The following is a 72,089-nucleotide window of genomic DNA, read 5'->3' as shown; positions in this document are numbered from 1 at the left end:
AACATCATATATGGGTTAGTTATAGTCAACACATTCCAGGGTTAGGTATAACAGCATGCATAGATATTCCTATTAACCCAGACACCAGCTACGGAACAGTTGCATAGCAAACAGAACACATGCATATATGGGACCATAGTGGTAATACGAACAGCATGCAGGTACGTTGATGGCACCATGCCAACAATGTTGGAATAATTAAATATGGCACATGCATGTGAACCATTAGAATATTTATCAAACGAATGGCCATTATCGAAGTCAGTACATACCAGTTGGGGTGTGTATGCTGATTATTGTTGGAGATAAGGTGGGGGAGAGAAAGTTGTCAGTTAACAAGTAGTATATTCCTGTACTCCACATTACTTTCCTAGTCAGTGCTGTTATCTGTACCTTACAAGCGTTACTACACTACCCTATAGACCAATATTGGAGACTGATATGGCTGTCAACAGCATTACACATGAACTGGTTTTTACCTGCAATATAGACCTCTTACCTGGTTTACCTGTGGAGGGAATGTTTGTTAACACTGACTAACTGTTTGTACAGATACGGTGGTTTTCTGGGTTGATGTTTTGCACTATCCTATCCAACTCCTTTTGCACAGAATCTGGCCATGTGTTGACCACATGCTGGTATGCCTGGACATATCTAGACTATTGCCATCTTCCACCTTTAGTGGCCTCACACACACATGTACAGGCTTTCCTACACCGTTATATTATGTAGTACAGTGTGGCCGGCAGTGATCACTGATACTTTATTATTCAGAGAAACTGCAACACTCACAATCCCCTACAATACCTGGATGGACAGTACCAGTGCAGGTTATATTGGTCTGTATTTCACAGCACAGTATTCATATCCAATGTACGTGTGGGAGCAGTGCTTCTTAGCACTACCTGACTGTTGCCACACAAGGTACCAGATTACACATTAGTACTATACATACATCTCACTCTGTTACTGTACACACTCTGAACACAGCTTAACAGGTTGGGATGTAAATGGGATATACATAGCTTCTTAGTCACATAAGGTATTGGGGAGTTGCTAGTTGCCAGGTTTGTTATCATAGATGTGTGTCAATCAGTTGTATTTCCTGTTTACTGCCTATACATCTGGGACCATCCCATGGGTTTTCCCAGAGGGACATATTGATAGGCATTAGATATGGGCCCCTTTAATAGACAGTCTGTATGATAATTCTGTATGCAGAATACTATCACTGGCAGGATTCAAACCGTGGCTGTGTGTGCTAATAAAACAACAGTTCACATCTCAGTTGCATGTGCTAGTTGGGTTTTGTTGTCTGCATTTCCCCTGTTTACTGTCTATGTGTCTCTCAGTTGTACTAAATGACCTCTGGGGATTACACCTGTCATATACAGGCATTCCTACACATTCACATTATGGTGCATGGTGTGGGTAACAGTGCTTAATACTACAGTAGTATTACATGATTGCAAATCTACATTACCATATGATACCAGAATATGCACATACAGTCCAGCTGTTAGACCTGTTTTGTCAGGGTATTACACTTTTATTGCCATACTAATGATAACACACTCTTCCTGCCATATTCTCTAGTGTATGCAGTACTTGCCTTGAACAATACAGGTTTTATACTAGCAATTACTTTACTACTACTTTTATTTTTATTTCCTATGACAGTAAAAGCATGAGTATTACTGACCTGCCAAGCATTGCAACCATGCCAGGAGGCAGATGTGGGCCTCCTGGTTTGCGGCCCACTCCATTGCAGCTGGGGGGACATAAGAGGAATATTTAGCCATACCTATCCATGATATACCTGAGCTGGCCATTATTAAACAGGTAGTGGACTGATACTTCCGCACAGCTGGGACATCCCCTGATGCTCTAGCCTCTTGGAGCCACTCCTCCAAGAGGTCCCTCTTCCGCCACTTCAGGTCAGCATAGTGGTGCTGACCTGCTCACCAGTTTGGGGTATGCCAGTGGCACTGGTGAGGTTGCGGGCGAGGTGGTCCCAGGCCTCCACCTTATATTGGGAGCCCTGGAACTGGTCCTGCAGCAGTCTCTGTGCATGGTCTTTAACTAGGAGTCCAGCCATGACCTTGGACTCCTGGATGCACCAGCGCTGCACCCGGAAGTGCACTTCTTCTCCTCTTACTGCCATAGTGTCTGCAAGGGGAAGCTACAACCAGTTATGAACTATATTCCTGCCTCTTGGGTTTAAGTAGGGCCAATTTTCCACACTTTTCTGTGATAGGCCAGTTTTGAAAGGGCTAAGCTATGGGCAAACCTGCTTACCTAAGGTTGGCATTGTTTAAAGAGGTATACCACTGGGCAGATTGAATTGGCTTCCCTACACATTCCTTACACTTACTAAGTTGAGCTGTGTTGCAGTTGGCATTGCTTAATAGTTAATTAGCACTATATTTGCTAGTGGCAGTGATTTATTATTCATTACAGGTTATATATGTGTCTGGTATCTGTGATTCATGTGTACATACACTGTAATGGGACCTGGGGACTACTACACTTTATTACAATAACACCTCAAATCTATGCTTACTGCAGTACTCCAGTTCACATATTTATGTTCTGTGGCAGGTTATACAACATCACACTGTACATTGATTCAGTTCACATGTTTGATTTGATTTTCCTGTGGTGAGGATTAGTTTGCTGATATCTCATTTATATGCATTGCTAAGATGGCTTAGTGGTTAACTACTGTGACTGTGGTATACAGGGTCCTGAGTTCGAGACTTGCGGAAGCTGTTTATTTTGTTGCTGGGCAGAACACAGGCTGTTGGGTACAGAGTGATTAAGGAACTTTAAAGCAGTTGTAAGCAGGTGTGCACAGGTTTGCACAGAGCTAAGCAATGCTAACTTCCTGTTACAGTTTCTTACACTCAGCTTCTACTTTGCTTAATCTGTGTAGGCAATGCCTACCCCCGTGCAAATGCACTTAAACACACTTACTAGTGCTTATATATGCTTACTACTGCTTATTTGTGCTTAAACCTGCTAACTAGTGCCTTATTCATTACGACACTGACATTTCACATGTGCATTTAATGCAGTATTCCATTTCACATTTAAATGTTATTTAGTAGGTTATACTGCAAAAGAATGACAAAAAATGTTCATATACAGATTTCACATAGAAAATGGAATGTGCTGCAGTGGAACTTGAACCAGGAATGCCTGCTCTTTAGGCAGATGCGCTGACAAAACTATTGCTGTGCTAATTCATTTGCATATATCTTCCTTGTTATCCTCTTCAGCCTTTTAAACTGCTTTAACCGTAGCTAAGTGATGGGCAAACCCACGCACCTACGGTTAGCTGTACTCGGGGTTTTAAAAAAAATAAAAGGGTTTCTTCATTTTATTTATATGTACTGTTCCCGTTGTACACATGGAGGACTGTTGGTGGGGATATGCAGACACCTATAAGTGGCCTCGCTCATTTATTTACAGTTTCTGCTGTTCTGCTTTGCAGGGGCATGTTTATTCTGAGAGCTCTGCTCTCAGACACACCCCTTGCACTCGTCCACGCTCCATGTAGGATTAGGAGGTCAGGCAGAGTGCCTTCATTAATATGCATGGCGCGCTGCCATCCTCCTCCTATACAGCCACTTCCATGCTGGACTAATCTAGTCCTGCACGGAAGATTAGTAAATCCGGGTGACTGTTTAAAATAAATTATGTCACCACCTTTCCCAGAAATTTAAAGATACCACTACAATAATTCCTCCAAATAAAATGTACTAACTATAAAAATGATGACAAAAAACATAATTTCTAAAATAAAAAACGTTTCACATTCCAAAACCTTCATTAAATATGAACTTTGAAAACTTTCCAAAGTTAAAATTCAAAAAACATTTTGAATGTATATATTAAATTCTTTAACATATTCTTAAATGTGCTGTAAAATTAACCCCTCCCTGTTTGAATACACCTTACTTATGAGGTAGCTTTCCTCACTAATACTGGTTTTAAGGATACCATCTCATTAAGACCTGGTGCATGTTTTGCAGCTAGTTTTATTTGCCACTTAGTCTCCTTTTCCTCTATATAATTCCTATAATCACCCCCCTAGGGTTTAGTCTTACTTGCTCCACAATACCAAATAAAAACTGAACAAAATTTGCACATACTAAAGAGTGTTTATATAGGGGATTATTTGTATTCCTTGTAGCAATCTGATACTGGTGCTCATATATCCTGTCCCTAAGATGCCTTTCTGTCTTACCTATATAGTAAGCTGGACAGGTTTTTCAAAGTGCCAGGTAAATCACCCCTGATGTTTGCCAATTTCCTTTTTCAAAAAACACTTTAGACTTCTAAGTGATTTCCAGGGTTAATGTGTTCTTAACTTGAATATACTTGCATTGTGCACAAGCTTCACATCTTGTCCTACCACTATTACCTACTGCCTTACTTTTTTTAGTAAGTTCAAAACCCCCTTTAAAGTTAAGCCCTGTTTTGTATACAAAAGTGGGTTCCTTCCCACCAACTAAAAGTATTATAGGATTATTTTTAAGAATGGACCAATTATTCTCAAAAATCTTTTTCACTTGTTTAACTTGTTCACTAAATGGGATAACCATAGCCCTATGAAACTGTTTCTCATCTTCCAAAGTTTCTTTTGCCTTGAATGCATTACCTAGCAATGGTTTAAATTTTATACCCCACTTCTTTTTAACATATTCTACATTTTTCTTCACAATGTTAGCTGGATACCCTCTTTCATAAAACAAATGTGCTACTTTTTGTAATTCTCTACCTACATCCTTTTCACCAGAGGTCATACGGGCAACCCTAACTAGTTGACCTTTGACAATGTTATTCTTTTGGTGGTGGGGGTGATTGCTGGTATACTCTAGATAGGAATTACTAAATGTTGATTTTCTATAAATATTGGACTTGAATCCTTTACTACTTTTTTGTATGTATGTGTCCAAATAGTTAACGAGGACAGTGCCGTGGTGCAGCAGTAGTGTTGTCACCTCACAGCAAGAGGTTCTCCAGTTCAATTCTTGGCTGGGGTGCTTTCTGTGTGGAGTCTGCATGTCCTCCCTGCATTCATGTGGGTTCCCTCTAGGTGTTCTGATTTCCTCCCATGTTACAAAGACATGCATCTGGAGCATTCCTCACCAGGCCTCTGCTAAAAATTGGCTTTATTCCAAGTTGGACTTTCCCATTTAACAAATGCTAAATAAAAAATTAATGCTTTCTACACTACTTGTGTAGGTAAATTTCAAAAAGTTGGATGAATTATTCACAAATTCCTTCTTATTTTCTTCCGTTCCTGTCCACAAAATAAATACATCATCCAAAAAATGCACATACATTTTAATGTATTTAAACCACTCACTAGGAAATATTATAGTTTCTTCCCATTCTAATAGCACCAGGTTAGAGTAAATGGGGGCACACGATGCCCTCATCGCTATGCCCTTGTTTTGTTTAAAATATTCTCCCTTGTAGTAAATATAATTGTAGTCCAACACTAGTTCCATAAATTCTGAACTCAAACTTATTTTATCATCAGAAAAGTTAGTGTGTCTTTTCATACTTTCTGAAAAAAGCTTTATTCCTTCACACCTTGAAATAGATGTATACAAATCCACTACATCCACCGTAAGAAAATAAATGTTTTCTTCCCAAGGAATATTTTTAAGCCTACAAAGGAAATTCCAAGAGTCTTTCAAAAAGTGGTCAACCTTATTATAAACATGCTTTAGCCACTTGTCTATTACCACCCCAAAATGGTATGTTTTTGAACCCTGTCCTTTTACTATGGGCCTAAACTTAAGACCTTCCAACCCTTATGGGTCTTTGGAATCCCCAAAATAATGGCTATTACTGGATGTTTAACATTTAAAAAATTATATATCTCTGGTGTAATTATTTTGTCTATCAAGTATTCTTCCAAATAATGATCAATGCGGCGGTGTCCTATATTTATTTCATTAAGAGAGGCAGAATATGTTTCCATGTCATAAAGCATCTCAAATATTATTTGAGAGTATTGTAATGCCCATATAGCACTGTGCCCCCTCCCTTATCTGGCCGCATGACCCTGATAGAGTAATCATTTCTAAGCTGTTTTAATAATCCTTGTTCTTTTTTATTTAAGTTGTAAACCATACTCTGCTTTTCTTCTTTACTTTTAAGTGCATATTTATCATCTATGGTGGCTTTATTTAAGACACTTAAGGTAGGCTCTAAAGGTGGATTAAAGGTGCTTCTTCTCCTTTTCCTTTTTTCCATTTATATTTTGACTCTGAAAAATGTATGCTAAATTAAGCTTCCTCATAAATATATTTAACTCTTATATTACATCAGTATAGTTAAACTTTCTTGTTGGAGCATATTTTAAACCTTTCATAAAAGGGGAGAAGTGCTTCTTAGTAAGCACAGTATCTGTATAATTATAAATATGGTATCCTTTATAAGTATTTACTATCTCTTCTTTGTGTATCTCTTCTTCATCATCGGGGTGGTTCATCTTTACCAATATTCTCTGTCCCTGTCTCTCCACTGTTGTTGAAACATCTCGCCTTCTATTCCGTCTCCTATTCCCCCTTCCCCCCAGTTGTTCCTTAAAAATTCTTCCTGTGTGTAGCTTGTTTATAATGTTGTTTGCTATTAACTATATAAGAGGACTGGTTCCATTTCTTACTATTATATTTTCTCTTAACTGGACCATTATATTTTTCTTATGTGTCTGCTAAAGGGTGAGCTTTTTAACCTTGTAATCTGCTAGGTCTCTTTCAATCTTTTTACATTTCCTTTTAAAACACTTGTCACATTTATTTTCAATGCCTTCCATTTGTTTAACATATAACTTATCATATTGTGGAAACAACAAATCTTGAATATCTTTGTTCAATTTCTGTCTCTGCTATCAATGCACAAATTTTAACATCATTAACGTCTATAATCTTTGCCATCAACTCTAAACCATGTTTGTTAAACATTTCTACAAATTCAACATATATATCTGTAAATTCAATACCAAAGGAAAATTTATACACCCTTAATCCCTTTGGGGCAATTTTCTTAGACATTCAGAAAGGTAGGCATTTTCCATTTGTAAAGTTTTAACCTTAAGCATTTTACTTTCAAAGGCATAAATAATTTCTTTCAAGCCCCCATTATTAATACTAGGTGCATTACACATAGTTTTTTTACTTTTATCTTTTCCACTATCATAATTTGAAAAAAACAAATGGTTTCTTCACCAAACATTCATAGCCCAACTTTTCAGTCTTTTTATACTCTCTCAATGGATTCCTACACCAAAACAATACAATCACACATGCTATAAATACACAACACTAAACCTAACTCCTTACTTAGCACTTACTCTGATCCTAAACCACAAAGACTTAACACATACTCACTCCCACCCCGCTGCCAAAACTAACAGTATATCTGAAAGTTTCAACATTAATGCAGACATGACCACTAACTGCAACCAAAAGCACTTCCCCTACAATACAAACATATTTGGCAAGTCTCCTCTTTGGTAAATCCAGCATTCAGCAAAGCATACAGTTAGAAATAAGAGACAGGGATACACTCTGCCAAGAATGTAAACATTTAGCATGTATGCCGCTAAACCAAATAATGCCACTTATCTGCTTGTATGTTTCAATTATAGCTGTAATCTCTGTCATGTAGGCAGTAGTCAATAACCTCTATTTATGAACCATCAATGACTATATTAATAGATAGGATTGAATCTGCCTTGCTGATTGACATAGCTCCGTATCAGTTGTCACCTTTTAAATGATTGTTGTGACCTTATCACTGACACATTTTTTAGATATTTTGTCATATTTGCATAAAGTCTTATCATGGTAATATGATTTGTCACAAGCACACCTGTCGATAGTGCACTGGCCTGACATAACACACCAAACAAATAGGTACATGATTGGGGTAAGACAAGCATTCTATAATGCAGATATATATGCAGATGAGTACCACTTGTTGTTACTGAATTCAAATGTTCATTGTGTACAAACAGGCCAGTATATAAAACATGAGCCTTATTGATGACCTTATTATCAAAATTTCATCAGGCAGAAATCTTTAAATAATCCATTGAAAATTGACTATAAAGAAACCAGAAACAGTATGTAAACAGCTTGAAATGCAAGAAAAAATAGAAGCATTTAGAGCCTTGCAGCCTTAGCTGTGAATGACAATTTCTCCCTCAAGTCTTAACAAACCCCAAATAATTTAAAGTTTACAAGTAAAGATAAAACATCTAACTTAATCTTTATAGCAATCACATTAAAGAGTTAACCATGGTATCGTCCTTACACCATTGACCTCATACACGGAAAACACCTGAAATGCCACCTACAAAACAGAATATTAAATAAAGGTATATGGTAAGATAAATTAAACATACACAGTAGCCCTTAAAACATCAATGCATAACATGAACAAAGAGTGTAATTTAAAGTTAATGGCTGTGTTTTTGACCTTAGAGAGGGCATCCATGACCTGCTCTTTAGAGATACAAGGTAGAGGACAGGTGGTAGGGATGCCTTGGGGTAAATGTGGTGGGGACAGGGGAGCATACCTCTTAACCTCTTAGAGCAAGAAATCTGGACAACGCCATTAATAAAACTGGGACAAAGGCCTAAAAATAGGGACATTTTTAAAATATTGCTCTTACAGACTTAGAAAGTTGATAGAATAGCAGGTTTTGCATTAGCATGAATTTTCTGAAGGATATGAAATCTTACACTCAAACGTCCATCATTATTTTCTAACTTAAGTCTTTAATGATTTACAATTAATTTGTCAGAAAACCCCAATTTTATGAAAAACGGACCAAAAAATATGAGTCAAAAATCTGGACTTTCTCGAAAATCTATACAGTTGAGAGGTATGCAGGGGAGTCAAGTTTTCACAGAACCTGCCGGCTAACATGTTAGCAATGTCCACAGGCTTGGTATACGTGGTATCATTAACTACCGGTTCAGCACAAATGTGGGCCTTTCATTTTAGGTTATGGATGTAAGTAAAGAATGCCTTATGGTTGTCCTTAGTTGAGGAAGCTAATCTGGATTCATAGTTAGCTTTGGAGGACTTCCCAAGAGGTCTTATTTGCTTGTTTAAGCTGAGGAAGGAGTGTTTCCAGTTTAGGGCTTGGTCTCTCTTACTCTTAGACAGCAATTTCTTCCTCTTATTGTAAAGCCTGTTAATGGCATTTGTCCACCAGACAGGTTTGCTCTTCCTTGAGGAGGTTGTATTGGTCCTATCAGGTACAGCCGAGTCAATGCAGTTGTTCAGGTGTTTGTATAAAGCATTTGTGTAGAACTCTGCATAGTTGCCAGTTCCATCTAAGGGGGGAGGTGCAGTGAAGCTATTTATACCATCCCGTAAGAGATTATAATCTGCTTTGGAGAAGTTTTTTAGTTTAGTTGGTGCTGGGGTGGCTCATGTGTGACAGCTACTTCGAATGAGATGGATCTGTGGTCAGATCTCACCAGGGAAGGCCTCACAGTCGGGGTGCTACAGTGGTCCCCCATATTGGTAAGCACCAAATCCAGGATGTTGCCATCCCTTGTGAGGGTGTCAATTAGCTGGTCCAGGGCACTGGAGTTAATGAAGTCGACGGAGGGGCAAGTGAGTTTGTGCATGACTAATTTCCCCAATCAATGGATGGGTAGTTAAAGTCACCCAAAACCATGGTGTTCGGAAGTATCTTGATAGGCACAAGTAGATCCAAATACGTGAGTGGATGCCCTGATTCATGGAAGGAGTTCTGTAGTTCACTGATTGTCTCAGTTTTTCCATACCTCTCCCTCCCACATCTCTCAGACAGCTTTTCCTACCTTTAGTAGCCCCTTAGTTGTTTCCCCTTCAACTTTCTTTGGTTTATTTCTCTTATTATCATCAGTCCAATGTTCAGGTCCCATCATCAGTCATTTTTTTGCAAAAAAACAAGCAAACAAACAAACAAAAAACAGTGCATCAAAAGAGAAGCTGAATCTTTCTGTGTCTCCGTGTAGAACAGTTCACTATCAGAAGTCTGTGTCTCAGTCCTGTTGAGTCCCAACAGTTTGAAAAACAACTTGTAAAACAAACAAAACAGCTCTCCCCTGCACCTCTTGATGAGGAGGGCTTTGTTCCTGCTCCCCTGATAATTGTATATATTAATTCCAAAATCAGCGCACCCTGTAGGACAATTCCCTGAGATATTACTGTTTCAGCTTGAGTATACAGTGCCCATACCTCTCAACCTCTTAGAACAAGAAATCTGGACAACACCATAAATAAAAGTGGGACAAAGGCCCAAAAATAGGGACATTTTAAAATATTGTTCTTACAAACTTAGAAAGTTGATAGAATAGCAGGTTTTGCATTAGCATTAATTTTCTTAAGGGTATGAAGTCTTATGCTGAAATGTCTGTCATTATTTTCTAACTTAAGTCTTTAATGATTTACCACTAATTTGTCAGAAAAACAATTTTATGAAAAACAGACCAAAAATATGAGTAAAAAATCTGGGCATTTTGTGAAAATCTGTGCAGTTAAAAGGTATGATAGTGTCCCATATCCATGCTTTCAGTTCCACTGATTGGGGCAGTGCATTTACAGTCATTAATGTTTTAACAGACATGCTTCCCTCTGCCCCCAAGCAGAGGTAGCATTAAGTTCTAAAAGAGACATAAGTGCTGCAAATGATGTATTGCAATTAGCAAAGAACCATAAAACAATAAACTCACAATGATAATCAGTAGCATCTCACAAATGGACCTACTGCAGATATAAGCAGAATGATATCCCAGATGACAATGGAAAGCAGTAAAGTCATAGATCATACCCAGTAGCAATATGCCAAGCCAGTCTCATAGGAGGCTGGAAACTCCAGAAATTTTAGCTACAAAATTCTTTTATGCAGAAATAGAACATTTGGAACACTGTACAGCAAAGCCTGTCTCTCATCCTCTGGCAGATGGCCCAAACCACCATGGACCAAAAAACACAAAAACACGAAACAAGTGCAACCTCAAAAGGGAAACCAGTAAAATCCAAAAGCACTTGTGAAGCAGTATGTCCAGTGCAAATTAAGCAATTTATTACAAGGCTAGCAAAAAACAATGCTTTAACTGAATCACTGTGTTTTCATTTCAAGACTTCTTCAGATAAAATTCCACAAAAATCTGTTGCAAATTTGTAATTTGTTTTAATGAGTGTTTGACTATCATTGGATGGTGTGTAATTGAAAGGTGGAATTTTTTATATAAAATGCAACAGTTTTTTTGTGAAATTTTATCTGAAGAAGTCTTGAAATGAAAACACAGTGGTTCAGTTAACGTGTTAAGTTTTTTGCTAGCCTTTTAATAAATTGCTTATTTTGCACTGGACATACTGCTTCACAAGTGCTTCCAAACCACCATGGAATTCAGCTAGCTACTACTTTCCCCTAGGCTAAAAGACTTTTTCCGGTCCTCCTTCCTTAATGTATCTCTAATCAACTTAGCTCTTCCTTCTCAGAGATAAAAGTTTCAGTACATTTTTTAAGAGTTCCTGATATTATCCCCTAACCAATGCAGACCTCTTCCTGGACTTCCATTCCACTAGCGGGATCCTCAGTATTATTATACAGCTCGTCACATACCTACTGTTCTTCTCACCTTTGTCATACTTGCCCATAACCATTGTTGTTACCTTCCACACCCTCCCAACCCTCTTCCTGACATATTATTCCATTCCTACTTTTTCTGCTTTATTATCAAGTCATCATAACCACCTTGTTATGTGTTTGAGATGTGGGTGCCAAAAATCCACCTCAAAAGTGAATATATAATACAGGTTATGATCGTTGAGAGCCAATAATAATTTTTTGTAGTGAGTGGAGCATTATCTTTACTGCCAATTACAGCAAATGTTGTAGGAGAGCAAAGAGTTTTACTGGTTTTCTAAGGCTTTCAAAGCTGGTAAAATATTTAGCGTTGCAAAAGAGACAGCAGATAGGAATTAATTGCACCCCTGAAGAATGAGTGGCTTTAAAACCTGTTAGATATTATTCTGCCTCATTTTTTGTTTATAACTGTGGCAGAGTGAATTAACTAATAGCTTTTAATGCTGTTTTACTTTCTGCTGCATTTCTTTTGCTGGCCAGTACTGACTCAGGGATGAACAAAAAAACATTGTTGTGTGACAGTGATTTCCAATTTTCAGCACCAAAATGCATGCTGTATGTAACAGGAGCTACTGTATGCTAAGCTTTGCAGCAGCAGTTTCTCAGTAGCATCGGTTGTGAGATGCCATCAGCAATGATACTTACACTTTTGCTCATCTCAGCCATTTGTGCCAACAAAAGAGATACAGATAGTGCCTGATGTATCACCTCCTGCTGACCAGCAGATTGTAGACAATTTCCAAGTAGACAGGGATACTGAAAGGGCCATAGTCAAACTGTGTTACCCACAAGTGGATTCAAGAAACATAGTATAAAGGATTAGTCAAGATAAAATCACTTTAGTTAGCAGATCTAGGATACTCTCTCTCTGATAGGAGACTATCTCTCACTGATGCCCTCCCTGCTGGAGAAATAAAGACACTTTGTTAAAGTTTCAAATAGTTTATTCAGTTAAGTAGGCAGATGGATGAGTGTTCTCGTTTTAATGCATTACATTCAACAGGTCAGTTATTTAAAGCCAGTTACAGGCAATGGTGGGAGGGTCCAGGGGAGATGATTGGAGGAAAATCTGGAAGATGGAAAAACAAGGGGCCAGTGCTAAAGATTAAAAGTTAGTCCCTTATTTAAATATTCCTATAAGACCCATGAGGGTTTATCAGCTCAGTGCCTGTGGAACCTCATTCTTAGTTAAAGGTTTTTTTATTTTTATTTTAACAAGCAAAAAATGACAACACACCATTAACTACCACTATTGAACTATGTTTAAGAAAACACTTATACCTGAGCTTCATCAGGTTCATCTAATATAGTGGTTTATAGTTTGATCATCAAAAAAGCCTCCTTTTATGTGGCTACCACCAGACTTTGTTAGCCTGTTTTGTATCACACATCACAGCCATTTGTGCCCTCAAAGAGGTGCAGGCAGTGCCCAATGGTATTTTGATACAAAGCATACAAGGACTGGCTCCTTGGTTTTCCATCTTACAGATTTTACTGCAATCATCTCCCTTGGACCCTCCCACCATTGTCTGCTTAAAGTGATTTTTTTTCTGGACTAATCCTTTGCACTCTGATTCTTGTTAGTCCTGTCATGCCCCTGGGTCACAGGTGGGATACTAGACCTGACTTGAGCTTTCTGGATTACTTATAAAGTGGAATCCAAGGACATGTGTAATATTACCATTCCTCTGGATACAAAGGTTATATGTTGTTTTAACCACTTTAGCTACAGGCATCATTCAGTGAAGTATGAGGAAACTTTTGAGATGTCGCAAGTGCTAGTCTCACAAATCCTAAAATGGTTCCTTAACTTCATGCTATAACATGTAAAAGAGTATATATGTTCTTCCAGGAAAGCAGAAGAGAGACTCAACACTATGCAGACTTTGAGCTTCTATGCCTATTTCCTTGATGTTCTGTGACCCATTTTTTGCAGCCATGCTGGTCTCCAGTCTTCACCAGGTTCAGGGGATCTGCAGTACATCAAAAGGAATGAACTCCACTCTATGAACTGCCAGGTGGTCTGCAATGCTCAGAGCATTATTCATAATGTGTCCTTGCACTACCTTGGCAGTTTGCACAACTTACACATTTGGCACATGTTCAAAATGTACCAATGGTTCCTGTGATAAGAATTTGAAAGAGTCATCTGGTTAGTAGGTGCACACCTGTGCCAGATATTCAGGTCCATATACACAGTTACTATAAATGTCGTAGGGGGGGAGGCAGGCCACATATAATATATTGTTTGTTGGGTTTTACAGGTGATGTCAGATAAGCCCTAAAGCCCTGGTTAATGAATCTGATAAGCAACACTCAGACCATGACAGAAATGGCCTATAATACAGTCCATGCAGTAAAATGTAAAACACGTTTATACGCTTCAGCAGGGCTACCACAATATAGTCCAGAAATATGCAGCAAGATGTTTGTTGTGAGTCCAATGAGCACAACATCATATTCTACAAGCATATAAAGCAGCAAGTGAGCCAGGACCTGCCATATATGTTCTAGCAAAAGCAGAAGGGCTGGGTGAAGAGTCAACAGAGGAACAAACGGCAGCAAAACCACAGCTGAGGAAGAGGCAGGTGCAGCAAATAGTGGCACTGGCAAAGAGGCTGCATCTAGTCCATAGCTATGACACGTGACACAGACAACACACAGTATCACACCCAAGCTGTGCAGGGCAGTGCACAAACTAGCTACACTATGCATTAGACATGACCATACACACATAGGTTAAAGGGCGAGAAGGGTATAGTCATCATCAGTTGCACAGTGGGAGGACAAATGACAGGTGATTTCCACAGTATAATGTGGTGTATAGACACAAGAGTTGAACACCATAGCCTCCTACTCTGTGAGGTTGCGAAAAGTCAAGGATCTTACCTTTCAGTAAGGGGGGGGTTGCCATGATGTAAGCATTGCTAGTGTCCACTGTATGGGCTTGAGATGTTAAAGATGGATATGATATGCCACAGGGAAAAGGTAGAACAATGAGAACAATGGTGTGCACTTTAATGAGCCATTCCATGTGTTGAGTCTGAAAAGTGATGGTGTTCATAAATTGGATAACAACCAGGACTTGAGATGGTAGGCTATGTGCCTGCAGGTGACACTGATGCCCTCTTACCAAAAGTCTGTGTAGTTTAACATGGAATGGCCTGTGCTCAACCACATCACATCTGAAGCCTCCCATGACCTTGGACAGCATGGCCTGTGGAGGCTGCATGCCAGTTGCAATATGTGTCATAGATGCACCTAGGGAGGTAACATTTTCCACCAGAGACCTCAGCAGCAATGTGTGCACCCTGTCCCTTCACTACAGGCACTGTGCAGTTGGCACATGTTCTACTGAAATCTACAGAGCACACTCACTTTTTCCAGAGAGCTGTGACTGCATCACTAGCCTGTACATCTGCTGACTGATTCTTTGTGTAATAGCCATATCAGGGACAGTGTTATAGTAATGTTGATGCTATCTTCCCCCCATCTGTCCTCTGTTGTGAGTATGACCATTCAAGAATGGTGCATGTCAGACGCTGTATGTTTGAGCATGCTGGTGGAGCCCATATATGATTATCAAATGCATGATATTTGTCATACTCTTGTGAGGTAATATGCTCTGCCAGTGCCTATAAATGGATCTCTGTAATGATAGATGTGGGTAACTAATCTTACTGTAGTATTCTGGACAATGCCACTGTGTCATTATCCCATGCCATTTGCATGTTGCCATCATTATCAGACATAAATGCCTTGCTGACTTCACACCTAAATTGTCCTTTTGTGCTTGATCCTTCATCAACATAACGTGTGAGAGCATACACCATTTTCAGCCTCACACAAACACACCCACACAAACACACCCACACACACACACACACACACACACACACACACACACACACACACACACACACACACACACACACACACACATACACACACCTTTGTATCCCCCTGTAACATGCATGCTAGTACATATGAAAACAATGCTGCACAGTACATTGGAAGCTGCACTTTATCATGCAGTATGTTGCAACTGTAGAACAAAGGGGTCTGAAAGGACATATATGCAGCTGAGCTTTTGTCAGTCACTCCTTTCAGTCATGCACGGTGTATAGTTTAGTTTACAGTAATGATGATTCCCTTACTGACACACTACTGATTAATGCCAGGCATGCTCCCACATCTAAGCCACTACTAGGTATGAGGGACTATTACCCCTGGCTGATGAGAGACACAAGACTCTTCTTGACCTCTCTCAGCTACATCTGTGCTGGTGGTCCACCCCGGTGAAGGAACTGTCTATCACAATGCCATGTAACTTTCCTTTGTGTGGTGCATCACATCAATTACCCACATATGGTCCCACAGCATTTACATCCTGCACTGTTCCCTGACAAATGGTCATTCTAATGCTTGTCTTCAGCATCATTGCCCAGGAGTTGCAGAATATATGTGCAGAGGACTGCAGTTCATTCTCCTGGCTAATGCACTTTTGTATGCAGTGTCTTCCTCAGGTGGCCATATTAGTACATGTATACTTCAGGGCAAAACATGTCAGTCAGAAGGTATACATGGTGTGCTGTGGCATGCAAATGAGCATGACCATGGCTTCAATCCCCTACTTATTCACAGGGTTAAGAGCTGCAGTTAATGCTATGTACATCATCACCTCCCCTTTTTGTGCTGTACCCATTCCTCCACACATGGCTATGGAACCCCACAATGTTACAGTCACTTAGGTTCACAGCTTAGCCCACCCCCAGACACACACACACACACACACACACACACACACACACACACACACACACACACACACACACACACACACGCACACACACACACACACACACTGCCAGACACTACTGTACCATGCCAGTGTGATAGGATCAGACTTACACATAAAACACAATGTATCTCATGCTTCCCTACAACCACCACATGGATTGTAGTTGTAGATGTGATAATTTATAGTCTTTTTTTTTAATTTGTAATGGTTCACATGTACAGAACTTTGCTGAAATTACTATATATAGTGGCTCTATGGCTGTAAGTGCTGCTTTGCAAGATAGCAGTGGTGTTTTATATCATGGTAATATCAGACAGCTAGTGTTGTGATTATTCTAATAAACCCAGATATCATCACTGATATTCCTTCTTATATTCTCATTTTAGTAAGTAAATGGCTCGCTTAAGATTTTTTACTCGTAATCTCAATTTAGACATAAGAATAATTATGAAATTTGGTAGGGAAAATTCCTATTTTCTGTTATGTGTGTGTGTGTGTGTGTGTGTGTGTGTGTGTGTGTGTGTGTGTGTGTGTGTGTGTGTGTGTGTGTGTGTGTGTGCATGTGTGTGTACACACACACACACACACACACACACACACACACACACACACATATATATATATATATATATATATATATATATATATATATATGGATTTATGCTATATCATTGAGTTTTTGGAAACTCAAAATTGATATGTTCAAGACCGTATGTTCAAGTATCTGAAAATTCAAAAGTAAATAAAAAAGAGCAAATCTATGTTTTTACAGGGGGGTAAGATCCCTGTGCACCCCCAATACCCTCCCTATAAATTATATACACCAACTCTGAGATCACACTACAATGTGGAAAAGGGTTAACTCCACAATTCCCATTGTACCATGTTCTACATAGAATTGCTTGAATGGGGATTTACACTTTTCCCCACTGTAGTGCTATCTCAGCATTGGTATATATAACTTGCAGGGGGTGTGGGGGGAGCATGATGCTTCCCCTCCCACAAAAATGTAGATTTTTTTTTCTTTCAAGTTTTTGGAAACTCAGTCATATAGTTTTGACCATACAAATTTCAAGTTTCCCAAAACTCTATGAAATAATATAAATCTATATATACAGATGGATAAATACATACGCACATACAGACAAATCGATTTTATATATGTGTATGCATGTGTGTGTGTGTGTGTGTGTGTGTGTGTGTGTGTGTGTGTGTGTGTGTGTGTGTGTGTATGTGTGAACATCTGCACACACACAAAATGTATTTATTTTCCACTAACACATTTGCTTAAGTTTAAAAATACTGTATGTGTAAAATAAGCTGCAGTAAACAGCACTAGAATGTAAATGCAGTGATTCCATTTGAAGAGTGAATAAATTAATTGCAGGATTGCCAGGAGATTAAATATATGCATAACTCCTTGAGAATGCACTTGATAAATAAAACATTTGTTTAGTGGTCCCAGCATTAACTTAAACTAATTACATTAAACTTAACATTTTATACATGTTCATACCTTCTTGTTTGGCTGCAGAACATCTTGGAGTTGTTATTCTCACATTAAGAACTTCTACTGACAAAGGTAAGTGCACGAGTAAAGTTATTCTTATCAAAATATTTACAAAATGAATGTTTGAGTTTCACAGTTGTGAATGCCAGGATTGAAAAATCCAGTCATACTAAATACTATGCCCCTTACATTGCCAGGATTGCAAAATCCAGTCATACTAAACACTATGCCCCTTACTTAATTTACCCATCTCTGAAACTGCCATTCATAGCAAAAGCAGCTGTCCTATAGTGACTTCATTACAACAGAGTTGTTTTCACACTAAACAAAGCCCACAAAAATGAATATCACAGATAGTTTTTACTTATTTTGAAAATGTTATCCTTTAGAATTCGAAGGATATAATTTCATTAAACTTTAGATGTATCACATTGTTCATCAGCAGTTGTATCAGAATATGGACGTATACATGTTTTTTTACTAATACTGACAATTTTTATAGGTTCATTGGCTCTTAGGTAAGTATTAGGCTAGATGCCCTTGTGTGCCATTTTAAGCCTAGCCAGTTTCTCTTTTTGTGCTAGAATTAACCTATCCCATTTGGTTATAGATTAGCTTTACCCATCCCATGGTCGATAATTATATAGTACCCTTAATGAGAATAATTTTCATTAGTGAAACTGTACCTAATTCAGTCACTGGCTATAGTCTTCAGTCTTTTTAATTATTTCTAGCTCATAGTCTAAAACACAGACTTATTGATGGATTGCACTGTAATCTGAAAACAATAAATTCTAGGAAATATTTTATGTAAAGATTTTGATTTTTATTGGTAATGGTCCTAGTCTTGTCCTAAAATGTTTCACCTTTAAAAGAATGCACTGTGGAAAGAAAGGTTCTAGTGTGGTTTCTTACAGTGATACAAAAGAAGGTGCTTGAGGCGTACATGTGTTGAAGCAGCAATGATTAATTTCATAACTGCCTTTAGGGAAAAGTCTTGACCTCAATAAACAGAGAGCACAACACAGGTGTATTTATGTGCCCCAGGTTGTCAGATAAGCACCTAGGTCAAATGTGTGGCTTTATGAAAAAAAAAAAGTTTTTTCCTACCAGTATCAGAAAGAAATATAGTCATAGCACAGATAGCTACTTTGGAATTTCACTACTGGAGTTCCACTGATTCTTGATTAATTGGCATTTTGTATTTGTAGCTGCATTGTTTTCAGTGTGCATATTTCAATAGCACAGTACAGTAACAGAATAACAGCATATGTAATATTTACATCAACAACACTACTAAAGCTAAGACTTCATGTACTGCTTCCTGGGTTTAGCATTTTGTCAAAACAAAATTCACCATCTTATGTATCTGTACATTGGCGTTTATCATTAACTCATCCAGACATAATACTATAGTACTAGCCTTTGAACAGTTATGATACTGAGTCATGCACTCATAAAATGGATAAAATATATATTCATAAAATGGAAAAAAATACTCTAGCATGTATAAAGTGCGATGAGCCAAGTGCCCCTTCTTAAAAAGATTTTGCTCTTCATATGATATTCTACCCTTAGGGTGTGTCCTTATATTACTTCCTGGTCTTGTGAATTAATACATCATTCTCCCACACATATATTGTAAAATGATATGGAGTAATTGCACATAAATATCTCTAAACTGTCACATGACTTTGAGCGTGCTTCACATATGAATTTGTTTCTTGCAAGCAAACAGATTAAAGCAGATTTTAGCCACATATTCAATAAATAGTTTAAAGTGTACAACCTTTATTTGCCCATAATTAATATCACAGTCTAAAACATAACACACTACTCTTAAACATATGACTTGTCTAATTTTGATAAGTGTGTAACATTTTCTGTAAAGATGGTTTGTTCATTTAGTTCAACTGCAAGAAGTAGACAGTCTTTTTTTTCTACAATTCATACTAGAAATAGAGTACAGATAGTAGCAGGTATTTCAGGCCACATTTAAATAATTTAGATTTTTCACTGACATATATGCATTTGTGTGGTAAAGAGTAATGCTGCTGCACTATTGGAAGAAAAATGTATTTTTGAACTGTTTGGAATATTAATTTCTTCACATGGTAAGTTTAATAAATTCATTGTAATACCTAGATAATACTTTACTTTATATATTAGATTCTAACGTTCAATGGTGCAACAAACAAGTAGAGCTAATGACCTGAATCTAAAGCCTTGACCTTTGTCTGACGTAATTGACCATTGTCTAAAATGTTTGATGTATGTACTGATTGTTTAATCAGGGTGATTGGAAATTAGGCTTTAAAATCATCATTAAGCAATAGACAAAGCTTCTGCATATAAGTACAATATCAAAGACAAGTTTGAAAGTAACTGATCTGTAAACATAGCTATTATTTTTAAAACAAATTTCCAGTTATCCTATTGATGTCAGCATCACATTAGAGAACAAATCTGTACATGTACCTTTCAGAATCTGGACATCATGGTTTCTCTTTTTTTAATTTCTCCAAATCTTTTGGGTTTTTAACAGCATGATGGGAATGGACCCCATTCCTAAGTCAAAGTACGATTAAAGTTCATGAAATAAGTATTGTTTCAGTCTTTGATGTCAGTCAGAAGTGCTCTTTGCAGCACCCGCAATGTGCCCAGTAATGTCTCCTTCTGCAATTCGTATGGAGTTATGAGTATCGGTAACATATGTAAATATGATTGCAGATTCTTTTTTACAAGACCCATTGCTCCTACTACTATTGAGACTGTCTGGGTATCTTTCTTCCACATTGCTCTCATTTCTGCCTGCAAATCCTGATATTTTATGACTTTGTGTCTCTCTGTACACAAAATGCTGTACAGTATGCTATGGAAAGCAGCTGATGGTCCTTTAGGTAGACATGCATCAGAGGTACTGGAAAAAATAAGTTAGTGCACTTTTCATATTTATTTCCCTTTCTTAGCACCATTGTCATTTCAAAGAAGCAGCAACAACAAATCTAAAAATGTAGTATATTGATCTCAGTATTAAGCAGTGTTTAAAGGAAATCAAAAAATGGAAAATTACTATTAATTCCTAAATAATCATATAATATAAAACATGATAGGTACACTTAACTAAATGCAATCTATACATGGTGTTTCATTGTTTTTTTTTTAAAAAGCTGAAATATTTTATGTTATTAGAACAAAAATAATTAAAGGCCAAAAACTAAGACATAGTCCATGTTCATTAGACATTTATGATATCTCAGGTTTACACCCTTATATTTCTCCAGAAATATAGATAATTAAATACAATCCCCCGGATTCACTCTCCTGCTGTCCTGCTCCTAAACGGCCCTTCCATGCAGGACTAAGCTAGTCCTGCACGGAAGCAGACATTTAGGAGCAGGACGGCAGCGTGCCATGTATATTAATGAAGGTGTGCTGCCTGAGCTCCTAAATGGATACAGAGCATGTACAAGTGTAGGGGGCATGTCTGAGAGCAGAGCTCTCAGAATATACATGCCCCTGCAATGAAGAGCAGCAGTGTATGAATAAGAATGAGCAAGACCGCTCATAGGTGTTCACATACCCCCAGCAACATCCCCCTAAGTTTACAAGAGCAATATTTAAAAAGTAAAGATAAAGAAATTTTTTTATAAAACAGATTCAATTTAACCGTAGGTGCGCGGGTTTGCTCATCGCTTAGCTACGGTTAATGCAGCTTAAATGGCACAAGAGGATAAAAAGCAATATGCATGCAAATGAAGCAGTACAACAATAGTGTAGTGAACAGAGCATTCGCCTTACAAGCAGTCATTCCCGCTTCGAGTCCCACTCCAGTACAATCCATTTTCCATGTCAAATCACTTTATGATCAATTTATTTTGTTGCATAACCTATGACATTTAACTAGAGTGCTGTATTAAATGCAGATGTGAGGTGTCATTGTCATAATGTTGCAGAGTCCATAGATAATCACAAGTGTCCCATACAGTATATGTACACAGGAATCAGGGATACAAATGTAAGGTAAAATGTGTAATGAATGATAAATCCATACAGTTTCCAAATCCACCACCTTCCCAAGAACCATTAGACATTACTGTCTAAATTAGTGCAGTGGTAAGTGGGTGTAAGCACTAGTAAGCAAGAGTAAGCATATTTAAGCAGTAGTAAGCAGGAATAAGCATATTTAAGCAGTAGTAAGTGGGTTTAAGCCTGTTTGCATGGGGTAAGCAATGCGCACACAGGTTAAGCAATACTGAAGCTAACACTCTGTAAGCATATTTAACCAGAGGTTAGCACTGCTTACCTGTGTGCAAACCCACGCAAACCCGCTTACATTTGCTTAAAAGTGCCTTAATCAATCTGTATGCATCAGCTGCTGCTCTGGCCAGAAACAAAAGAAATAGCCTTTGCAGGTCTTTAACTCAGGACCCTGAACACTATAGTCAAAGTAGTTGACCACTAAGCTCTCACAGCAGTACATAACATTCAGGTATCATCAAAGAGATTCTCACTATAGGAAATACAAACTGAACATGTGAAAGGAATCTATATACAGTTTTATAGTCCATAACTTACTACAGGACATAAATATGTGAACTGGAGTACTGCATTAAGCCCATATGTAAGGTGTCATTGTAATAAAGTGTTGAAATCCCCTAACAAACACAAGGACCCCATACAGTGTACGTACACGAGTCATGGTGGATACCAAACACATATATAACATGTAATGAATAATAAATCAATGCCACAATGCAAATATAATGCAACTTAAATATTAAGCAATGCTAAGGCTAAGCATTTCACAGCCCAGCTTAGTAGGTGTAAGCAATGTGTAGTCCAGCTAACTCAGTTTGCCCATTGGAATATCCCTTTAAGCAATGCAAACCTTAGGTAAGCAGGTTTGCCCATAGTTTAGCCTTTTCAAAACCATCCAATCATGGCAAAGTGTGAGAAACTGCCCCTATTTAAACCCAACAGGTGGGAATACATCTCATAACTGGTTGTAGATTCCCTTTGTAGACACTATATCTGGAACGGGAGAGGGTGTGCACTTTCGGGTGCAGCGCTGGGGCATCCAGGAGTCCAGAGTCATGGCAGGACTCCTTGTGAAAGACCATGACCAGAGACTGCTGCAAGGCCAGTACCAGGGTTCCCAATACAAACGGAAGCTTGGGACCGTCTCACCCGTGACCTCACCAGTGCCACTGGTATACCCCAAACTGTTGAGCAGGTCAGGTATCACTAAGTCGACCTGAAGCTGAGAAAGGGGGGTCTCTTGGATCAGTGGATCCAAGAGGCTAGGAGGACAGGGGAAGTCCCAGCCGTGTGTAAGTATCAGTCCACTACCTGTTTAATAATTGCCAGCTCATGTATATTATGGATAGGTATGGCTAAATATTCATCTTATGTCTTTCACAGTGGCAGGTGAGCAGGCTACAAACCAGGAAGCCCATGGCTGTAGACTGCAGAGGTTGTGACACAAGGCAGGTTAGTAATACTCTTGCATGTACTGTCACAGGAAATAAATCTAAAAGTAGTAGTAAGTTAATTGCCTGTATAAAACCTGTATTGTTTAAGGCATGTACTGCATAGACCAGAGAATAGGGCAGGAAGAGTCTCATATAGGTTGTATGTAAATAAAAGCATAATAGCCTGACAATTAAGGTCTAATGGCTGGACTGCATGTGTTCACTCTGGTATCATATGGTAACGTAGAGTTCCAATCACTTAATAGTACTGTTGTAGTAAGCAATGTTACCTACACTGTGCTACATAAATAAATTGTGTAGGAATGTCTGTATATGATTGCTGTAATCACAAGAGGTCAATAGTACAACTGACAGAGACTTAAACAAAAAACACTGAAAAGACAGAAAACAAAATCCAAATAGCACACTCAACTGTGATGTGAACTGTTGTATTTTTTGCACACACAGCCATGGTTTGAATCCTGGGAGTGGTAGTAGGCTGTATGCAGAATCATACCCCACAAGTGTACTGAGATGTCCAGAATGTCCAGTAAATTGGCCCATAGCTGCTGCCTGTCACCCTGTCCCCTGGCAAATCAGTGGGATGATCCCAGATGTTTAGGCAGCAAACAAGGCACACAACTGATTGTCAGACATCTATAATAACAAACCTGTCACTCTAGCAACCCCCCAAAATGTTATGAGAGTAAGTAGCCAAGTATGTCCCATCTCCACCCCCATGTTGTCAAGCTGTGACCAGTGTGTGTACAGTAAAAGAGTGAGACGTATGTGCATAATGCTAATGTGGAGAATGGTAATTTGTGTGGCAGCATGCAGGTAGTGCTAACAAACATTGCTCCCACAGGTCTGTCAGATATGAACAATGCGCCTATAAATAAAAGATTGATATTCTATACTGGTACTGTATACTATGGTATTGTATGGCATTGTTAGTGTTGCAGTTGCTCAGAATAATAAGGTATTACTCATCACTGTCACCCACACTGTACTACATAATAAAACTGACTAGGAAATCCTGTATAAGAGTGTTGTAATTACAAGGTCAGAATGTAAAATCACAGGAGAATCATAAGAATTATAGACAGAAATCAGACAAGCGATACACAGCAATACCTATATAGCACACTTAACTGTTATGGACAGGGTTTTAATTTTAGCAGACACAGCCATGGTTCGAATCCTGGGAGTGGTAGTAAGCTGTATGCAGAATCATACCCCACAAGTGTACAGAAATGTCCAGAATGTCCAGTTATTCAGCCCATATCTGCTGGCTGTTACCCTGCCCCCTGCCATATCAGTGTGCTAATTTCTGACATGTAGGCAGCATTTCATGTCATATAACTGACTGTCAAAACTGTAAATATTAGGAAAATGTCAAATAAAACAAACCTGTCATTGTACAAGTCACTAAAGGTTTAAGAGGGCAATAGTCGAAATATATGTCCTGGTTCACCAGCATGTGGTAAAGACATGTCCAGAGTGTGTGCAAAAAGAGATGGACAGGTATATGCATAACATCAACCTGTAATCTGGGAGTATATGTAGAAACAGGTAGTGTTAACAAGCCATACCTCCACAGGTATACCACGCAAGAGGTGTATACTGCAGGCAAAACCAGTTCATGTATATAGTTGTTGACAGCCATACCACTGTCCAAACTAAGGCAATAGGGTAGTGTACTAATACCTGTAAGGTACAGATCACAGCACTGACTAGGAAAGTAATGCGAACTACAGGAATATACTAGTTGTTAATTGACATCTTCCCGTCCCCCACCATATCTGCAACAATAAACTAAATACACAAATCAATTGGTATGTGCTGACTTATCTCTACTGTTGGGGCATATGTCCTATTGTTAGATAATTATTTAAATTTGTTTCTATGCATGTGCTATGTTGAAATACTCCCACATTGGAGGCATGCTGCCATCAATGTACCTGCATGTTGTTGTAATGACCACTGTGGTCCCATATATGCGTGTGTTCTGTTGGTTATGCAACTGTTCTACATCTGGTGTTTGGGTTAATGGGAATATCTATGCATGCTGTTATACCTAATCCTAGAATGTGTTGACTATTACTAACCCACATATGTTGATAAAATTTAAACACCATAGCACGTTTGGGAAGGCCGGTCCTGGTGGACCCACCTGTCCCACCTCAGCTAGCTGTGGCACCAGGCACCAGCACATCTGGGGCCCAACCCAGGACCTCCTCATGCATTGGTCCTGCACCACCTTGGGGTGGAACCACCTCAGGGGATGGGGCTCTATCCCCCCTGGGAGTGGGCACAGAGAGGAACCTGTCACCTGTCACCAGGTCTGGGTCGTGGTGCTTAACGAGCTCCGCAGGGAGGTTGGAGATCTGCTACTCCAGCTTGAGGGCCATGTGTTACAACCAGTGGGTCAGCCTGGCCCTCCTGCTCAGCCCCCAGCACAGCCACCTTTGGGGCTGTGAAGGTGCAGTAGTGACTGCACATGGGTGGGGACCTCAGTATCACTGTTTCCACTAGGGGGCTCATGGGCGTCCGATTTCCCAACAACCCTTCCCATCAAGGTGTTTACCCCCCCCACATGTGTCATATACCACCCCTGTATGCGCCTTGTTTGTCTTGTTTCTTAACCTACTCAGCCTACCTCTCCAAATATACCTACTATCCCTCCCCAACATCCCACTCTCACTTGAAAAAAAATGGGCAATCTGTTCCCCCCAAAAAATCTCACCCCATACATAGCTGTCCATTTTGCACACGTGTCCACTGGACACAATTAATCTGGTCTAATTGGCTTAACAACATATTATTGTTGTCCTCACCCATCTCTCAGGGTATGAGTGTCCAAATCTATCTCCAGATTCAGTGTATATGCACACCTGTTGCTTTAGAAGAAATAGGCAGCTATGGACCTTCCCTACACCCTTCCTGCACATCCCTAGCTATTTTCTCCACTGTCTTTCCCTCTTTGTGCCCCTTTTTCACCACTTTCCTATCAACCCTTTTTCATTTCTTTTAAAGGAATTAGCGCGGGGTAAGCGGGAGTAAGCACTTTTAAGCAGCAGTAAGCAGGTTTAAGCCTGTTTGCACTGGAGTAAGCAATGCCTACACAGGTTAAGAAATGTAGAAGCTAACTGAGTATAAGAAACTGTAACTGGAAGTTAGCAGTGCTTACCTCCACTCAAACCCTCGCAAACCCACTTACAACTGCTTAAAAGTGTCTTAATCACTCTGTATCCAATGGCCCTTGTTCTGCCCAGCAACAAAATAAACAGCCTCTACAAGGCTCAAACCCAGGACCCTGCACACCATAGCTAAAGTGATTTGCCACTAAGCCATGTCAAATATACACAACCCTGATGTTTTCACAAACATATCATCCAGCATAGTCATTCAACAGTACAGGAAATGTATTTAAACATGTAGATGGATATATTTATTTATGTATTTATTTATTTTACATGTGTTAACCATGTAAGTCTGACTGAGCTTTTGGCTCATTTTTGGCAGAGACCTGGGGAGTAAAGCTCCTCCGTGAATAAAATGTAACAAAGTCCCATTACAGTCAGCAAAAAAGTTACTATCAGGTTACAATAGCACATGTGTGTGTATATATATTTCTATCTATATAGATATAGAAATATCTATATATATATATATATATATATATATATATATATATATAGATACATATTTATATATATATATATATATATATATATATATATATATATATGTATATACAGCTATAGATACATATGTCTATATATATATATATATATATATATATATATATATATAGAGAGAGAGAGAGAGAGCAATGTATATCTGTAAGTATATATACATATATATATATATATATATATATATATATATAGCTATAGATATAAAAGAGAACATAACAAATACATTTATGACCACAGGCACCGTTAATGGGGGTGAGGGGGCCCAAGCTACATACGTCTTGTACGTATTGATATTACCACCACCCCCCGCCTCCCCACAGCCAAACAGGTCTGCCCTGCAATACAATACCAACTGTTACAAGTCCCATAACCAGGACCCGATGCAAAATGGGCACAAGATGTTAACAGTAATCCATCCCACCTGTATGTTGTCAGGCTGGTATCAATAACATGTCATGCAGTACAGTCTGGATACCATAGGGAATGTACAATGTGGAAGCAATAAACATTCCTAAGATACATGTACACACACACACACATATATATGCAGCTCTATATATATATATATATATATATATATATATATATATATATATATATGTACACACACACACAGATATGTATAGGACGATACATATGTAGAGGGTGCACACCGTACTGAACAGCCAGTATTCCTACAGTTGACACCTTACCAAATGGACACTGTATGAGTCACTCACACAAAAGACAACTGTTGCCTGAAACATATATCCACAGAGAGGTCAAAGGATATAACACCACACACAGATTTGCATACATGAGAAAGCTTTATTTGTGTACTATTACAGTTGTACATCCCATGTCATATAGCTTTTTAGACTTTGAAATACATATAAACAGACTAATGCAACTCTCAAACAGATCAGTTAATACAGTATTCCGGAAAGCATAACATATGGTGCTGTCCAGGCCAAGGCCTTCAAGTAGTACAACAGTAAAGACAGACTGGGCCACAAGATAACAATCAATCAACAGTAAGTAATGCAGATGTATATTCCAGCAGCCTCTATCTACACTCTGTATGTAATCCCTAGGGGGAAAAACCTTCAGCAGACACAATGGGATGTATCTGTTACATAACAAGGCATAACTGAAACCATCACAATCACACTGACAGAACAGTCTGTATGGCTGGAAGCAGTAGGCCTGTATTTTCTCAAGGTGAATTGCATGTTAATGTACATCCAGATACATTAAGGCAGCTTACCCCTGATATCCCTCACATGTTTTAACAGCCTAGGTTAGTTATGGTGCATCCCCCCCCCATAGACTGACATACAGGGGCATATAACACTGTTACATACACTGACCTCTGGACTGCAGAAGAGCACACATGTATTGTGTAGATGAGGCCCACACATTTATGGACCCAACCCCACAGTATGTGTGGGGGCCACAACAGCAGTGGAATGATGGCAGGAATGGCAGCATGACATACTCACAGGCCACTACATAGCAACCCCTGACAGCATGTCATATGGACAAAGCCTGGTATGTAGGTGGAGGACAGAGGCCGGCACACAGGCCCATATGTGTAATAGTATTGTCATACACTAAGCAAGTTGCTGGTGTTACAGGATAGTCTGCAACATACCCTTAGTCAAGAATATGAAGTCAGAAACACAAATGGATGTAGCCATGTACTGATAGCACTCAACACACACATTGTCAATGATATATCTGACACAAGCCCCGTGTGGTGGACAGACAAACATAACAGACACACCTCTGGCCATCAAGTGGATAGGACCACAGTTGAGAGCTATGCAGACAGACTGCAGTCCATGTTAAACTAGTATGTACACACAAACCCTGTAACACTGGTGCTGTACCATGCATACAACAACACTACTCACACTCTGTCTGTAGTTCTGGAACCTCATACAATTATGTAGCTGGCCTGAGTGTGCAAGTCCTCTTGTAAGAGGTATTGCTACCTGCTATCTGTAACACTGCTGCTCACACACAGGAAGGATGTCAACCATACAGGAAAGGGAAAGGGACCATGCCCACATGATGTAGGGATTTATAGTAGTGATTTGCCATGACAGTGGTAATTGGAAGTACTACAGAGCATGCTGCATGCAGGTAGCAAGTGGAGGACACTAATTGGTGCAGAGGCCATCACCTGATCATGTGCATCACCTACAAAAGCCATGCTGCAATCTATTCCAAGCAGCTCAATCCATTTACTGGAGAGAGAGAGAGAGAGAGAGAGAGAGACAGAGAGAGAGAGAGAAAGAGAAACCAGATCCACAACTAAAACCAAAACAGAAACAAAGAAAGCAGGCTAAGGCCACAGCCAAGGGGAAACAAACTCCTACAAGGAAACCATCCACAAAAGACCTCATTCCCACAAGAGGTATGTGAAGTATATATGCATGTAATTGACTGTAGTACTTGGTCAATAATACTGGGATAGATGATGTGGAATGATATATATGTGCCATCAGTTGTTGCTGTTGTAATGATGTTCAGTTGAATAACTGCTATGGACAATAGAGTCTGTCCCTGTGGGTAGTGGCCCATACCCATCAACTGTGCAGAGCAGCACTGACTGACAATATGTAAGCCAACATAGTGTGTGTTGTGTAATGGAAAGGATGTATATTACTGTGACCAATAGCTGGTGGTGGATGTAATGCCATAATGATGGACACATGGGTTCCAGAACCCACCACTTGCAGGACACTCAGGTTAACATGTATTGTAGCATGCTGAAATGCCATAGGTGTGTAATAGGCTTACCTGCAATCTGGCCCTATATATACCCCCCTAATGTCAGGCTGTGTCCATATGTGGCACCTGTCTGTGTTGTAGCAAGGTAGAACAGTGCAGCTGTGCAGGAAGGTGAGTTAGAGATTGTGGACCTGATGTCTGAATGTACCCCATATATAGGCATGTATATGTGTACACACACACACACGTATATATATATATATATATATATATATATATATATATATATATATATATATATATATGTATGTATGTATGTCTACATGTCTACAGATATACAGATACCCATATGTAGACATATATATATAACATTAAATATATCTACACACACACACACACACACACACATATATATATATATATATATATATATATATATATATATATATATATATATATATATATATATATATAAATGCGTATGTCTAGAGATACACACACACACATACACACACACACACACACACACACACACACACACACACACACACACACACACACACACACACACACACACATATGTAAATACATGTCCCCTATATTATCACCAAAGTGCTGCATACTATGTGTGAGGGAACATCACACATAGCAATACACACAGATATATACAGCTGTAAGTGTGTGCAACATGGACGGGTATGTCACATGTGAACCCCTTGTTGGGAGCACATTGCCCTTGTCTGTGAAGTAGGGAATGGGAATGTGGGGAAGGATGGCAGGTATATATGTGGAGGTGGTTCGGGTTGGTAGATATAGAGGACAGCCTACAGGGGTGGTATATGACACATGTGGTGGGTAAACACCCTGGATGGTGTGTGCAGTCTGTGATGTGGAAGCCCCATGAGCCCCCATATGAAAACAATGGGAACAAGGCCCCCACCCTTTGCTAGTCACAGCAGCAGTAGTTCAACTGCCCTGAAGGTGCCTGGCCTGGAAGCTGAGCAGTAGGAGCATGTGAACCCTGTGATTGTATACTGAGTGCCTTAAGGTGCTGTAGCACATCTCACAAGTTTCTGTGGAGCCCCCTATGGAACAGACCCTGGACATGACCTCGGGTGACAAGATCATGTCTGTGTGTGCCCCCAGGGGGGACAACATCCCCTGAGATGGTTCCACCCGAAGGTAGTGCTGGACCAGTAGATGAGGAGGCCCCAGGGTGGGTACCACATGTGATGTGGCCTGGTAACGTGGCCAGATGAGATGGAAGAGGTGGTTCTGCTATTTCCTACACTTGCTATTGTGTCACTGTTATAGAACATATGTGGGTAGCAATAGTCCACACAATCCCGGAACATGTCCAACAGCATGCCTAGATATCCCCAATAACACAGAATTACAGATGTGCAGCAATCACATAGCAAGCATACCACATGCATATATGGACCCATAGTGGCCCTGAAAATGGCATGCAGGTGAAATAGTCTGTAACAGGCCAGCAATGATAGTGTCCACACATGCAACATGTCTACACACACATAGCACAAAGTGCGGTACAATACAATATATGTCCCAATGGTAGGTAAGCTGTAGTCATACCTATTGATTTGTGTGAATAGTTTGTTGTTGCTGATATGGTGGGGGGGTGACAGAGATGTGTATTAAGAACTATGGTAACCTTGCTGTATGAGTTGCTTAGACCTGTTTCCATCTTTATGTCTTTCAGGCAAGATGTCCCATGGCTGTTTACCAGGGTATTCAGTGGCAGAAAATGAGGTAATCTTGAACCACCTTATACAGCACAATCTGGTTCTGTTCAGCAGGGCTGCCCATGAGCAGCAGGAGCGAACTGCCCCGGGAACGATCTAGTCCACAAAGTCAATGATTTTGGCCTGCATAACCGCAGTTATGAGCAGGTTCGGCATCAATGTACTGACCTGCTTCACAATGCCTGTTGGTGTGCTGCTGCAGTCCAGGGGGATCACTTCACAACGGGGGGGTCATGTCATCCATTCCCCCCTGACACGTGTTGAGGAGCTCCTCGCCAGCCTTGTGGCACCTGCCCGCCTGCACACCAAACAACTGAAAGAGACCATTGTGGAGGAGGGTGCTACCCACACAATGGCTGAGGAGTGTGCAGGTAAAGCCACAGGGCACATCAGTAGACCACTGTTGTGTATGCATCTGCATCTGTACAGGTAAATCATGCATATGTGAGATGTCATACATACATATATATATATATATATATATATATATATATATATATATATATATATATATAGTCTGTTGCTGTGTAGTAGTAATAAACAGATGTGTATAAGTGGTAGTATTGTGGACTTGTACTGTTGATGTACTGTAATGCTGCACCCACCCTGTAGCAATGCCACAGCTGTGGCCACTAACATCACATCTCTCACACTTTTATGTAGGTCCCTCTGATATACCACCAAGGCAGCAGCCTGTAGCTGGTTAGTATGGTTTATGTTCATGCTTGCCAGTACACCGGGCATGTAATGGATATGGTATATTCCATGCACACATCTAACACACCTGCCCATAATGCATGCCATACATGTTCATGTATTGTTGCTGTTAAATGCACTGCATCACAGTGATGACCATAATGAGGTATCTGAAGGATATGTCAGACACCTGCAAGATAACTGACATCCTGTCAGTGTGAAATGTGTCCATAGGGATGAACATAATGGTGGGACACATGGCCTACAGTAGGGACATGTGTGAAACATCACCCTTATACAGTGCAACCACAGTGTATATACCAGTATTTCAATGGCAACTGTTACAGATCTACACTATGGCATAACATAATACTGTGGTCCACATTATTAGCTGGAACTACACTGTTACATGTGGTGTTCAGTGCATGGGACACTGCAAACTGACACACATGTGTAGGCCATACTTTCTCAAGCATCTTCAAAATGGCTGAAGGTGGGGAGGGAGTGTCTACATGACACACCAGTGCATTGCAGCAGGGATCCTAAGGATGCTAAGAATGGCTGTATCTACACATAGTCAGGTTCAGGAACTGTGGCAGGCATAACCCTAACTCCACAGCAATAGTGATGGCAGTGTGTTAACTCCGAGGGATGTGCACATGAGTAGACTTTGCAATCATGCAGAGTTGGGGGACATATGTAGGGCAGACTGACCATATACTGGCAAATGCAGATGGCCCATGCTAGTATACCCCTGCCAGGAATAGTGACTGCTGTAGTATACATCACAATAGGTGCAACAAACAGTCACGATAAGGGCGTGCACACATATGCACCCATGGAGTGTATGCATTGTGGTTGGCATCTGCACACCTAACACATTTCTTAGACACTGCATGTGAATGTACAGGACATATGTCACATATCAGGCTCATGTACTGTTAATATATGCAGTGATGTGGTCCCATAGCAGATCAAGGAAGAGTGCATCATATCAATAAGGGTGTGTACACTCTGCATAGCCACAGTAAGGTCTGACGGTTGTCAGTGTAATAGCATTGGATTGGCCATACATGCATCACTGATGTTGAGATCTGTAAACCAGACATCAGGTATTCACAAATGACATCTGTCCACATATCATTTCAGGTATGTGTCGCTCAAACACATAGGGGCAGTGAGCATTACAGCAGACATAACTGACACAGTAATACACATTCAGCAATGGTTTGTACACCTGTGAGGTTTGGTGCACAGTACATGGTAGTGTGCAGAACAGATGCACAGCAATACTGTGCACATGGGTGCAGTGTTTTTCAGGGGATGGGGCATCACCTACTAACACAGCTCATGCATCACACGCATGTATACTGATGCTAGCATGGAATGTCTATAGCTGCACTGCATGCTGTTGTGTGCCATATGTTATGCATGTTGACAGATGGGTAATACTTTGTGTACTATCTTTGTGTAACCTCACCTGTATGTGTGTGTGTGTGTGTGTGTGTGTGTGTGTTTGTGTGTGTGGGGGGGTATTTTGTCTGTAAATGCAATCTGGTGGAGTGGAGGGAGGTTGATGTACGTAGGATGTGTGTGTGTGCATGTGTGTGTGTTTGTGTGGGTGTCCATGTATGCACATGTGTGATTGTGGGGTTGTTCGTATGGCAGTACTCCCCTTTGGGATCGTGCAGTACATGGACATGGACTGACTTGATATGTAGTCACAGGACAGCTGATAGTATAATAAGGTCTGTAGCATGGAACATGCAATGGGAGGGAAAGTAGACACCAGGTATACCCTTAATATTGCAATCAGCAGAGAGTTGAATGACTACCCACATATGCAGCACTACAGATGTATTGGGGAATTACTAGACAACATCAGGGTGTGTATCCATATATTACTGTTGTCCACGTGATAAGTTTATTGAGCAGCAGATCTGGCATGTACTAAGCAATACTTACATATGACACTCCAGTGCATGACATTATGGAGTGAATGTAGTAGCCCCTAACATATAGGGGCCATGCTCACGATGTCCGGACATACACAGGGTGAATACTGGATGACAGCAGTGAGGTCATGTAAAACCTACTCCACTCAAGTCAAGGAGGTAATGCAGTAACAGGTCTTGTGTTGTGATCACTCGTTTAGGCATTTAGAAGGATGGTATGCTAATGAGTGGTATTAATGCGTGTATGTTACCAAGTGTGATGCAGGATGGAGAACCTATGTGAATAAACGTGGGACTGTCGGTAAAATCAGGGACAGGTAGGTATTAAGGTGGAATGTGTATGTGTGTGTGTGTGTGTGTGTGTGTGTGTGTGTGTGTGTGTGTGTGTATGTGCGTGTGGGCATGTGTGTGTGTGTGTGTGTTTATGTGTGTGTACTGTTATGCAATGCTGTACAGGTCTTAAAGTGTGTTTCTTGTTTTCCCCCGCAGGTAGCGAGGTGGGTCAGGGTCCCTTCGTCATGCAATGTGATGGTGTCCATACAGACACAGAAGATGATGATAGTACTATTAAGGCACAAGCAGGGTTGTCTGGGGCCAAAACAGCGCCATTGTTTGGCATCTCCCTCTTAGCCAGCCCAACCCCGCACACAGTTACAGTGCCTATACATACCCCATCACCAGTGGCAATAGCAGAGTGACAGTTGGTGGCTGGTGGCAGGGCACAGAAGACTGTGGTATCTATGCCTACTGTGTCTGGTCACAGCAGGAATAGCCAGATATCCAGCAGGGCACTACACAGGCAGATGTACCAGGGTGCTCATGGTAGGGCCACTGGTCAACATGCCCCTGGCAGAAGCGCCACAACTGGTACCACCAGGCACATGTTTCAAACTATCATGGGGGTGCAGGCATGTATGGAACTGTACACCAGACAAGGCCTGAGGCTGCATAGGGCTGATCTCTCATCTGCAAAAGACAACTTCCATGAACTGTCTGGTGCCCTCCATGATTATACCGAGTTCATGGATAGACGATTGGGTGAAATGGTGGGCCTCATCGACCATGGTTTGTCCGTGCTTTAACACATGGTGGGAGTGTGGCGACAGCCACATGGATGTAGGCCAGCAACACCAACAGCTGGTGGTCGATGTGGACATGCTAGGACACCAAGGTGCTCCTGTAGTGGCAGTACCAGCCCCAGCAATGCTAGGTATGATCTTCAGCTGTCCAAGAAACATCTGTATAGGGCAGCCACATGGCAGAACCCACACACTATACAAACACACCTAGGGTAACCCCATACCTACACACACCACATCACCACACCCATTTCAACTAATTACACCCCTCACCCACACACATGGTGTCAAATGTATAGCCCACCCTCAGTCTCTGGCAAACCAACAACACACCCTGTGTATATGATGATACCTGTGCCACATCCCTGTCATCCATAACATTGATGTAGGGACAGGCTAATATGGTTCTGATGCACACGGTGACTGTACTACAGTGTACCAATGTACTGCAGTGTAACATGTTGTCATGAGTAATGTTTAATGCATACATGTCAGGTAGTGTACCTGTCCAGCCATGATGCATTATAGCTGTTAGTAACACTGAGTGATTGTGGTCTCCATAATGTTATCCATTTGTGTTGTAGGAGTATATGTGACAGCAGGAGGATGGTCTGCAGTCATGTTCCACAAGGAGTATGGCACTTTGGTGACACCATGGCTGTGACATATCCTGGGTACAGTTGAACACATGTCACAGGTTTGTATAACAGTTATTGCCTGTGCCACATGGACAGGTGACCCGCTGTGACATGTATAATCAGCAACCTGATGTAGCCCCATCCACATGCATGCACACTCTTACTTGGCAACACTGGGACTAGACTCCTAACTAGGTATATAGTGCTACTGAAGTGTGTGGCTTTCATTGCACACCATACAGAGTTTAGGGTGAGGTGTGTTCCAGGTTACATGGTGCATGCAGAACATCCACAGACATGTACAGTATGGTAATGGGGGATGTAATGGTTGTATATGGACAATACATAGTGTGACATACCATCATATACACATTAGCAGACACATAACAGGCAGACACACATCCGAGAGAACTGGGCCTATTGGTGCTAACTAACTTGTCAGTGTGTCCAATGTGTTACAGGTAGGCTGCACACAGCACATGCATAACTGGGCTGGATTGTAGTATCCGTTACCTGTATGGTTGATGGTGACACTGGTCATCATACAGTGGTACATGGGACATATACCGGGTGTACCATGGTGTAATGATAGTGTACACAGCACTCACATCCTACAGTGGATATTGTACTCACTGGAATCCACATACCCACCATCACACATTGCCCACGACTGTGATACAATCCATTGTACATCCCAACAATGCTACTACAGGGATATGCATCTAATGCACATGCCACAGGAATAATAGGTTGTTGCATTGTTAGGCCTAACCTATGGGCAGCAACAACACTATCCATACTACTGTGTGGCAATGCATATTGTAATATGGATATATGACCTCGGAATGCTGTACCCCTACCGATATACAGACATGCACACATACACAAACTTGCCAAAACTCAATGGGAATCCAATGCCTATCAACCCATTTGTACAACACTGTTGTGCTGGCACTGCAAGGCTCATGTAGCCATTAGGGAGAGGAGTGTAACAGGGTACATGTAATGTCTGATACAGCAACAGCCACATCTTACTATGGCAGTGTGTGTTGCAGTGGTTGTGAAGGCCCTCATGGTATTCCCAACTACAGGTGTACTAACACACAGACACTGCTATCCTCAGTAATGCACACGTACACATGTGTCAGTACTGGGTGCATCACTGCAGGTGGTCATAGGTGTGAGCCTGTCTATTGTCCATGGAGAGATGGGTAGTGTAGGGGATGTGTGTACAGTGGTATCATGCCACCTGTCATGTGCCAGCAGGCAATCTATTGACAGACACCACTGTGGTGACCCTCAGGGTGAGAGTGACATGCATCAGCCAATCCTCTGGGTGCTTTCTACAAATGACCACTGAGGTGATCCAGTTGATATGTATGCAACAAGTATTACAACACATGGTTAGTGTCTGTGATGGAGACCTGTACTCAAGCATGTTCTGTTGACTTGCGGTAGTGTAGTGGAGGTACCCATGGCATGTGCTGCATACAGGGTGTTGTCTCCTATATGTGCCAGTTATAACACATCTAGGCAGACATGTCAGTGTCAGTCAAGCATAGGTTGCCTGCATGTATCCAAGCTGGATACCTGACATCTGCACATCTGTACAGGGACTGACAGACATCAGCTTGGCAAGTAGCTATGCAGTAAGATGAATGTTTCGACACATAGAAGTCTGACAACAATATGTATGTCATTACTACATGGTGGAAGCCCTCACTGACAGGTGCTGTATATACGGTAGTCTACAGTTACTTTCCACATGTCAGATCATTATCCAGTAGGGGATATATACTGTGACACCGCTCACACACCATTAAATTACGTGAGGCCTCAGAGTCCAGCTATGCCTGCAGGTGTGCTTGTTGTCAGTCCTACATTTAATAATCTAATATTGCCTGGGAAAGCACTGTCAACAGTAGTACCACCATGATATACTACATGCCAGTGTGCCAGCATGTAACCTGGGTTACTACCCTTGTGTGCAATACATTCACATGGATAACAGTGCTGTACAGGTCTTATATACTTGAGTTTCCCAGACATGACACTCACACCCCTTGCTACTGTAATGACAGCACATAGACGCATGTATTGTACATGGCATTACATACACTTATTACAGATGTCATAACTCTGCTATGTTATCAGACTGGGATGTGAGTACTGGTTACCAGGGCTGAGCCATGCTGAGCAGGTGTCAGCTTTGCTGCACTATAACAGCTAAGCAGATTTGCACACTGGTAAGTGAAGCCTACATGGTGTAAGCGCCCGTATGTTTAACCCTAGCGTAGCACCGCTTAGCTTCATGCAAACCCGCACAAACGATCTTAAAGCTGCTCAAAACTGCCTTAACCACTCTGTATTCAACAACCCTTGTTCTGCCCAGCAACAAGATACCCAGCTCTCACAGTTCTTGAACCCAGCACCCTGTACACTATAGTCACAACAGTTAACCACTACGCCATGACAGCTGTGAAGAGAGTCATTGTTTTTCCTATATATCTGTCACTACACATATTGAATAGTATTGAACAATTGCTTTGACTTCCACAATTGTGTAGTACTTGTTATTGATATTACTGTTGCATCACATATGTTGTTATATCTAAATATACACATAGATACATAAGGTGAGATACATCTGGGAAGGCATACACAACCATGATGTTTACACATGACAGGAATATGGATATATACATATGTAGATATATGTCTACATGTACATACACATATATATTCATACATATGTATGTCTACACATCTTTATATTGCATCATATATATGGCCATTTGTAGATCTCTCCGTATATATATATATATATATATATATATATATATATATATATATGCACATCCTATGTGTACAGATATACCTATTTATGTTGATACATATGTAGATATCTATAACTATATGTGTATGCATATCAAATCAGATATACCTATTTATGTTGATATATATGTAGATATCCACAATTATATGTGCATATATATCTATATCTATATATATATGTATATATGTAGGCATATATTGCCATGTATATGTATATATTTGAGTTTTTATATGTATGTATGTATATATATATATATATATATATATATATATATATATATATATATATATATATATATATCCATATATGTATGTAGATATGTATATGTGTATATATCTATATAGATATATGGATATATTTGAGTTTTATATATATATATATATATATATATATATATATATATATATATATATGTGTGTGTGTGTATCATATGTCCATAACATGGAGTGGAGTCCTACCTCAGCACCAATAGTTCCAACCTCTTGGTGCAAGGGGATGTCAACATATGCATTGCAGGTATATATGTACACTGTTGCTACTGTAACAGGGGTTGTCTTAACAGTCATGTTGTGTGAGGGAGGTCACATTTGCTTTTGATATGTACGCCATTGGCTACTAACAGACATCCTAAGGACATCATAGTAAAGTACCACTGCTAGCACAGTAATGATCCTGTGGACTACAGCACAGATATGACGAATATATGTGTACAGTCTGACACTCTGTGGTCAGTCCAGAGGTGTACACAGATCCCCTTCATGCGAGACATGTGGACCAAGCCTCACAATGTGGATGTTAATAGCCATGTAGATGGGTATAGCACATAAATACTGGACTACATATGCCCACACAGTTTATGCATTCACACACGCCAGTCTATCCTGTCACATAAAACCTGGTGGTCCAGAGTTCACATGGCCACATACTACCCAGTAGTTACTGACATACATCTGTACAGAATCCCACTACTTTGTCAGAAATACACAACTGTTATGGTGGCCTGGCAGCAGTATGTCATGCAAATAAATGGGCATAGCACACTGGGTAATTACACTAAGCTGCTAGGCATGTCACAAAGCACTGTGCAAACTACAGGCAGACTGCCACAACACTGGACTACATTTTGTATGGGGAAATACATATGTACCTGCAAATATAGCAGGCTCTACACGCATGTTACAGCACAGAGTAACAGACACCTGTGAGAAAGTGCATACCCACAACCAATGTGAACACAGCCACAGCCACATATGGTACGCAAACTTAATATGACACTATATGAACTGTCATAAACACTGTCCTCATATGTTTCACTCACACACTAACCCTACATACACTGGGTAATGACACAGTGTGGTCCGATGCCTGTCTGTGGTATGGGACACATGTGTGTCTGGCCCTACAGACATGTGAGCCAATAGGGTACCAGACACTGCAACAGCAGATAGAACAGGACCAAGAACAATGGCATCTACCACAGTCTTGTGCACAGCCCAAGGTACGTATGCTCAATACACATACTGTGGACAATCACCATAAGTACACAGACCCCAGTACTGTACACACAGCCACAGAATGCCCAGATCATGTCCTCAGAAATAACCCCTACTATACATAACATGTCTAGCAGTCTGATATCTGACTGGCTTGTTATCATGTATGATGTCAATAAATAATGGTGTACAGAACATATGCACCTCTTACTGCATGACATATGTACAAAGGTTGACAGACTTGTGGCTAGAGATACAAACACTGGGCCAATATTGGCATGTTGCTGTGATAAACTCATACATTTACTGTCGTACCAGGGTTTGTTGTGACATATGTCCTATGAGGGATATGAAGTCAATAACTCTCATGGGTGTCACCATGTACTGACTGCAATCTACAGATTATGCTTTTGCAGTTCTAAGATAGGTGTTCTGTGAGTAACACAAGAAACATAAAGTTCCGCACACTGCCCAGACTGCAGATAACCCTACACATGGGAGTTTCTTCAAACACATAACACTGTCATGACAGGTATTAAATCATGTAGACCAGCCATATCCGCACACACCCTGTTAAACCAACATTACTCCAAATGCAGAAGAGCAACACTTACATTCTGTAGTCATGTCTGGCACATCCCCCTCCTGTCTGTTGGCCTGTTTCCACAGTGTATGTTGTTAGAGGTAAATCCCAATACCATCTGTGGTGCTGTTTGCCAAACACCAAATTGAGGTCCTGCTCACAGTGAATGAAAAGGCCCAACACCCACATGATGTTCCTAGATATTGGAGTGTGTTTCCATGCAATTGGCTATGGGAATGTTACCACAGCTGTTCCTCATGCAATCAGCTAGAGGGGGGACTGCAATTCATGCAGAGGCCATCAGCTGATCATGAGCATCACTTACAAAACACAAGCTGCTGCCTAAGCAAAGCAGGTGTACTTCTCCACATCCACCAGAGAGGGAGTGAGAGAGACAGACAGAGACAAAGTAAGTCAGGGAGGGGGTGGGAGAGTAAAACCTAAGCATGTTTGTGTCACACACCTACCAGTACAGGATTTCAACCCCCTGACTGACTATGTATTGCTATCATATGTCTATGCAGTTATTGCATGTGCCACATAGCTTACATGTTGGGGAGCTGTCCAAAAGGTATATCTGATGGTGAGTGACATCTGCAACAGTGATATAGTAGCGATAAGGGAGGTGTAGTACACGTGACTGTCCACATGAACAGGTGTCAACATCAACACAGCCACTCTCTCTCAGGGACTCACACACACTGACACAGTTAGCAGGGTCAGGAATAGACTTCCTAACTAGCTAGTTTGCCACAATACAGTAATGCACAGGTATCACATGCACTACAGGGGTTGTCCAGATGATATATGAGCAAAGGGTATGTGAAGGTGTCTGACATCAGACGGCATGCTTCAGTAGGCCAATGGTAGTTGTAATGAGTGTGAATGTGGTTGAAAGCATCATAGTCCACACACACAGACACAGGGTGCCAGTACTGACATGCATGGGTGCATTGCTTCACAGGTGTGTAGTGGCTGACTGTGCCAGAAGACTGTATAAGGCTAGGTGAAGGGTATACCTTGGCATCAGGCCACATGACAATGATCTGCAGTGTGGCTCAGGGGTGTAGTGTCTGGATTGGCCCACACAGGTGGGTATTGTATTCACCATCCAGTCACCTGAGTTACTATTGGGTGTGGCCAGCGCTGTGAAATGCTTGCCATGTATGTGTTCTATAGTCCATGACATGGACAGTGTCTGGGATGTGCACCCATCCCACATGCATGTTCAGTGACATGTAGAACTGTACCTGGGGTGTCTGGCCCATGTTCTATATACAGATTGTTATCATCAGATGTGCCAGTCCTGGCCTGATGTGGCTGGAACTGGTAATGGACACCAGGTTGACCCTGCACCTACATTGATAGCATGATACAGGTATTCCATGGTGTCATTGGCATCTGTCCATACAGGGCATGTGTTTAAGGCATGGTATGTCCTTTGTGGGTCACATTTGATGGCACCACAGTTGTTGCAGGTATCCAGTGGGAAACATAGTGAAGGCACACTGTCTGCAATTATTTGCCTATTGTAGTGATGGGACAGGGTGCCATTCCCTCTGTAGTCCACTGCAATCACACCATGGTTACTACCTGTGGGCAATATGCAAAATACTGCCAACAAAGCGGTTGTTGCTTAGGCAAGTGTGTTTATGTATGAGACATAGGTTGAGAGTGTTCTCTGGGTAATACAAGGGTTGCTTAATTTGTTTGCCAGGCCTTGATGTCACATGTAGGGGCATGGATTAGTACCCCAGCCTCTTAGCTAATTCACATCTGTTATCCTTGTAAGGTGGACATTGTGACATATAATAGGCCCACCATATAAGAAATTTGCAAAACACACTCAACAATGAGTCCAGTTGTTACACATTCACAGCCACCTCCACACAGGATATGAATGACAAACACAGACACACACACACACACACACACACACACACACACACACACACACACACACACACACACACACACACACACACACACACACACACACACTTGCCATGTCTGGGATTAGAACTCCTACCTAACTAGTTTATCACACTATAGCATTATGCAGTTATAAGATGTGCCACAGAGATTGCTGGAGTACTCCTTCCTCAAAGGTGTATTTCAAAATGAATGACATCAGCAGGCTTGCCAAAGAAGGGCAATGGAGATTGCATTGACTGTGAATGGCCTCAAAAGCACTGCTGTCTACACAGAGAAACACACACACATCCACACTTGCCATGTCTGGGAATAGAAGCTCTATCAAACTACTATATCACACTACAGCATGACGCTCTTATAGGATGCACCACAGAGATTTCTGGACTACTCCTTCCCCAAAAGTGTATTTCAAAATGAATGACATCAGCAGGTTTGCCAAAGAAGGGCAATGGAGGTTATATTGACTGTAAATAGCCTCAAAAGCATTGCTCCCTACATAGACAAACACACACACACAAACATCCACACTTGCCATGTCTAGGAATAGAATCCCTACCGAACTACTATATCACACTACAGCATGATGCAGTTCTAGGATGCACCATGGAGATTACTAGGCAGCACCTTCCCCAAAGGTGTATTTCAAAGTGAATAACATCAGCAGGCATGCCAAAGTAGGGCATTTGAAATTGTAGTGGGTGTGACTAACCTAAAAAGAATTGCTCCCAAGACAGACAAACACATACACACATGCACACACAGTTGCCATGTCTGGGATTAGAACTCTTACCTAACTAGTTTATTACACTACAGCATTACGCAGTTATAGGATGCATCACAGAGATTAGTGGGCTACTCCTTCCCCAAAGGTGTATTTCAAAGTGAATGACATCAGCAGGCTTGCCAAAGTAGGGCATTTGAATTGTAGTGTGTGTGACTAGCCTAAAAAGCATTGATCCCTACACAGACAAATGCATACACAGTTGCCACATTGGGAATTAGAACTCCTACTTAACTAGCTTATTACACTACAGCATTATGCAGTTATAGGATGCACCACATAAATTACTGGGCTATTCCTTTCCCAAAGGTGTATTTCAAAGTGACTGACATCAGCAGGTAGACACACCATACCCAGGCACACACAGGTCTATATTCCGCAGGTACGTGTATACACCTGCTAGATGGCTACTGCCTTGTACAGTCATGTTGTACAGTTAGCACTAGCACCACAGAGTCTATAATGCTGAGGGATTCCAGACGCTAATTTCTATGGTGAGGGATATTTACACATCATGTGGTTGTAGCCATTTGGCTGGGTGCTGGGTGGGACAGGCCCCATGATGGAAGGTTCTTTGTCACTGTCACTCTCTTCCAGACATCTATGTATGTGTACATTTGGCATATTATAGGCATATTATAGTGTGTTTTCCTTGGATATATTGGTGTATTCATATCCAGTGTGTGTGCAAAGCATGGCTGGTGCATACTGAAGAGTGTATGCACTAACATCTGCAACTGTCAGATATGTATGGTCCACTGTTGTTGCCAGACATGAGCTTTATTTCTTTAAGTGTGTGAGCATGCCCAGTATGACCTTTCAGTATTTTGTTGCCTGACATTGCTTTCATTTCTCTAAGTATGGGAGCATACCCAGTATGCCCTTCTGTATTGCAGGTGTGGATCCATTCCAGGTAGATTGTACTCCAGTGCAGACTTTTGTGTTCTACATCTACAGCTAGCAAATGGTTCCTGCAGGATATCTGTAGATCAGTTGACGATATGGGGTCAAACTGGGCAAGGGATAGTGGGTACTGTAGGTAATTGTGTCTGTGCAGCTTCTGCTACATGGTCCTGGTGTTAGCAGAAATATTCAGACATGTGTACTGTTATACACTGTGATGTTTTATGTCATCAAGTACTGTCATCTAGACATTTTTGCTCGCAGTGATATCCTGGGGAACACAGAGTGAATGCAGTTGTGTCCAGTATTGTGGTCAAGCATCTACATATTCCTGCAAACTAATGCCATTCTGGTGGGGGGCTGCAGACACTTGCTGCTGGGTCTATGTAACTGGTTCAGCACCCTGGTATAGTGGTGGCAGAGGATCCCATACTTGTACATCCATCAATGTGACAGTATGGCCTTATCTTGCTGCGACAATACCTCACAGCTGTACAGATTCACACAGGTTACCCAGAGGCAGGGGTCATAAGTCAGGGCACTACCCATATTGTGGTTTACGAGCAGGTTTGTAGCCTCCGATTCTTGTGTTTGTAGCCAGGGATAGTATGTGCACACAGCTGTGTTTCGGACTTCGTACATTCCATGCTGCCCATGCTCCCACCCCCCTATTATTCTATCCTCTTCCATATATTATGCAAACATTCTCTGACACTTTCCCTATAGTTATCACCTCATCACAGCAGTGTATTAATGTTGGTCCACAGTTCATGCAGTGGGACATGGTGGACATGTTACTGTGGTTTGTCCACATGGCCTTGCATATGGGTTCTGTGGAATGTGTTATGTTGTTATTTGGGAGTCCATGACATAACATACATTGGCAGTACGGGTGAGACACAGGCATTTGGCAGAGGACTGTAGGCCATTTGGTAGTGATGCAGGCCAGCTGTAGCAGGCTGTTGCATTCTGTCAGTTCTACAGTCCCAAACTGCCATACATATATTCCCCTGGGGTGACAGGGTATTTTCTGTCAGTATTGATCAAGTGGTGTGGATGCTGGCAGGGTGCTGCTTACAGCTTGGGACACACCTGCATGTGAAACCTGAACTGCATGGTGCATTTTTTTGCTATTGCCATACACAGGTGGGGGTCATATCATACCCATTCCCAACAACCAGGGATAAGACTGGAGACGTACCTGTGGGTGGTGGTTGGGTTAGCTAGGTGTATGTGTGCTATGGACACTACTTGCATCTGACTCACAGATATGCATGGGGCATTCCACTTATGCTGGCTTGTGCAGTGACATCAGCTGTTTCTCAATGCATCATTCCTATGACCTTTGTGATCTGTGAGTGTTTGGCCAGATGACATCGGTATTCCCTACTACAAGCCCAGATAATGTGCTGCAAACTTGTATGTACAATTCCAAGGGTGTGTCCATTTAATGGTTACACATTATACACTGTCTGTCTGGGGTACTTTCCCCTGTGTACTGCTTGTATATCTGGTCCAACAGTCATGCCATGTCCATCTTTCAGATGGTGACACATATTACCTCCATACATTTACAATGGCTTACTGCTAGAATGTGTTATACTGGGGAGCATTGTGTTTGGCACTGCAGTTGTGAGGACTTGGCCCTGTCATAGGCAGTACTGGGCAATGGCCACCAAGACAAACCTTACCATGCATATATACTGACCACTCTCACACAATATGAGACACACACCAACCTAACACATACTTACCTGCATATTGTACAAATGCTGCAATCTATCCTGCTACCTTGGCCACCTCAGGTAATCTGTGCTCCACTGGTATTATACCTACACATACATGTTACTACATTTCTACATAGGATTGGGGGGGCACACCTGACTGTTACTACGTGTCTACATCGTATTGGGGGGGCACACCAGACTGTTACTACATATCTACATCAGATTGAGGGGCACACCAGACTATTACATTTCTACATAGGATTGGGGGGGCACACCTGACTGTTACTATGTGTCTATATCAGATTGGGGGGGCACACCAGACTGTTACTACATTTCTACATAGGATTGGGGGGCACACTTGACTGTTTCTACATTTCTACATAGGATTGGGGGGCACACCTAACACTTGTACACATTTGCTATGACTGTACTGGTATGTCAGGTACTCCATTTCATTCTGTATTCTAACCTATCATGCTGACTACAGGCATATCAGTGCACTACAGGTCTTAGGTTTGATTGACCTACATATCAGTTTCTGACTTCTTACTCTTCAGAACTAACATCCCACTGCCTGACCTGATGTATTCTGTCTCTATAGGGCTGGGGGGAGTTACCCATAGCCATCATTCAGAGGCCTTAGCACAGTCTTTGTTTGTGTTTGTCTACACCTGTCCTGCTGGCTGAGACTGTTGCTAGGTATGTGCGCCTTCCTGACTGGCATGTGTGTGTCATATGGACACATGTGGCCCAGCACATTTCCTGCAGTGGGTTTTGTCACCATGTGTAGAACTGGCTTCTAAGGTGACACCAGTATTTGTTACAGATCTCATGCTGCCACTACAGGTGTCTACTATCTGCTGGCATCCCATTCAGCCACCTGATTCACTTGCATGCTCACATCCATACCATAGATACAAGTAACAACACATACTACTCCATTCAGCAATTGGTAAGAAGAGTGACTTACCTTGTGGCTGTGCCAGTACTGAGGATGGTTCTGGAGGGCTGCTTATGTTGGATGCACATAGTGCACTCCCTATACATGGTTGAGCACAGGTAATGTCATGTTTGGCATGCCTTTTACTGTATGTGCGAGTCAGAGAGAGGTGTCATTCCCTGGGTCTCTACTGTGTCAGTGTATGTGCTATGTGTTGCCTCTTTGCCAAGTCCAGGGCATACTGGGCATGCCTTCTTCTGCCTACTGAGGCAGGCTTAGGTTGTTCCTCCTCCGAGTCACTCTGTGGCTGTGCAGGCCTTGGCAATGGTGGGGGGGGGTGGCCTTGCCCTGTGCTGTTCCTGCTGCAGCTGTTTCCACAGGATCATATTGTGTAGCTTGGCACATACAATCACAATTTGAGTACATGTAGATGATTAGTACTGCAAGACTCCACTGGATGTATCCAGGCACAGGAACCATGACTTGAGCATCCCAAATACATGCTCTATTATAATTCTGGTCTGTGTGTGTTCCTCATTATGGAGTTCTTGTTCGGGTGTGTGTGCATTTCTGATGGGTGTCATCAGCTACGGATCCAGTGCGTAACCAGCATCCCCCACTAGGTGACCATAAGGGATGTCCCCGTTGGCAAATCTCTGGTACAGCTGTGTCAGATGCCAGATGTGGGAATCGTGATAGCTTCCAGGGCAGCCAGCACACACATTCATTATACTGCCCTGGGCATCGCACACGACCTGGCAGTTGATGGAGGGGAAGCCCTTGCAGTTGATATAGACCCTATCCCGCTCACTGCATGGTACTTTGATGCATATGTGCGTGCAGTCTATAGCACCCACTACCTCAGGGTATTCTGCTATTTGGTGGAAGAGACACATATTGCTGGCCAATGCCTCATGGGTATTGTGGAAATATACGTGCTCACTGGCATATGCTGACATGGCATCCAGGAACTGGTGGAGTACCCTGGATGCTGATGCCTGTGAGATCCCCATGATATCCCCAGTTGGCCTTTACCTGTGGCTAGTATTCTTAGGCCTACACATACCTTGGTATCTACTGGGATGGGTTCACCTCTGTTAGTTCTGTGTGTCAGGCGTGGCCAGCACAGCTCAACAATTTTCTGTAGAAGGTCCCTGTCCATCCTATAGCACTCCACTATCTCCAGCTCATGTAGCCCCTGGTAGGTTATGGTGGGTCTGTACACTCTTCTCCGTCTCCTCACTGTGGGTTGGTTGACAGCATTCTCATCCCCACCACCCTCAGCATCTTCCACATGTTGATGTATGATAGCTGCTGCAGCCCCTATCATGTTGTTCTTTTTGTTTGTTAAAACGTCCCCGCTTGTATACACCGGTGGTGTAGAGTATGTGGGAAAACCAGAGAGAAGGTTATTTGCACAGTTTATAGTAGTGTTCTGGGCTGGGCTGGGCTGCTGCCTGTGCAATTGGCTGATGCTGATACATTTCACATGCCAGCTATGCTAGTTTTCCTTTATTGCCTTCCTACTGCTGTTTTGCCTTGCCATTGCCTTCCTGTTTAAGCCCGGGGGCGCACCATGCAAATACAGTGCTCAAATGTGCACAGAGCTGCTATTTCCTGGTTTCCTTTTTTTTCCTTTAAAACCTGGTGTGTGGCATGCACACCCACTTAGACAATGTAAAGAGTGCTAGGCAGCCTCAGTCACATCCCCTTGCTTAGCTCTGCTAAGCTAAGGGCAAACCCGAGCCACAGGTCTCCAGTCTACTTACAGTATGCCTGACACATACCCCTATGATGTCAGCTAACTCTTAGGTTTGCACCAAGTTATTCCTTCACTTACTTTGTTGGGTGCTGACTAGCACTGAGGGGAAATCTGGGATTCAGTATCATTCCCCTCATTTGCATAGGATTGCTTGCTAATGCATAGTTACAGGTCCCACACTGAGCCTTCCCCCTTAACAACAACTATTCACTGGCCATGTTGTCTTCTGCCTGCCATTGAGTATAATGGCAAAATAGTGATTTTGGTTAGAATATTTATTTCAGATTATTTTTTATATTTTTGTCCCGATCCCATCTGCTGCCTTATGGGTAAACAACTGAAATCAGCAAAAAATAAATAAATAAATAAAAGTTATTTATTTATTTTTTAAACTGTTTTCCATACCAATGGCATATTTGGCCATTGGCATGCTTTACAAGTTATATACACCCTTTATTTGAGCTGTCATGGCTCAGTTTTGTAGTTTGCAGAAATGTACTTGGTTACTAACCGAGTACATTTCTGCAGATTACACTAGTCCTGCATGGCTGGCTGCCAGCTTCCTGGATCACAAATTCACCTCATTTGCATGGTTTTCCCCTGCAAATGGGGTGATTTGCATACAGGAGCTGCATCCATGCAGGAGCACTCGTGCACGTCTCTGCAGCTTATCCCTGGATCGCACGGCAGACATATTGCCTCCTGGAGCTCCTGCACTGTTCTTGCACACTGTGCTGGGCTTGCTGAATCCTGGGGAATATTTGTAAATAAGAGATGCATATTTTTACTTTATATTAATAGTGTTAATTTACTTTTCATAAACAGCAGCTCCTAGATGTAAAAATTCAGAAAATGGTACTGTAGTAGAGTTTTTCTAATTTTTAGTTGTTTTACGGGCAATAACTAATAGACATCAAAAGTGTCATAACTGTTCTTTTCTAATACAGGAGGTGGGAGGATCATTACATTACAATATATGCTTAGTTAATTTTAATTTATGTAAGTATAAACCTCATGTAAATGAGTAAAATGTAGGCCAAAATTTAGTAATACCTTATAATCAAGAAAATATGACAATCAGCATGATCATCTGCACCTCTAGCAATATCTATTCTCCATGTTTGTGAGGATAAAACATGCCCTCTGTATAAACTGCTACATTAAAGCAATCCAGAATAAAAATGTTGCTATCTTTTTAATTGTAATTTAATTGAAAGTAAAATTGTGGATACATTTATTTCACTGAAAATTTGGAAACTGTTTTTTTTCCAAGTAATTCTAGTAATAATTCTATATGACTGCCTAATATGGCAAACTAGTGTTAAGTAATTCACATAAAATTGATTTGGATATTACCTTGTTCATTGTTATAGATTTTATATAATACAGCAACATTCGATCAGAGATTATATCTATTTAAGTAATATTTTGCATCTTTAAATGGAGAAACTGCCAAATAGGTTGAACAAGTAATTGATAATTGGAATCTACTCCATACACTTATATTATTATATGTTAACAAGTCTGTACTTTCCTTTTACTAACTGCAGCATTAGCATAAAAATAACCCCCTATGTGTCATGTAACTCAAGTTCAATTAGCCACTGAAATGCTTGATGGTCCAAGTAGGGAGGATGGACACACTCATCCTTCAGGGGAAGGGATGGTGGTCCCAGTTGGCTTGCACTACTTCCTGGAAGATACAGCCTCCATTAGAGGATCGAGGCATATCAGGATGCAGGGCTCCAGTGCAATAAGTTGCAGGAGAGACTGCCCAAGCCAGAAATGGTAGTTCTTGTTGGCTCATGGGGAATTACATACAAGCATGGACAAAAGTACTTGTGTTGCCACCATGGGAGGGTTTAAGCCATTCATAAAAAATAATAAAAATCAATGGAATGCTGGCTTTGTCTGTCTATGTCACTATCTCCAGATGGCTTTCTCCCCATTTCATCTGGGGGACTCTGCAGAATGAATGGATATTCAGTAGGAGATGTATTAATGGTCAGAAGGCAGAATGGGTAAGTACATAATAAAATAAGTAAAAAGTGGTTCCTTATAAACCATTAAACTGATTGGTCAAATCATTCCATCTCAGGTTCAGCAATGTAGTTATATTATAGCCATTAATAAAACCTAGAGCAAAAAAAAAATGGATCTAAAATAAAACATTTCTTAAATTGGATATTTAAATATAAAACATCTTCAGTATGGTATTTATATAATTTAAATGTATAAAAGTGGAGTTCAGGAAATGAGAATAGTTGCTTAACATCTGTAATATTTTATTATCTATATGATTGGGGATTGATTATAAATTTAAAATTGTCACTACACACACATTTATATCATTCTTTCCATTTGAGAGAATGTGTTATATTTGACAAATAAAGCATTGCTTTAAAAATTGCAGCCCCATGTCTCTGGTCTCCCAGTTCAAATATAATCATTAAAAATAAGTATACACTTATTTGGATAACATAGGAAATTACAGGGATTTAACTCTTTAATGTGTACTTTTGCATTAAAGATCCAGTTTGAAGAATGTGCAATATTTTAATTTATACAATCATTTTAATCAATTTAATCTATCTTCAAACATAAATAATATCTGTAGTTTGAAGTTAATTCTTTACAGTGCTAAATAATAATATTATAATTGATTTGGATGATATCTTCTATTTTTTCACAGAAAATTCTTAAATATTTTAAACTTTTACAGTCCCAGTCAATTTTATAGTTTTTCATCAGAAAGTGTTCTATATAGTGATTGTTTATAATGTGCATGCTAAATTTCATTAAGTTTAATTCTGAATATTTTTCAAGCTTCTTATTGTAGCTAAATGAACAATGGATATATTGATATTAGCAAGTATTAATAATGTATTATTGACAAACAATAGAAATTTTCAATGGTAATCATTATTTATTTAAAAAACAAATTGTTTTTATTACCTTTTATAGAATATGCTAATGATTTTATTGCTAATACAATTTACGTGGTGAAACAGGCAACCCTGTTTAGTTCCTTTTATTTCATTTGAGATATTTACAATTGAAGGAGTCAAAAGTCTCCTTGATGTCTAAGCTAATAACTGTAAGTCTAGATTATTAGCACTTTCATAATCAATTAATGTTAATACTTTAATGGGATCTTGTATTTGCCTTCCATTTACAATTCATGTTTAGTCTTCATTTACTTGAGAAGGGTGTATTGTTTTTAGTCTAATAAACAAAATTGACAAAAACAATTATAGTCTGTGTTTAACAATGACACTGACGTATAAGGCTAACATAGGGTTGGATCCATATTTTCTTTTACTTTTGAAGTAGTTAACATACATTTCAAAGAAATATGAATGATATTTTCATTTACTGCCTTAAGACTTTTTAATAAATTTATACTATTTTGGATAAATGTTTATATATTTCAGCAATGAATCCGTCCATCCACCCTTGCAACTTTCTTTCATTTTTATTTACTTATTTCTAAATTTGTTGCAGGTTTTAATATGGCTCTAGCATTTTAGTTTGATATTTTATATTTTGTATTTCTATATGAAAAATGGGTTTAAAGATCATCCATCAAGCCCCATTATCTTGTTTATTAAGGGTGTCATAATAGCCTAAAAATACAAAAAAAAATGTCTTCAAGGTCTACTATTTTTCTGACTGCTTCCTGAATTTGAACACTTTTTTTATTGAATCTATGTATAATTGTGGATGTTGTTGACAATCTATGTAGAACATCAAAAGCAATGAAATATGTTTTCAATTTTTACCTTTTCTATTACTACATTATAACTTTATGTGATATTTTATTTAAAGTCTTAACTAAGTATAGAAATATAGTTTCTCTTTTCTGAACTTTTAAATTACAACATTTAAGATTTCCTAAGTTTAATGGAATCTTTATGTCAGTCCTTCTTTATGCCATTTCTTTATTTTGTCATGCCCACCAAGCAATAATTTTATTATATTGTTATATCTTAAGAAAGTCCAACAAAACAGCATTATTTCCATCTCCATTATTATTATTAATGGAGAGGTAATATTCAATTTATTTTATTTATCCGATCCTTAAAATTGCATCCTATATGAGAGAAATATTTTAATTATTGATATTGTTTTTGTGATTAATAGTCCTTCTAAAAGGAACGGCAATATTATGTCAGATAAGGGATATGAAATTACTTTAGCGGAATCAGTTTTGAAACTCGAGTAATTGGAGATATAAATTATGTCTGTATAGGTTTGGATACCCAAAATGTAAGAAATGTGTGTAAAAAATGAAGAACCAAATTCAGTAAATTATTTCATACCCTTTTGATTCAGCAAACTGGCCTAGTTTCTTGATGCTTTAGCAGATCTTGATAATCGCGATCCTCTATTTTATCTCCCATCTTCTTAATTCTGAATATAATTAAAATCACTTCACCATATTGGAGTAACTCTTAAGTTATAATGTTTCCAAATATTGTAAGGCAACTTTTGGTCAAAGTCTCAGTAACCAATACATAACTATTATAATATATCTGCTCTGATGAGCAGTTGTTACCATTGCAAACATCCCCCTTGGTAACACTATATACATCGAAACAAATATATCAGTCATGGGAAATGATGCCCTCATAGATTGCCAGTATTCCAAACCAATCATTCCCTTAATCAGTGTCCAAGTTGTATTAAAATATCTAAACCAGTGCTTGCTTGAATATAATTTGATAGCCTATTCCATGCATCAGCTACTGTCTCAGAGAAACAATTGGCAGAGCTTTCATTTCTATATAATCTCCTACCAAGATTGTCTGATGATTCTCTACTACTGTTTGATAATCACTAAAATTCCCAGAAGTAGTTATCTCTAGGTGCCGTATATACATGAAACACTTTACAAGTTCAGATATTGTAATATTTCATAATAACTTAAATTTTCAGATTTATAGCTGCCCTTTGTATATTCCCATTGTACCCTTTCCAAATTATTCATGCTAGTTTTCTTATAATGTTTTCTTATTATTATTGCGTACTCTAGTTTGTGATTGTTTTATCAATAAAGAGTGTCAGTGTACCTACAGATACTGCAATTTATTTTTTATTCTGTACTCTAGTTTCAGTCTGATGTAACATGCTAACAATGATTTCATCATTTCTCATTTCCTAGACTTTATAAATCTGTTATAAAGCTTATAGTTTTATAGCTACCATTAACTAATTGGTAGATATGATCCAAAAAAAAAATCAAAACTGGATCTACCCATATACACGAGTCCTTAATTGAATCTAAAGTTTCAATCACTGTGTGCTATATTACATATTTACTCTTCAGTCTATTTATCCCAAATCTCATATGCTTAGTTTTTTGATTTATTTATCAGCATAGTATTCTCCTCTGTTCAAAAAGTCCATTTATTAAAGCACGTTTGTAGATATACTATGTCTGTAACATATATAATCAGTTTACCCATGTTCAAGCTATCTGCATACAGACTAAAGAGGATCTCAGATGTAAAAATATAGATTAAAAAGATACAGGCTTAACAAGTATGGGCCTGTGATAGAGCCCTGTGGCCACCCTCACTGTAACCTAGAATTTCACCTGTCCAATTGTTGCCTGCTACTTGCCATGTCCTATTTGTAATCCATGCAGCTACCCATCTTATTAAAATTGCCTTACTTCCCAGTTGTACCTTAATGCTGAAATAGGATGTCCTTGTCTAAAGGAAAGTCCTTGTCTAAAGAGGCCTAACAGGTGCTGCAAGCTGATATGTACTTTTTGACCAGTGTTTTTTGTATGACAGTATCAAAGGCTGAAGGTAAGTCAATTAAGCAATAACTGATGATGTGGTGTGGTATATTAAACATTTACCCATGGTTGGTGTAGTTTAATCACAAGGGCGAAGCCTGAGTGATTAAATAAAGCCAACCGTGAGTAAATTTCAGTATACCACAACCATGGAGTCGGTTATTGCTATTATACAATGACATTATTTAAGAAAGAAAGACTTACTTTTCTTAAACAATGTCTTTGTATAATGGAGCATTATTGTTCTTCTGCTGATTGTAGTACACCGTTTCCTTGTTTTGATGTACTGAGCATAAATATGGGACTTGCGTCCCATGCATGCCCAGTACATCAATGCTTTGAAACAGAAGCAATGAAGAACAGAAACTCTCAGTTGCTCTGTTTTTTCTTTTTTTTTTTATTTGTTAAAAAAAAATGTTTTGAGCACTTTATACCAACGGAAAAAAGTCCGGGCGACCAAACCTTTTTCTATTGGTATATTGTGGGATTTACAATGGGCACACTGGCCAATCAGCATGCACATTTTAGAATAGTAATGGGGTGGTCATTGTATAATATAAGTTATATCACAGTGCATTTTCTCATTTATAGGTGTTATTGTATTATTATACAACATTATATTATAGATAGTTATAAATTTATTTTCACCACATAAATGCAAATATATAGTTTCAAGTTCCATCCTTTCCAATACTAATAATAATCTGTCCAAAATAACCTTCTCCATTATGTTCCACATTACGAAATTAAACTTATGGGTCAATATGACTTTGTTTTATTCTATTTCCCCTTCCGTTAAAGATGAGTTTGACAAGTGCATGTCTTCAATCTTGAAGAATCTCCCATACATAAATGACCTAGTGAATAACAAATTGATTGGTACAGTAAGTTTATGCTGGAGCATTTTCAGATCATTATTTACTAATTTCATCTCCTCCCCTTTTTTTTTTTTGGTGGGAGGGGTCCAGTTTGCATAGTTTTTTTTCATTCAATCTAATCTAATTTAGTTTCAGTATCTGAATCCATTCACATAATCTTTGGCATCATTGCCTTTTTCTCCACAAAAGAGTAGTTCAACATTTTTCTTCTTTAAAAAAGAAATTCTTAGAATTGCATACTCCTTGAATCTTTATGTATGAATATTATTTTTTTGTTTGATATTTTTTATAAAATATAATATCTGATTTAGTGATTTTAAGATATTTAGACAATTCCTGCATTTATGATCATCACTTATTTGACTGTTTTGAATAGTGAATGGGCAATCCTATCATTTTATTTTCCCAAAAATTCTTCAATTTATTTTTTGTATTCTGTACCACATGACAGAGGTGTGGCTTGGCTTTCAGACTCTTTGGTTGCATGCAATTCACTAACATATGAGGATATAAATTTGATATGCCAAGCTATGAAAATTATTCCTAAAAACATTTTATATTTTTTTTAAAGAAGAATACTTTCAGCAAAAATCCTGGGGTTGCTATGGCTGCAAAATCAGCACCTGCATTTTTAAATGTTGCATTGTGGTATTGGGAGTCAACAGTGATATAAGGTTCCAAGTTTACTGGTTCCCTGAAATAGTATTTACACTTCCTAAATGATATTTTTATTTTATGTAAGGGGGAATCCAAAGATTTGGAAGCATTTTTTTTATTTTCTTGAAAAACATGAGTTTTTGAAATTTGCCTATAAATTTCACAATAAAAATAATTATTTGGCTGTTAATCTAAAAAAATAGAACTAGAGGAAATTAAATTGAACATTTATAGGAAAAGTACTTTTTCTAATAGTTATTAACATTTTTCAGGTAATCACTCTTTAAGGCATAAGGGAAGCATGATTAATGTCAGTTTATTGGATTGTCATGTTTAATCGTGAACAATGGTGTTTTTTGAAGGAAATTGTTTAAAAATGTATGGTCTTGGAGAGATACTACCCTAAAGATTTTACTGATTGTAATGTATCCAATTTGTCAGACAGAGGTGAGGAGACTTTTTCCTCTATTTTTGAGTAAAGAGCTTTCTAACAAACTTGACATCAAAAGTTGTAAATAAATGAAAGAAGATATGTTATGCATTCAGTGCTTATACTGTATTGTAAGAAATTTAATAATATTAAAATATAATTATTAAGAAATAAAGGAGGTTAGAGGAGAAGCCAAGTTTATTTTTTCAAGATAGGAAAATAAGAAAAAAAATGTTGGGATGGGAAGGAGGGACTATAGTGCTGACAGGTAAGATGACTAAGTGTGTGTGGTTTATATTGCAAGCTGTTTATCTTATGAACGTTTCTATGTCAGGAAAACTGAAAGGGGGTTAAGACAAAGGATACATGAGTACATCTAAAGTATTAAAACTAAGGTTAGAAAAATATTTTGTGCAGATATGTTTTGTCCTGCAAATAATTTAATAAGTGCATTAGTATTATTATTATTATTATGTGTGTGTGTGTGTGTGTGTGTGTGTGTGTGTGTGTGTGTGTGTGTGTGTGTGTGTGTGTGTGTGTTAGAAATGATTCTCCACATATTCATTGGGGTAGCTGGAAAACTAAAATAGAGTTCAGAGTATTGTACTGGCACTTGCTTTGAGCATTTCCGTTGCACCAGAAATCAATGACACAATATTTATAGTGCTTTGCATATAAGAGAAGCAATACAATGAACTTTTCTATTATGAAATGCTTTAATTTGTTTCTATAAAGTATCAGTACAATTTGATATGAGTTTTTTTTTAATTAGAATAATATATTGTATTACTGTGTGCATTTTTGGAGAGGCAAAGTCGGGATGAGTCATATGAGGTTGTTAACTATATAACTGAACTGTGTTCTTACTGTTGTTTAGTCTGATGAAGTTTATGTAATGTAAGACAGAACCACTTGGGTTACTAAAGAGTCCATGGTATTGGCAGTTATCGATGCTTGGTCTGTTTTTGTTTTTTTGGTTTTTTTCTGTTTTGCATGTTGTGATAAATGACACAAATTACAAATAAAGGGAGTGTTCAAAGTCATACTTCATTTTATGCTTTGCACTGTATGATAAATAATACAGACTGCATATGGTGAAGACTTTGATAAGAAACTATATGCAATGATAACATGACAGGCAAAAAATCAGAAAAAAATGTAAGATCAACTTAAAGCAAAATTACCATCCTCATCATGAAAACTTAAGGCTCCTAGTCTGATTAAGAAACCCTAACAAAACACTTACTAATCTAACTTAGAACTGTCTAACTATATGTCTATCTAAACTGATTAGAAAATCCAAAAAAACTACCAACTGGTCTAACTCAGAAGTAGCTAGCTTGCGAGCTGTCTAAACTGCAAGCCATCTTACTCTACACACACACACACACACACACACACACACACACACACGCACACACACGCATATTATAGGTGCCAGGCACTGGACTGAATGGACAGTGCACTGACATCCAGTAGAGTGACGCCATTTGGTTGACATGGACAAGTGTAATGACAGGTGTCTGAGATCAACAGTCCCTGAAGAGAGGAATATTTTTTTTGCCCAAGGATTGTGTGATCTAAGAGTTGGTGTATATTATTAGCAGGGGATGTGGAGGATGCAGCCCCCCCCTCACTTGGAGGGTGCTGGGGGATTGTTCCCCTTCAAAAACATTTGCCATTGGTTTAGTCTGTTCTGGGGCAATCACCAGAGCATGCACAGAACCTATCAATATTGGTGACTTCAATGCAATGATGTCTATCTGCTCGGTGTCAGGGCAGTGTCCATTTGGTTCAGTGCTCTGCAACCATATATATGTTGATTTTTCAGAATATATAAGCTTTGAAACTCACATGATCAATGTTATTACTTCAAAAACAACTGACATAATGAAAAATCCACAAAATTTCCAGTTTCATCACATATTCCAAAGACAAGTAGTAGGTGGCTCAGGAGTGCAAATTATCCACAATTGTGAGCTTGTACATTTGTGATAAGGAATAAAAGCCCTGGAAACCTACTCCCATTTCTCCTTTTGCCATGTAAACTCCACATACAGTGGTGGCTATCCATGGGGTCCCTCAAAGAGTTCACTGCAATTCATAAGAGAGAGGTTGAGAAAAATTAAACCCTATCCCATATTTAGACATGCATTGTCTGAATAGTAGAAGTATTATGGAAAGGTTTTTTTAAGGCAAGGTTTAAGGTCGAAGTTATAGGGTACGGTCAGGGTTAGGGTTAGCAATGCAAATTAGTAAGGATGGGCATGAGTGGACTTCAGCTGCCATAGACCTCAGCAGCCTTGATTCAATAGTGTCCAGTTGCCCTGCCTGGGTTAGCTAGGGTAGCTCTGTTGAGTGAAACCTGGAAATAAATCCAGTCAACCTGCCACAAGTTAACTAAGGAGTGCTACATTAAATATTTATTCAATAACAGGATGTAGCTTTGAAGTAGATAGCATGATGGGAAGAAGACTGGCTATCCCATGCATCCAGGAGACAAGGTGAAAAGCCAGTGCAGGTAAGCCACTTGGCTTGGGATCCAGGGCCTACTACTTAGGAGGGGGATGGGCTAAAAAAGTGTGGGAATTGTGGTGAGGATCAGATTTCTAAAGACAGTGAGGGGTGTTATCAGAATTAATGATAGACTCATGGCATTCAGACTCCTGTATAAACAAAGTGCAGTGTGTGTGTGTGTGTGTGTGTGTGTGTGTGTGTGTGTGTATATATATATATATATATATATATATATATATATATATATATATTGGTCTTTCAGTGATGCATTGCTTAACGAACATAATGTCTTAGTGGTATGCAAATACTGAATATTTGATTTTTCCCCACTTTTGATATACCTTTAGTTTCTTTTTAAATTTTCTGAATCACTTCACTCATGTATGCAATGAAAAAACAAGTTATTAATGTATAGCCTTAACTTGCACCTTACTCAACAGAAGGAAATTTTAAATATATCCCATTTTCTAAAACTTTTAACTATAACCCACTTGTTTTTGGAGAAAGCCAAAATTACATTAATTAAATATCACTGGAGCCATCTTTTTTCATTACTCTCAACAAATTGTCTTCTTTAAGTTCTCCACATGCTTTGGGCAACTAATATTGTATCAGGAACGTACCCAGTTTTTGTTTCAGGGTATAAATTGAGGTCATGAAATTAATATTGCTTCAATCATTGATGTTTGTCTAAAGTGCTCTCATCAGCACCCACAATGTACCCAAAATTATCACTACCTCATTCTGTAGTTTATACAGGGTTACATGTATTATAGGTTCACAGGTAAGTACTAGGCTAGCTGCCTTTTTGGGGCATTTTAAGCCTAGCCAATTTCCCTTTCTTGTTCTCAAAATAACCTATCCCATTTGGTTATAGACTGGCCTTACCCATCACATGGTCAATAATTATATATTACCCCTAATGTGAATAAATGGAATTATACAATGACTGGCCCTAAACTTTCAAAAATGAGCACGCTGATTGGCCAGCCCAACCAGCGCGCTCATTGTAAATCCGTGAATATACTAACGGAAAAAGGTCCAGTCTCCCAGACTTTTTCCATTAGTATATCCCCTGATTTGTTTTTCTTGTCCAGAGGTAGCAACGGAGAAAGGAAGATCTCTGTTGCTTTAATCTCACTATGTTAAACAAGTTTAACATAGCGAGATAGCTTAAAAAAAAGCAACAGAGATTTTCCTTTCTCCGTTGCTTTTTTTAAAGATAGCTTAAAAAAAGCAACAGAGATCTTCCTTTGTCAGTTGCTTTTTTTTAAAGATATCTCGCTATGTTAAATGGGTTTAACATAGCAAGATACTTAAAAAGCAACTGAGATCTTCCTTTCTCCATTGCTACCTCTGCACAGCACTGATGTTCTGCGTAAGCATGGCAACACGACCCTTACGCATGTGCAGTACATCAGAAATGCCCCAGGATACCTGCAGAAGGGTAGCACCGAGTCATTATACAATGACATTATTTAACAAAGTAAGTATTTTTTTTCTTAAATAATGTCATTGTATAATAACAATAACCCATGGCTGGTTGTGGGCAATGCTGGATTTACCCACGGTTGCCTTTCTTTGGTCACTTGGGCTTCACCCTCATGACCAAACCATACCAACCATGGGTAAATACAGCATTACCCACACTTATCTGTTGGTTATTGCTTAATTATACAACGACCCTCCATTAATATTCAAAAAACGTGCACGCTGATTGGTCAGCGTGCATGTTGTAAATCAGAGTTATAGTAATGGAAAAAGGTCTGGTCGCCCGGACTTTTTCCATTACTATAACTCTTTTTTTTTTTTTTTTACAGCAACGGAGAACACAAGATCTCCATTGCTTCACAATGTCTCGCTATGTTAAACTCGTTTAACATAGCGAGACAGTTTGTAAAAAGCAACGGAGATCTTGCTTTCTCCGTTGCTTTTTACAAACTGTTTTGCTATGTTAAATGGGTTTAACATAGCGAGACAGCTTTAAAAAAAGCAATGGCTCCGTTGCTTTTTTTAAAGCTGTCTCGCTATGTTAAACCCATTTAACATAGCGAAATAGTTTGTAAGAAGCAATGGAGAACTTGCTTTCTCCGTTGCTTTTGCCCACAGCTCTGATGTACTGCGTAGGCATACACATGCACAGTACATCAGAACTGCAGCAGAATACCAGACAGCTGCGGAAGGGCAGCAAGAAGGCATTATACAATTCCATTATTTAAGAAAATTAATTTTTTTTTTCTTAAATAATGTCATTGTATAATAGCAGTAACCCACTTCTGGGTGTGGGTAATGCTGGATTTACCCACGGTTGGCTTTGTTTGGTCACTCGGGCTTCACCCACGTGACCAAACCACACCAACCGTGGATAAATCCAGCATTACCCACACCCAGGCGTGGGTTATTGCTATATTATACAATAGATAATTTGACGGGACCTGTGCATGGGATAAAGCATTTAGTAGTTGACTCTTTCCATTAGTATTACAAGGGTCAATCCTGGGGTAAATTTTCTGTTTCCCATCCATAGATCTAAGTTTCACTTGAAAATGGACAGGGATGAACATTGTTTTCTGTGGATTGGGAGTCTGTTTCACAGCAGCTGTATCCTCTGCAAAATATACCTGTCCCTCCAAACTGTTCTATTGATGTTGTGGAGGAGGTTGAGATTACTAGACCAAGTATTTCTGATGCCATTTGACTTGCTGAAATGCAGTAAATCCATCAGTAATGCTTCAGACGATGATCTGTATGCCAAACACTTGTCACCTCTTAGTCTGTAGGATACTGAGTACACTGGTAGCACATTTAAGTATGCTTGAAAATTATTTTTATTAGCCCTGTTGCCCCTAGTACTATTGAAATAATCTGGGTGTCTATATTTTATTTTGGCCTGGCTTCTTGCCTATCCTGTGCTTTACAGTATACAAATCATCATTCATTAGTATATGCACACAGTAACAAGATGTACAACTGTTTATAGTTCTGTACTATAGAGCCTACACTTATCTGTACCTCCCACTTGTTCTGTAGACTTTGTATGTGTAAACAGTCCACTGGCCTGATATGGTTTTATGAACATTTCATCTTTTGATTTAAATTCACTTCTTCTTAACCATTCATGCAACAAATCTTAGTCAACATGTAGTTGTTCTACAAGTTTTTCATACTCCCCATTATAATTGTGGGTTTTCTAGTTTTTCTTTTCTTTTCTTCTGGTCATATTCTTTACATTCTTTCTTTTGTTTTTTGTTTTTTTTTTTGGCATGTTTTGTTACCACCTGATTTTTATCTATTTCTGGTTTGATTTCCATTCCTACTACTTTCTGAAATACTTCTGCTAATCTGAGCAGAGGTGTCATGCTAGACTTGTTTTCTTCACGGTTTAGAACATTCACTATGTTTGGATCTGATGATGTCAACAAATATGAAAGCAATTCTACAACTGTAGACTTATACATATAGTCAGTTTCATGGACACCTATACTTCCTTCAGACTGAGGAATATATAATCTTTCCAGCACTGTTTTTCATATATGATTTGAAAATAATTTGATAATGAGCTATGTCAGTGGCCCATGGGGTAGCACACTTGTCTTCGGTGCTGGAAGATCAGAAAGCAGTGGGTTCTATTTTTCTCCAGGTGACTGAATTATTATTATTTTTTAATTACAAACACTGCAGTGCAGCATTAGGGTGGTGCTGCACTCCAGAGCATGCAATCTTTTGGATGAGTTGTTACATCGAGGTCCCACCTATCTGAAGTTGCAGTAATTCAGGTGGATGTAAGAGATTCCATAATACCTATCAAAAAAGAGTACAAGAAATTCTCCAATGCCCTACCCCATTTTCCAATAATAGTATCAATACCTGTTAAGATCTTCCCTGAAAAGAGGCCACTAACCAATCAACAAAGGATAGATATATACATAGATAAATAGATAGCTAGACAGACAGATAGGTATGCATAAAGCATTTTTCTTTTGGGGGGCCAGTCAATCACACCAATGTTCTAAGTTAGAACAGGAAGACAAAGCTGATTTATAGCTTGAAATGTATTCCTAGATGTCATGACAGTTTTCAGTATTGGCTTTAATCTTTTAAATTATTCATGTCTGCTGCTGACCCTTCACCTGCTTGCAAGTATTTACAGAGTCTCTCCATTTCAATTTATTTTATATCACATTCCTGTCCCAGGGTAATATTTTCTTTGTAATTCACATTTTCTGCAATAAATGTTCCCTTGCATATTCATCAAGATAAACTATCATTCTTATATCCTCTGAGAAAGTTTTAACCATTTTTAGTTGTGCGTCTCTGATAAGTTATTCAGGTTTAAATCATCCATAGAAAGTACTCCAAAGAGTATCATACTTGGCTGGTTTTGGAAGCTAAGCTATAGCCATAGCATAGTCTTTTAAGTAAGGATTTTAAAGGATTAAGGGCAAGGCAAAACAGAAGTGGTGATAAAGAATCACCTTGGAATACCCCCCTTTGAGTTTTTATCCCTGGGATATAATGTGTTCTTTATCATGACTTCTCTGTAAAGTTGTCTCTCCATTTCATAGTCTCCGCTGCATAAGTAATCAATATAGAATGTATGCCATACATCTGTAAGTATTCCACAATCCATGAATGTGGAATAATGTCACGTGTAATCTAGGTATGCCATACTCTGGTTACTCCTCTTTGTATAGCTCTCTTATTATGGCTTTTTTAACAACAGATGAGATTTAGTTCAGTACAATTTTATTTTGATACCTTCTGTCCATTTGGACTGCCATATGCTGCTTCAGACCGAATGAAATCACATAATTTCTGTTCCTTTAATGTGAAATATTTTATATGGTGCTGCATAATGATGCATGCTTGCTCCATGGATCTCTTGTTTGGATAAGCAAACTGAAGTTTAGCTAAACCTGTGCTAGCTATTCCTTCCTTTAACTTACTTCAAAGACATTTTTTAGGAAATGATCTAATGAGATTATTGAGTGATAACACTTTGGTTTTCTTCTGTCTCCATTCTGATGGCGCAGAATAATTACTCTGCTTCTCCATGATTCAGGGAATTCTAACATATTAAGATGATGTCAAAAAATCTGCTAAGGGTATAAGTCCAATCATTTGGGGCAACTTTAAACACTTTATTACTTTGTCTAGAGTGGGTGCTTTCAAGTGCATTACATTTTTAAATTGCTCATTATTTCTTTCCAGTGACCTCCTGCTGGTTACTGATATTATTATGATTTTCTGTTTGCTTCTTATGTAAGTATTCTTTTTTAATTTATTTTTATAAAATGGATAGTAGACACTGGAGTTTATGTAACAGGTCCTTCATTGCTTACTATTGCATGTCCCTCCTGTATTAATTTCCAGAATATTTGAATATTATCAGTGTAATATAATTCTTTTTCTTTTTCTTTCAATGATCTTTGCTATTTTCTTTTATTTTCTTTCATATCTGTATAACACTCAGTGTCTCTAAACATTATTGAATTTCTTGAAGAGTTCCTACACCTATACTTCATCTATTGAAACTGGTTGTCTTATCAATGAACTGTTGAATAACAATCGTGTTTCTTTGTTATGCAACACATTATGTACTTCTAAAAAATTCCCATTGATATTTATATGCTAATATTCTTATAATCATCCATTATTAGTATGCTATAGTAGCCCCAATTGTTCCATCATATTGTCCCTTTTTAACTGAATTTTACTTTTTCTGTATTCTAAATTTTTAAGTTTATAGCCAGACTGAGGTTTGTTCTGCATTTTATTACTAAGAACTGGGAAATTGGCACTTTCCTTTTTTTTGTTCAAACTTCAAAACACATTCTTCATTATAAATTTCTTTAGCAATAATATAAACAATGACATTACCTCTTTTACTTTTTAAAGATATTATTTCAGACATCTGCTTAATGTTATGACCACTTAGTATAATTAACTTTTTTTTTTATTTTCAACAGTTGTAAGCCTGCTGACTTTACACAAATTTGGAAAACCCACTTTGTGTAAGTTTATAAAATATCCCGTTCAACGATTTTCATAATGTTCATAGACCCAAACAAAAAAGTAAACTGCTATTATATTTCAGCCTGCAGACTTCAATAATTATATTTTATCCATCCCACATTTCTTTTTAACAATCACATCTCTTATTCTGAGGTAACGCTCAGCTGCACAGGGGAAAAAAGTAATAAAAAAGAAGGGGCCAAACCCCCTTTAAGCCAACCAATATAACATTTCTGGATCTAAATTTCAACTGTGTGTCTATCTTCTAGCTGCCAAAATTTGGTATAGGTATTTTAGGAAATTAATTGTCAGTAAAATGTTCTTTAGTCTTAGTATAGCAGACCCATTTTCTGTTCTGGATTACATGTAGAATGTTGGAGAATAGATAAAAAAAAATTTGCATTCAGTCACTTTTGGGAGTCTTTGAATTCAAATTTATTATCACCCGATATGCTTACTTTTCTCTGAATCATGCTACCCTCTAATGATTTTCCTTGAGGGACTGAAATGATTGTCCTTCTCATCTTTCTTTAAGAGCACACATACAAAGTCCTTTAAGTATTGTATGAACTTTTAAATGTTCCTAGGTCCTCTACCCACAGGAATATATACTATGACATTCTTTATTGTTCATTTATGACTTCTGTTATAGCTAGCATATTACTTCTGCTGTTCTTCACTGAGCAGCCTCTGCTGCAGGGATCTGACAGGAAGAATGACAATATCCAGATGGCATCTTACACACTGTGAGCAAAGCTGCAAAAATGCTTCCTGGTTTCTAGTTGTGATGCATCTTCCTATGTTTCATGAGCCTCCACTCCTGCTTTTTCATGATTGCTTATCTTTACTATGTGCATTATAGCCAACTCTATGTCCTGTTATAGCATAACTGCAGATGGTTCTTGAAGTTCAATTTAGCTGATGTTCCTCAAATCCGTCCAGTAATACTGAGATGAAATGAACTTACTCTCCTTTGCAAAAGTGTTGCACAGTCAGACTTGCAAGTAAAATTTTATTGGTTCAGTGGAGCAGAAAAGGTGTACAATCTTCTACTTCTTTTGGCTTTTTCCCGGTTAGGGGTCACCACAGTGGATCACCTGTCTGCTCATGATTGGCAGTGGAGTTTTACAGTGTTGAGTTGGCAGCCCAGCGTCCAACCTTCCAGTGAAGGCACACACACACTCACACCTAGGGCCAAATTGGAGTGTCCAATCCACCTACAGCATGTCTTTGGGATGTGGGAGGAAACCGGATCACCCAGAGGAAACCCACGCGACCACAGGAAGGACATGCAGACTCCGCACAGAAGGCACCCCAGCCAAGGATTGAACCAGAGAACCTCTTGCTGTGAGGTGACAATGCTAACCACTGCACTACCATGGCCACCCAAAAGGTGTAAGACAATGCTTAAATAAAATATACAAAATATATATAAAATGTACAGTGGCAGCCTATGTTTGCTTGATGTGTACAAGGCTAGATTGTAACAATAAAATTCTCTGTCGTATGGACACATGACATGTGTCAGCAATATTTTGGTAAATTTGAGATAAGCTTTGTTAGGGTTAAAAATCTCTTGGGACGATAACCTAGTAAGACCTATGAAACTATGATTTAAACTGATGTCATCTACAAAGTTCATACAGTTAGATATCTGCATGGGAAAGAACAGCTGTCATCAATAGCTGAGGTAAGATAGAGAAGAAGAAGGTCTGATGGGGATATTATAAATGCTGAGAATGTAAACATATTTCATTGTACTCATTTTGTTACCAATATATCCTCTACAGTTTCTTTTCTATGGATGCCAAGTGAAGGGCTTGATGATAGTTTCAGACGAGAATGGGAATAAAATGATGATTTGAAGGCAGTAGGCAAAACAAATTATGTACGTTTTCCAAGGTGTTGTCAGAAACAGGATAATATCATCCCTCCAAGTAATCATTGTAACAAACATGTTCTGAAAGGCATTCAGGTTTTACTGAACAGAAGTTTATGATATAAAGAGTATCAAGATAAAGCAAATACTCCCAAAATAATGCAACAATTATCCAATATAATGTACAGGATTGTGATCATGTTTCTGATTATTAGACTTATTATGTGTTTGTGACATGGATGCCAAGGCGTTTACCTCAGGAGCGAAGCTTGAGAGGTAAATTTATTGGTATCCATGCCAGGAACATATCGTATGGTCTGTGAGTCACGATCACAAGTCTTTATAGCACACGAAGCTTTATTTGCTCTATGCATTAACAGTCATTAAAAAACGTATAGGAACACAAAGTTCTTTACTAGTTTCCAAAGCTTTTGAAAGCTGGTAACAGTAGTGAAGGTATGCTGGGGTGCAGGGCAGCCACCCCAAGCACAAAGTGTTAAGGGGAGAGATTAACAAAAACACTCAGTCAGTCTTCAGTGCATTACTGGCATTTAAATGCCAATACTGCATTTATTGTCTGAATGTAAGTGCTCTAGCTCTGTGTGTGGCATAAACAGTAGCAGCTGTTTACTACAAATGTATCAAGTAGTGTGCTACTGCTTAAAAGGAAAACATATTTTTTTTATTCAGAAAGTCCAGTCCCAGGATTTCAGAACTGATGAATTTTACTGCTCTTTGTGTGAAATGTAGCAACTGCTTGATACAAATATAACACGTAGTTGCTACAGTTTGAAAGCATAGAAAATGTTTTCCCCAAGACATCAGAAATGAAGCACCTTAGCTCTCAGTGGACTGTAGCAGCTGCAGTTTCTAGGACAGGGGACTTTTTTTTTTTTGGTCTTCAACTTAGAGGTTAGGGTGGCACAAGGAGGGTTGAAATCAGGAGCTAGAATAGGTAGCTACACCAATGGCTAGTAGAACTGAATACTGCCAAAAAGACAGCAGACAAAAATGAAGTATCCCCTTGAAGAACCACTTTTTTGTGGGACAGAGTGAAGTATGTAACAGATTCTAATTTTCTTTTACCTTTTTTTACATTTATTTTCTGGCTGGCATATTAATCACTAGCACAAGACATGATCTTCAGTACAAATTAGCAATGTTTAGAAAAAGCTTGTCATGACATCAGAAAGGTGCTTAACAAGCCTGCCTTTTTTCCCAGTGTTGGAACATAATTGTGGTGCTCCATGCCACATAAAAGAATAACAAAATGTGTAGGAATGCCTAAGTAGCATTTAAAGTTGGAATCCAAATGAGAATTAATATAACCTCTGCCTATGCATATGGAGGTCCTTTGAAGCTGTGCAAAAAAGTAGGTTATTCCTATATGTTTACATGTATAAACAAACTTATACATACCAACTTGTATTGTCCCTGAATGTGGATTTATTTTGCGTTTAGTTGAAAGCTGTGCTGTGGATGACAGTTGATCAATAGAACAGATGACTGATGCTCTGGTGTGAGACCGCTGTTATAGCAGTGAAGGGGGGTTACCCTTTTCTTGTTAGTGTGCAATCCTGGAACTGGGATATATAATTAATAAGAGGTATGCGGGTGCTTCTGGTGCCATGTGCCATTCCACAACCTTGTTCCCATCAACTAAGAACTTAAAAAAAAAATGTCCTCAGGAAAAAAAAACTCATATTAGATGGAAAAAACTACAATTCATTTAAGACTGATGCAATCCACTTGTTACATTTGGCACATTTTGAACAAGTGGATTCCTACATTTCTACAGTTCAGTTTATGCTATACACAAAACAGTAAAGTGTTTCAACCCTGACCACAGATGTAATACTGACTTTCGGAAATTAATGTTGGTAACGCACTAAAGACAGATATTGTACCACTTAATACTTTGCTCCAGGGGTTAAAAGTCCATTTGTCCCACCCTAGCTCTCACTCTGCATATACCTATATAGATGTGTGTGTGTGTGTGTGTGTGTGTGTGTGTGTGTGTGTGTGTGTGTGTGTGTGCGTGCATGTGTGTGTGTGTGTGTGTGTGTGTGTGTGTGTGTGTGTGTGTGTGTGTGTGTGTGTGTGTGTGTGTGTGTGTGTGTGTGTGTGTGTGTGTGTCTGTGTGTATAAAATAATATATAAAAAATAAAATAAAAACAGCACATTTAAAAACAAGAAGCAGGAAACAATGGTCCAAAAAGAACAGCTGTGCTAATAATCAGCTTTTACTAAGATGGTGATTCATAGGGCACTGCAAGACTTTTGTCTTTTCCTGGTTAGGGGTTGCCACAGTGGAACTCCGGTCCGCTCATGATTGGCTGTGGATCTTTAGGGTGCCGAGTTGCCAGCCTGACGCCCAACCTTCAACGAAGGCACGCCTGTTCAGACTTGCACCTACCTGTAGGTTTTTAATGTCACTCGACCATGGAGAGGACATGCAGACTCCACACAGAAGGCACTCCAGCCAAGAATCGAACAGGAGAACCTCATGCTTTGAGGTGACAATGCTAACCGCTGCACCACCGCAGCTGCACATAGGGCACTGCAAGGATGTTCTTTTTTGCCGTAGCAGGTTTTACATTTGAATGCATTGCGAAGATCTGACTTTTAGCTAGTCAGTCATTTCTAACAATGCCCCTAAAGTTTTGAGCAGAATGAAGACCAATGTTTATGTAGGTGTAGGTGGTGTAAGTGTGGTGAACTGCACTGCAGAAATACTCAGCCTAAGCAAAGCTAAATGTGTGTGAATATGATAATTCATAGGTTGTGTTATCAAACTTGTGGCTTTCTGGCCTTCAGAAAGCTTGGCTGCCATTTTCTCATGTCTAGATTTGTGAACGCCCATTTCTGTGTTATGTTGATTATTGCAGTTGCTAAGTATACACCTTTCTTTAATTGTACTAGGAAGTTTGTTCCAAAGTCTTGACAGTTGCTTCAGCTATGAAGCAAACTTGCAGGCACATCAACTCCATTTAATCTGGTATGGCATTTGAATGACTGGTGAGGGACCTGTTGAATTAATACTGGTTGCAGGATCACTTCAAAGATAGGAAAGCGCAGATTTGAATGCTAGTTATGTCACTTGGGTCGTTTTGAAGAAGAGGCTGATAGAAAATTAAAAAGATTTAAAAAACTAGTCATAATTGGTACTGTATCTTAATAAAACAAGCTCTATCACAGCTGGATTCATTTGAATAATGAGTTCTTGATATGAGGAAGAGACCTTCAACAAGAAAGTTTCCAATAAGGGAAGGGTTATAAAATAATCCTGAGTACATTGTGAAAAAGGATTGGCAAAATTACAGCTATTCCCACAGCTAGATTAAGCATGTTTGTGCAGAAGAATGCTAAGGAGGATGACCAAGAAATGGGTTAATGAAATGGAGTGATAGAAAGAGGTGACTGTCAGAATGACTCAAAGAAGAAATCTGAATGGGTGCTTAGGTGACAGATGCCCAATTTAAAGAACAGAGGCTGAAAGAGACTGGGTGGATTGGTGGAAGAAAGAAACAACAAAGAACTAGATCCTTTCAAAATTATATATGGTCACACAGTTGTCATTACTGACTGAAGCCTGTCATAGTAGCTGTGCAGCTGGGTATATTGCAGCAGTACCAATCTGACACCCATACAATTTCTCACTTTGGTTAAAGACATTGGATAGCTTTTTTTTGTTAGGGATTGTTGGTTTAAATCTTGCATCCTCCTTTTGTGAACATATATACATCAGAGGCTTTTACTCCTTAACCTAAAAAATATATATTTTTAGGTAGTGCTTATTTAAAAGTTTGTTTTCCATGTGTTTCAGAGCATTATCTTAAAGAGGCTGACAGTTTACAAGTTTTGTGCCCAGTTAAATCAGGACATTTATATTAAAAAGGAAGTCACTGCACCTGTGAGGTAAATGACAATTGCTATGGTCAGTACTGTGCACCTAAACTATTGCTTTGCTGCTCTGAATTGCTTTATAGTTTGCTAGCTACATGGTACTGCACAACTAAACTTATCTGAAGAAGTTTTTCACAGGATTACTATGTGAATGACATCTGAGTGCAATTCAAAACAGCATTCTCACAGTAACTGAAACTAGGGTTATTATCAGTCAAAGCCTAAATCCTGTCTGTCTACACAAGGACCTGCCTGCTACATAATCTCCTTTATATAAATTGTTCCAGTGTTCTTGCATCTCATGCTTGAAAGATGCCATCAAACCACTGTTTTACTTTTCATCTGTCAGATATGAATGCCACTTCAGTAGTTATGCATTAACAGTTACCCAGCATGCAAAATTACTTCTCCCTGGCTTATTTAAGGGCCCTCTTTCAAAGGTTCAAGACTTCAGTACAGGCCAAACACCACCATGGAACAGTTGTTTTAGACTATGGAGCTTGTCAGGATATGAGAAACCAGTGTGAAGAGTCTTCTGTATAGACGAAGCAAAAAAATCAAATACAGCACATGTTCACATGGTCAAGGCCCTAAACACGCTGCTGTTTCTGAAGGAGCATAATGTGTCTCTGCACTATGCTAGATGCAAACTCTTTGCACTTGTGGGATGGAGCATTGAGTATGACTCTGATAACATAATTTGGATTAACTGCTTTAGAAATGGCAGAACCAGAGAGATGGAGATGGAAGGCAATGATGAGGCATACTTGGTTTATCTTCCATTTAGTAGAGACATTGTATGTCTCAGGAAATAGCATCTCCTGTCTTTATATATATATATATATATATATATATATATATATATATATATATATATATATATATATATACACACATAGACACCATTTAAATATTGCTCTTACAGACTTAGAAAGTTGACAGAATAACAGGTATTGCATTAGCATGAATTTTCTGAAGGATATGAAGTCTGAAAATTAAATGTCTGTCATTATTTTCTGATTT

Source organism: Protopterus annectens, chromosome 2.part0 (genome assembly GCF_019279795.1).
Source record: "Protopterus annectens isolate FY-2018-M chromosome 2.part0, PAN1.0, whole genome shotgun sequence".
NCBI classification, from domain to species: Eukaryota; Metazoa; Chordata; order Ceratodontiformes; family Protopteridae; genus Protopterus; species Protopterus annectens.
This window is presented reverse-complemented; position numbering follows the sequence as displayed.